This window comes from Cherax quadricarinatus, chromosome 34 (genome assembly GCF_038502225.1).
Source record: "Cherax quadricarinatus isolate ZL_2023a chromosome 34, ASM3850222v1, whole genome shotgun sequence".
Lineage (NCBI taxonomy): Eukaryota > Metazoa > Arthropoda > Malacostraca > Decapoda > Parastacidae > Cherax > Cherax quadricarinatus.
This window is the reverse complement of record NC_091325.1, coordinates 14,548,136-14,620,224: the sequence shown is the minus strand read 5'-3', so window position 1 is coordinate 14,620,224 and position 72,089 is coordinate 14,548,136. Positions and strand designations below refer to the sequence as shown.

General features: G+C 41.3%; 2 protein-coding genes across 2 annotated transcripts; both read left to right on the top strand.

The window, feature by feature from the left end:
* The first annotated feature begins 21,630 nt into the window (after nucleotides 1-21,630).
* LOC138853595 (uncharacterized) lies at nucleotides 21,631-27,873 on the top strand. The gene is made up of 4 exons (XM_070091254.1): nucleotides 21,631-21,775; nucleotides 26,442-26,518; nucleotides 27,275-27,425; nucleotides 27,794-27,873. The coding sequence occupies exons 1-4, from the start codon at nucleotides 21,736-21,738 to the stop codon at nucleotides 27,871-27,873; spliced, it is 348 nt and encodes a 115-aa protein (XP_069947355.1). The 5' UTR covers nucleotides 21,631-21,735.
* A 765-nt stretch (nucleotides 27,874-28,638) lies between these two features.
* Nucleotides 28,639-40,983, top strand: LOC128693631 (facilitated trehalose transporter Tret1-like). The gene is made up of 4 exons (XM_070091253.1): nucleotides 28,639-28,751; nucleotides 29,783-30,496; nucleotides 30,828-30,945; nucleotides 39,881-40,983. Exons 1-4 carry the CDS (start codon nucleotides 28,639-28,641, stop codon nucleotides 40,061-40,063), a joined length of 1,128 nt encoding a protein of 375 aa, XP_069947354.1. The 3' UTR covers nucleotides 40,064-40,983.
* Nucleotides 40,984-72,089: the final 31,106 nt, after the last annotated feature.

Genomic DNA, 72,089 nt, shown 5'->3' with positions numbered 1-72,089 from the left:
GGCGGGTGATCCCTGAACAAGGGATGAATTAGGCTTATTTGTAGAAGTAGAGTAGGGTACATACTTCTTGTTTTGAGAAGGCTGGGCCATAATGACCTTAACATTATCTGGGATAGTAATGAGAGTGATCCCATTAGCCATTAACAAATCATTTAAAATCTTAGAGCAGAGTTGAATGTCACCACCTGCTATGTCTTTGGCCATCATATACATTAGTTGCGCTCTCGTCATATCCCCGGCGGAGGATACCTGAGACATGGGAGGTGAGGCTGAACCTTGTTGATGCGTTTGTGTATGTTATAGTTGAGGGTTAGACTGAGGCACTCCAAGAGGGGCAGAATTCCAAACATTGGAACCAGTGGAAGAGACCTGAGGAGTCCCACTAGATCCAGGCAAAGCTGGGAAGGAAGTCTGGGACATTGTTGGAGGTGCCTGGGGAGTGTCTTCTTAGAATTGGATAATTTCTTAGCTTCTAGAATTTTCTGCATTTCTTTTTTCCTCTCAGGACAGATAGCAGAAACAGCATGGTGTTTTCCATTACAGAGGACACACTTAGGCTTAGTTTTGTTATTACAATCTCTAAAAGAATGTTGACCAGAGCATATGCTGCAAATCAGTGCTTGGGTACTGCATTTGTTGGTGGTATGACCAAATGCGTAACATTTGTAACACTGTGTAACACTGACAAACCGCTCAAGAGATATCTGGTCAGGTGTACATCTGGTGCCATAACATTTGAAGCCATTTTGACACACTAGTTTGGCTTCTTCAGGTGTCTCAAGTATTAACTTTAATGTTACCCGGTTGTTGCCAGGTTTAGAGAATTTATATGCTTAGACAGCCTTAAATTCAAAATTCTCAGTATTAAAGTCATCAATAGTTTCCTGCACTGTGCTATCTCTCATGAAGCTGTTAATTCTGACAACAAACACAGTTTGCTGAGCTTGATAGCTTTCAGGTGCAATTGGGTGGATACCAAAAGTCTTCAATTTGTCCAGGACGTCATGCTTAAGTAGTTGAAGTAACTCTTCTTCAGAAGAGAGGAGAAGTACTACCCCAGCGTAAATTTGAAAAACATCCACTAGAGTAACAGATGAATTCGAGCAAATACATTCTAGAATGTCTTTCGTCGACTTTTGGTTGCCATCAACACGTAATCTTGCTCTTATCCGCGCCATGATGTCCAGGAAGGTACATCTGGCACAGAAGTTGCTTTAACAAAAAGGGTCTTTCCTTAGTGTTAGTCCTGACATCCTATTTCCGCTGACTTATGAAGGTCAGCCCCTAAGATAGCCTACCCTCGAGTGGTGAGGGGGAAAGGGCCCAAGGCAAAGATCGGCCGGATTTTAAAAAACCACACGGGCTACCGGATGGTCAAAATGCCTTGTGTTAACTCGCCAAAGGCGAAGTTGCCGAAAAAGAAGATAGGAAAGTCAGAAGGATAGCAATGTAAGTAGTGTGTTAGTGTGTGGGCCAGTGTAGATGTTTGGGTGAGGGGAGGATGGGGAAGGATGGGGGGATGGGGAAGAGAAGGGTGAACAAGCAAGCAAGTCACCGCCTTACCCTCTTGATGGGATGGGGCTCGAAGTGACTGCAAGCAAGTTTCCTCTCAGCTCTGGTCGAGAACAACTCAGGATAACTCAAGAAATATCTTGAGTAACAGTGTTCAGAGTTGCTCTGATAGCGAATTGCTCAGGATAACAGAAGAGCAGGAACGACTCATCTTCTCTCCACGGCGGCTAGACGGCGACTCTCTGTGTCGTGCGTCGAGTGTGTATCGTGTGTCTGGAATGGGTTATGTACCTCTGAAACAGAACGCGAAGCTGGTTGTATAAACCTTGTCTTAGTTACCATACCAGTGTTGAAAACTGAGGCCGATCACATGAGGTTCTCTCAAGAGTGAAATAATGAAAGTTAAGAGGAAAATCATAAACAAAAAGTAACGGAGGCAAATATGTAGTTTTTTACACAGGGTTTGACAAGGTTAAGGATCCCTAGCTTTATTGACAAGCTAAGAGCTGTTACCTACATCAGCTCATTTGAAAGCATTTTTATTGTTATGAGACATACAAGTAGGGAACAGGATGAAGTTGGAGCCATCTGTGGGCCAGCATTTTCATGTGATCAACTGACTTTATGTCGCTGACATCATTATGCTGTACGAATGTGTTCCATACTCGAGTCATCCTGGGTATGTATGATCTCAGATGGAGTGATGTTCTGGAGAAGGGTACAGCCAGAGTGAAGTTGCTGCTTTCTGCCCGTCTTGTGGCATAAAAGCTTGTTTCATGCTGTCCTCGAAGTGGATCCAAGTGTGGTACTTTGACAATATTGGCCTTGTACATAACAGTAAGGCCACCCACATCCCTCCTGTGTTGAAGGCTCTGCTGAAATGACAGATCTATCCAGGATGGGTCCTGGCGAGAGATGAGACGTCTTGCTCTGTTCTCCACTCTGCCAAGCAGTCGCAGATGAGAGGGGCGCAGGCAAACCAAGAAAGTGGAGCATACTCAAGGTGTGAGCGTACTTGTGCCTCGTACAGAATCTTGCAACCCCTACTGCCAAGCAGATGCGAGATACGGCGAAGTGCTGTAAGTTTTCTGGCTGCCTTGTTTGCTAGATTTACAACATGGTTCTTCATGGTTAGTTTGGAGTCAAATTTCACCCCAAGGATATCAACTTCTTCTCCAGGTGCCAACACCCCCCCATTCATCCTTACTACTGCACCAGCATTACCATCATGGTGCCTAGAGACGATCATCATTTGCGTTTTCTCAGGTGCAAATGTTACTTGTCATCTATTTCCCCAAGGTGATATAGCTCTTAGCCGGTGATTGATGTAGCTTAGAGCAGCTGGCATTTCTTCTCTCAGATAAGTGAATGTCAGTGTACAGTCATCTGCATATGCATGTGATTCTGGGATGAGATGAAGAAGGTCGTTGAAGTAGACATTCCATAACAATAGTCCCAGCACGCCCCAATAGGATGTCTTGCTGATTCCGTTCCATTGAGAACTACACTTAGAGATCTACCATGAAGGTAATCACTGAGGAGACATAGCGTAGAGCCTGCAATTCCCAGTGCTTGAAGTTTTGCTAAGAGGCCCTGGTGCCACACCCGGTCGAAAGCACCAGCAATGTCCAGTGCTACCACACAGCTGACTTTGGATTCATCCAGTGACTGGTGCCACTTAGTGGAGAGGTTTAACAACAGATCAGCAGCAGAGTAACCTTTCCTGAAGCCATATTGACGATCACAAAGTAGTGAGTGGTAAACCATACCCCCGGCCGGGATTGAACCCGCGGTCATAGAGTCTCAAAACTCCAGCCCGTCGCGTTAGCCACTAGACCAGCTAGCCACAATAAGATTCATCCAACTAGGTATATTTCTACACCATAGGAAAGTTAGCACAGGCACCTCTGTGACCACAAATGCAAGTTTTTACAGACGAATCTCCAGCCAGCGTGGCCGTGACGAACTCTAGCTCAAGTCCCTGTAGTGAGTGGTAGTCAAAAAACTCTGTCATTTGTCTTGAGATTATTGTCTCAAGGATCTTACCAGTGATTGACAGGAGTGGCACTGGCCTGTAGTTGCTGATTTCTGCTCTGCTCTTCTTTTTGTGAACAGGGACTATATTTGCCTCTTTCCACAGAAAGGGCCATTTACACTGTACTAGGCAGTGCTGAAAGATGCGAGTTAGAGGTGCTGCTAGCTGGTCTGCACATCTTCTCAGCAATCTTGGGCTCAACTTGTCTGGGCCCACAGCCTTTTCTTGGTCAAGCGATTTAAGAAGGAAATGCACCTCCTCCTGCCTTATTGTCACCACTGACAGTTTTGACACAGTTCTTGCAGCTAGCCAAGGAGGGTTCCTTGCTGGATCAGGAACTTGCATTTTGGTAGTAAAGTGTTCAGCAAAGAGGTCTGCCTTCTCTTGACTACTAGTAGTGGTGGTCCCATCCTGTCGATTTAGAGGTGGAATGATGAGTTCATCAGGCAGATAACCTTGTCTGTCCTTGACCAGGGACCACCAGGTTTTGGAGCCTACCCTACCTGATGCTAGCTTTCTTTTTGTGTCCACCTCCCATTTAGCAATGGCCCACTTTTGAACGTCACCCATATGCCTACAGGCTTGCCTGTGCAAGTTCCTGTTATAGGTGGTAGGATGTCTCTTATACCTTCGCCATGCTTTGTACTTAGTAGTAGCAGCCTCTCTACAACGAAAGCCAAATCAAGGCTGATCTGTAGGCTTCGTCACATATTGCCGGCGAGGAGTGTGTTCTTGTTGTAGATTAAGGATGTGTCCAGTGAAAGCTTTCACTTGGTTGTCAACATCCCCTTGGAGAAGAGCATTTCAATCGGTGGTGGCGAACTCAGAGCAAAGGGCTGGCCAATTACCTCTTTCCCATAGCCAGGTTGTGCGTGTGGACTCCTCACCTCGTTCTGTTGGGATCTTAAGTGTCGTAAAAACAGCCTTGTGGTGAGACGATCCAACGTAGCCGAGGGGTTGACAAGTGACTATGCCTTCTGTCAGATCACTCTCTACTGGGTCAAGGGAGGAGCCAGAGATGTGAGTAGGGAAATCAACAAAGTTTCTCATGTCAAATACTGCAAGAAGGTCATCAAAGTCCCTCTGTATAAGGTGTTGGTTGAGGTCACCAACAATTATGATATGTTGACAGTTGTGTTGTAGCAGAAGGGAGTCAATATTTTCCATCAGGAAGCTGATGGGGTCAGCATGTTGCCACTGAGGTCTGTACATTGCACATGCTAGTACAGAGGTACTAGTGTTTATGCAGAGCTTGAAGAACATCATTTCAAGATGAGTAGGGATGGCAACATCAATGTGCTGGGCATGAACGCTTTTAGAGAAGCACACAGCAACACCTCCTCCTTGCCCTTGCCTGTCTCTTCTCATCCATGAGGTGTAGCCAGCAATTCTTGCAAAATTTTCTGGAGTCTTGTCATCCAAAAATGTTTCAACAACAGCTATCATGTCGGGACGTCGAGTGTTCACAAAACTAAGTGTGAGCTCTACAACATTAGTAATGATAGACTGGTTCCTCATGATGTGGTCAGCTTGAGGTGGTGGGTGTGTAGGGCATGTCAGGTGCCTGCCCTTGAGAGAGGTAGGGTATTGAGGCAGCTGCAGGGATGTAGGTCTGTGGTCTTGTATAAGTCACAATACCACCTGCTGGGCTGAAATAGGAGTAGCTGAGTGGGTGACGTGTGAGAGTGTTCACCAATTCAGAGATCCTGCTGGTTTGTTCTGAGAACAGGTCTCTAAACAGGTGGTCCTGTCTGTCAAGTTCCTTTTTCTTCCGACACTGGTCCTCCTGATGTCCTTTTATTGTAGCAGTAATTGCACCTGGTATCTCGCAGGCAGTTGTTGGCGGTGTGCCCCTTCCTATGACAGTGGGAGCACAGCCTAGGTGCCTGGGAGGGTGGACTAGAATTTGTTGCACCTCCTGTGTTTTGCAGATTTGTCCTCAGGTTCTGCCGCTGGGACTGTGTTAGTGGAGGGTGAGACGGCTGTAGATGTCTTCCTTCTCCACGTCCTCTTTCACGTCCTCTTCCCAGTCCTCTACCAGTTCTGACAGATGTGTCCCTGCTGTTCGTACTTTGGCGCAGTAGGTGATCAGGTGCAGTGATAGTTCCCTGATTGTTAACTGCCCCAGTCTCTGGTGGAGAAACTCCTGACTCAGAACTTGCCGATGAAGCACTGCTGCCAGATTCTGGGATAGTGTCGGCAGGTGTGCTAACAGGTGTAGGATCAGAGATGGTATGTGCACTGTCTAGTGGACTGGCAGTGGCTGAAGCAGATATGTCAGGTGTAGGAGAATTAACAGATCCAAGGCTTCCTTCGTTGCTGGGAAGAGGATTTGTTCCCTCTGTGGTGGTCAGAGGAATTGTGTTAGAATTCCCAAAGGTAGTGTTTTGAGCTCTGTAAATCTGTGGGGCCTTAGCGATGACAGAATTCCACCAGTTATTTACCCCTGAGTTGAGCTCAGTGTGGGACTTCCAGTCTTTGTCAATAGTGTCACCATCAGCTGAGCAGCTTACGTCACTTGATGTAGGCTTGCACTGGCCTTCTACAATAGCTTGGAGGTTATCTAATGATTTGAGGAGCTCATGAAGTGCTTCCCTGTGATGGATTATCTTAGCTGCAACTTTACAACACAGCCCAAGAGGGCAGTCTTGATCTTTGGACAGAAGTCCCTGAGGTAGGACTTCTGAACCTTCCTCCTGTAGCTCCAGGCTTGTATCCACATATACCACAGGATTATGAATATCCTTCAATTTTCTGAAATTTTCAACCTGGCTGCAACAAAATTCTTCTTCTGGAATGCAATCTGTGTGGCAGTAGAAGAATTTTGTCCCTTGTGGTATACCCACAAACACTGCAGTAACTACTGGGACAATAGCCAGATAGCGTAGATATTCTTGCTATTTTGCAATGTGAAGTCATCCCAGAGGAGGCTTGTAGGTTTGCAATGAAGTTCACAGGAGAGAGTGGGTGGTGGTACCGTGGGTGGTGGTATCGTGGGTGGTGGTATACTCAACTAATTAATACACCAACACGGACACACAGTTCTCAGCCACATTTATGACCACAACTTTGTTAACCTCTCTGAGAGCATTAGTCAGTCAGGCGTCACTACCACAAGCCTTAGTGATCATCTCATCATTTACTGCACCAGGAAAATCACTAGGGAACGAATAGGCCTACATAGGACAAAAATGAGGTCAACTAGAAACTAAAGAAACACTGGTAAATAGGCTACGCAGTTGTGACTGGACAGTGAAAACCAGTTGCACGGATGTAAATGATGCCTGGGAAAAATGCAAAGCAATATTCACTGCACCAGTTAAATATTGCACCAGTTAAAGAGGTTAGAATTAAACGAAGAACCGAACCCTGGATGACTGCTGAGATGTTAGATAATATGAAATTTAGAGACCAGTTGTTAAAAAGATTTAAGGCAAACACAGGATATTGCAATGCTAAATGAATTCCAAAGGGTGAGGAACAGAGTACAGAGGGTTATAAAAGGTGCGAAGGCCATAGTGCAATTACTAGTGAGAGACTAGTGCTATTTTTAATTTGTACTTTTATATTATTAGATTAAACCTATTGTACTTTAGCTCACTCTAGCTCAAAACATAGACTCCACAAAAGTCATTATTAGACCTTAGTGCAATTACAAGTGAGAGTCTTGTTCTATTTTTAATTTGTATTTTTATATTACTAGTTTATACCTAGTTGTACTTTAGTTCATTCCAGCACAACACACAGACAACATCAACTTCATTATGTGTAGTAGTGACTATACCCTACATGACCAAAATACTCTAGCTATATACTTGTCCAAACTTCCAACCACTACAGATATCAGTAGTAGAACTCAACACACAACTCAGGATATAAATAACCATAATTCTAAACCTAGAAGATGATTGATCACGTTGACCCTGATCTAAACCTCCATAATCTGACACCCAATCAAAACCTATTGGAAAGTAACTGCCTTTATTACACAGCATCACAAGCCACCACTATCCTAAACAATGCTAAAAGTCTATCAGTACTTAACTACAACATCAGGTCCTTAAGCAAACACTATGATGACCTCCTAGCTCTCCTTGAATCACTAAAGACACCCTTCTCCTGCATTATTCTTACTGAGACCTGGCTTAAGCAGGACACAATAGATATCTACCTCTACCAGGATACACAGCAATTCACAACTGCAGAACAAACCAAGTTGGGGGTGGTATTGCAATCTATTACTCTAACCAATTATCTTGTCTTAGCACCACTTGCTTTAGTGATGAATATGGGGAATACATTTTTGCTAATTTTACTGTAAAAAACCTTAAGACGCCTATAACAATCGGTGCAATTTACCGGATACCTCACACAAACATCCCAAATTTCAGTGAGAAATTAAAGTCACTAATAACAAACAGACAAATGAATAAGCACCACCTTCTCTTAGCTGGAGACTTCAACATCAACCTTGGCTTACTAGATGATCAGCCTGTAACTGATTTCATCAACAATATGAACAACACACTTCTCATACCAACAATAACTAAACCAACCAGGCTCACTGAGACAAGTGCAACCATAATAGACCACATATGGACCAATATACTAGCCCCCCTTAAATCAGGGATAATCACAGATAGCACTACAGACCACTACACTACCTTCCTCCTGACAAACATTAGTAAACCACCACTTGAATACAACAAAGTCTCATTTAGACTCCATGACGAGGCCTCAGTAAGGAAGTTCACAGCTGACCTAGAGACTGTTGATTGGCCTACAGAATTCTCCAAGGCCAATGGTATTGATGACTGGACAGACATCTTTCTTAACAAATTACTTAGACTATACAACAAACATTGTCCTATAAAAACAAAACAGATCACAAACAAACGGCTTGGTTGCCCATGGTTAACCAGCACCATTCTGAAATCCATAGACAAGAAACACCAATATGAAAAGCAATATAGACAGGGCTTAATACACAAAGATACTCTTAAACACTATTCATCAGCTCTCACCAAAGTAATAAAAAAAGCCAAACAACTATACTACTCCAGTAGATTCACAGACACTAGAGGAGATATAAAAAAGACCTGGAAAACACTCTCTCAGATTCTAGGGACCCACAAACTGAGAAAAACCAAGAATATTGTCCTAACTAAACCTAATGAAACACCACTACATCCCACTGACACAGCTAACAAGATAAACGACTTTTTCTCAAACATAGGATCTAATCTCGCCAGTAAAATCCCACATACCAATGCCCATGCCGGGGACTACCTAGATGGTAATTTCCCTAATTCCTTCTATCTTGCACCAACTGAGCCCACGGAAGTCATTGGGATCATAAAGTCACTTAAAAATAACTCGGGGAATCTGTCTCATGTCCCACCATTACTGTACAAGCGAGCGGCCCATGTCCTTTCGCATGCTATTTCATTACTTTTTAACAAGTCAATAGAGACTAGCACCTTCCCAAAACTACTCAAGATGGCAAGGGTTACACCAATACATAAAGGTGGTGACCCTACAGACTTAAACAACTATAGGCCAATATCTAACTTACCATTGCTATCCAAAATCTTTGAGAAACTCGTGTACAAGAGACTGTATTCATTTATAACGGCTCAAAACATACTCAACCCCTGCCAGTTTGGATTCAGGAAAAATAAAAGCACTAATGATGCAATCATAAAAATGCTAGATCTGCTTTACACAGCATTGGAAAATAAGGAATATCCACTAGGAATTTTTATTGACCTAAGAAAAGCTTTTGACACAGTAAACCACCAAATCCTACTCCACAAACTTGACCACTACGGTATAAGAGGCCATGCGCTTGCTTATTTCAAATCTTACATTACTAATAGGTATCAGTACGTCACCATTAAAGACACAGCATCAGCAACACGGCCACTTGATACTGGAGTTCCGCAGGGAAGTGTCCTTGGTCCCCTGCTCTTCCTCATATACATCAATGACCTTCCAAACGTATCCCAACACCTGAAACCCATTCTCTTTGCTGATGACACGACTTATGTCATCTCTCACCCTAATCTTGCCACCCTCAACACCATTGTGAATGAGGAGCTGATTAAAATATCGACTTGGATGACAGCCAATAAACTTACGCTTAACACTGACAAAACTTACTATATTATGTTTGGTAGCAGAGCAGGAGATGCACAAATTAACATTAAGATTGACAACACTCTAATTACCAGAAATAATGGGGGAAAATTCCTAGGCTTATACCTTGACAACAACCTGAATTTCAGCACCCATATCCAGCATATAGCCAAAAAAGTATCCAAAACGGTTGGGATCCTCTCCAAGATACGATACTACGTGCCGCAAAATGCCCTTCTCACACTATACCATTCACTTATTTATCCATACCTCACCTATGCTATTTGTGCTTGGGGATCAACTGCAGCAACACACCTAAAGCCAATAATAACCCAACAATAAGCTGCAGTAAGAATAATCACTAAATCCCATCCCTGGCAGCACACCCCCCCACTCTTCAAAGATCTAAACTTTCTCCCAGTTCAGTACATCCACACTTACTACTGTGCAATCTATATCTACAGGGCCTTAAACTCTAATATCAACCTTTACCTAAAACGCTTTCTTGATAGTTGTGACAGAACCCACAGGCATAACACCAGACACAAACATCTCTACGACATTCCCCGTGTCCGACTAAACCTTTACAAAAATTCAATGTATGTCAAAGGCCCTAAAATCTGGAATACCCTACCTGAGAACTCTAGAACTGCAGACACATTCATCACCTTCAAAACTACCATTAGAAAACATCTTATCTCCCTGATACACCCCGTCAACTAACTACACGAATACCACCTGGTGGTTCACACTTACACTCGCTCACTCATTTGACCATAAACAGAAATATTAATCTCAGTCTTAAAATAATGAATCCTGTGATACTCCAATACTGAAACTACATACTGTGCCAAAACAAAAGCATTCACATTGCTAAACTCATAAACTAGTATTTAGTCACTTAGCCATAATACCAACTTACCTCATAATTTGTAATATTTTACAATTAAGAATAAAACTAAGTATGCCCGAAATGCCTAGCCATGCTAAGCGTTCTAGTGGTACACTCTGTAATCACAATTTTACTGCATGTAAACCACACAATAACCAAATTTCTGTAAACTCAGCATTGTAATCCTTATAGAGAATAAACTTTGAAACTTTGAAGGCAAGGCACGGCACTATTGCTTAAAAATCGAAGAGTACAAGAATAATCCTAGAAATCTCTGGCAACAACTAAAACAGTAGGGGTACAGCCATAAACCAGTAAATAGACCTAACATAGTACTAAATATCGATAACGAGGTATTCCACGAAACTGCTAAAGTGGCAAATTGTTTTAATTCATACTACACAACTGTCGCATCAACACTAGTAAGTAAACTACCAGCTGCATCAAATACCTTTAACACAGACTCTGATAAGTTTCAAACATACTATACCAATAAAGGGGTAACCCCAAACAGTTGTCAACTAGTAAGTGTATATCATAACTTCGTGCAAAAAGAACTAAGGTTAAACCCAACTAAGAGCACTGGCCCGGATAACATTCCGTCTAAGTTCCTAAAAGACGGTGCCTCTGAATTGCCAATCCCCATTGCTCATATAATAAATTTGTCCATCACCACTAATACTGTACCAGAGGGTTTCAAGGAGGCCAGAGTTACTCCTATGTTCAAGAAAAACAGTAGGTTTGATGTCAGCAACTATAGGCCTGTTAGTAGTGTAATATCCAAAATTCTAGAGAGGGAGGTGTAATGTCAAGTAGTTAAGTATCTTAATGACAACAACCTTCATAGTTACCAATCAGGCTTTAGGAGATCTTACTAAACCGACACCTCTCTAATTAATCTGATGAATTACATGAGAACTGAAATGTCGATGGGGAACCTCGTAGGAATCGTAACCTTAGACTTGCAAAAGGCCTTCAATACATTTGTCAATCACAATATATTATGTGAGTAACTTCAAGCTATCGGCATAGGTTCCATAGACTGGTTGAAGTCCTATCTTAGCAATAGGAAAGGGGCGTTCCTGTCTTACGAATTTACTAACTTTTTTCACTAAGGTGTTTGAGGAGGTAGATCATGGTAATGAATATGATATTGTGTGTATGGACTTCAGTAAGGCTTTCGATAGAGTTCCACACCAGAGGCTATTGAGGAAACTTAGGGCACACGGAATAGGAGGAGAAATTTTTTCCTGGGTAGAGGCATGGCTGACAAATAGACAGCAGAGAGTTTGCGTAAATGGGGAGAAATCAGAATGGGGGCACGTCACAAGCGGTGTTCCTCAGGGGTCAGTGTTGGGCCCGTTGTTGTTCACAATTTACATAAACGACATAGATTAGGGAATAAATAGCGACATAAGCAAATTTGCTGATGACGCCAAAATAGGCCGTCCAATTCATTCTAATGAGGACACTAGAGCACTCCAGGATGATTTGAATAGACTGACGCAATGGTCGGAGAAGTGGCAGATGCAGTTTAATATTGACAGTTAAATAACCATGCCACATATAACTAAATAATGTAGATCTTAATACTGGAAATATAAACACAAATGCAGTATAATGTGATCCTTTATTGACAACGTTTCACCCACACAGTGGGCTTTTTCAAGTCACACACGGATCTACCTGGGGTTGGAAGGTACGAGAGTATTTATAGTCATGTTCAGAATGTTGAGGTCAGGTGGAGAATGCTGCATCTGATGATCTACCGGGTGGGGTTATAGAGTCTTGGGTAGCTTGGCAGGGGTATTGGACAAGTTGTGAGTAGACCTTCTGCAGTGTTCTATGTTCTTATGTGGGATAGCGATGAAGAAGTTTCTTGGCGAGTGGTTCAGCTATGTTATAGAAGCCATTGTTCTGGTTGAAATTGTTGGTTGTAGAGATGAGCGATGATTCCAGGATTCTTCTGTATTGAGTGTTGTCTTCTGTGGCTATAAGTCTTGAGTTTCTGTAGTTAATTAAATGGTTGTGTGAATTGCGATGTTGTACACAGGCATTCCTTGTATCGTCAGTCCTGCTTGCATATTGGTGTTCTGAAATACGTGTTTGGAGGTCTCTTGATGTTTCGCCCACATATAATTTGTTGCAGTCATTACAAGGGATTATGTATACCCCTGCAGAGGATGGAGGCTTGTCCTGTCTACTACTGGTGATGTCCTTGATGGTCGTGGTTGTGGAGGTAGATACTTGGAATGATGTTTTGGCAAAGATGTTGGAAACATGTTTGGCAATGGAGTTGGTTGGGAGGACTATGTATCTCTTCTCGGCAGTGTCTTCTCTGGGTGTGTTGAAGATGTTTAATGCCCGCCGTCTGCAGTCTCTGATGAAGTGACGAGGATAGTGGAGTTTAGAAAATATTTGTTCAATTATAGTGCATTCTTCCTCAAGGAACTCATTGCTGCAGATTCTGAGTGCACGTAGGAAGAAGCCTATAATTACACCACGTTTGGTTTTGGTGTCGTGGTGAGAGTAGAAGTGGAGAAGATCGTTTTGGTTGGTGGGTTTTCGATAGACTTTAAAACGAAGTTCGTGGTCAGCTTTGCAGAGCAGAACATCAAGGAAAGGAAGAGTGTTGTCGACTTCTTCTTCAAGTGTGAACTGGATTGAAGGCTCGACCTGGTTGAGCTTGTCTTGGAGAGCTTGAACGTTGAAGCGTTTAGGAGTTATGAGGAGAATGTCGTCAACATAACGGAGCCAGGTGACAGACGAAGGAATAATGGTGGAGAAACGTTCGGCTTCTAGATGTTCCATGTATAGGTTCGCCAGGACTGCACTGAGTGGCGAACCCATGGGTAGTCCAAAAGTCTGCTGAAAGAGGTGATTTTCGAAAGAGAAACACGTAAAGCCAACACTATCCTCGTCACTTCATCAGAGACTGCAGACGGCGGGCATTAAACATCTTCAACACACCCAGAGAAGACACTGCCGAGAAGAGATACATAGTCCTCCCAACCAACTCCATTGCCAAACATGTTTCCAACATCTTTGCCAAAACATCATTCCAAGTATCTACCTCCACAACCACGACCATCAAGGACATCACCAGTAGTAGACAGGACAAGCCTCCATCCTCTGCAGGGGTATACATAATCCCTTGTAATGACTGCAACAAATTATATGTGGGCGAAACATCAAGAGACCTCCAAACACGTATTTCAGAACACCAATATGCAAGCAGGACTGACGATACAAGGAATGCCTGTGTACAACATCGCAATTCACACAACCATTTAATTAACTACAGAAACTCAAGACTTATAGCCACAGAAGACAACACTCAATACAGAAGAATCCTGGAATCATCGCTCATCTCTACAACCAACAATTTCAACCAGAACAATGGCTTCTATAACATAGCTGAACCACTCGCCAAGAAACTTCTTCATCGCTATCCCACATAAGAACATAGAACACTGCAGAAGGTCTACTCACAACTTGTCCAATACCCCTGCCAAGCTACCCAAGACTCTATAACCCCACCCGGTAGATCATCAGATGCAGCATTCTCCACCTGACCTCAACATTCTGAACATGACTATAAATACTCTCGTACCTTCCAACCCCAGGTAGATCCGTGTGTGACTTGAAAAAGCCCACTGTGTGGGTGAAACGTTGTCAATAAAGGATCACATTATACTGCATTTGTGTTTATATTTCCATTGTGTCGGTATTTTATACCATTTATTTCCAGATCTTAATACTACTGATTGCGAAAAGGATTCAAATTCAAATTCAAATTCAAAGTTTATTCTCTATAAGGATTACAATGCTGACTTTACAGAATTTGGTTATTGTGTGGTTTACATGTAGCAAAATAATAATTACAGAGTGTACCACTAGAACACCTAGCATGGCTAGGCATTTCGGGCAGACTTAAATTAAATCTTAAGTTTAAAATATTACAAAATTATGAGGTAAGTTGGTATTATGGCTAAGTGACTAAATACTAGTTTGTGAGTGTAGCAATGTGAATGCTTTTGTTTTGGCACTATACATAGTTTCAGTATTGGAGTATCATAGGCCAACTTATGACTAGTTAAGATTCATTATTTTGAGATTGAGATTGATATTTCTGTTTATGGTCAAATGGGTGAGTGAGTGTAAGTGTTAACCACCAGGTGGTATTCGTGTAATTAGTTGACAGGGTGTATCAGGGAGATAAGATGTTTTCTGATAGCAGTTTTGAAGGTGATGAATGTGTCTGCAGTTTTAGAATTTTCAGGTAGGGTGTTCCAGATTTTAGGGCCTTTGACATACATTGAATTTTTGTAAAGGTTTAGTCGGACACGGGGAATGTCATAGAGATGTTTATGTCTGGTGTTGTGCCTGTGGGTTCTGTCGCAACTATCAAGAAAGCGTTTTAGGTCAAGGTTAATATTGGAATTTAAGGTCCTGTAGATGTAGATTGCACAGTAGTAAGTGTGGATGTACTGAACAGGGAGTAAGTTTAGATCTATGAAGAGTGGGGGGGGGGCGTTGCCAGGGATGGGATTTAGTGATTATTCTTACTGCGGCTTTTTGTTGGGTTATTATTGGCTTTAGGTGTGCTGCTGCAGTTGAACCCCAAGCACAGATAGCATAGGTGAGGTATGGATATATAAGTGAATGGTATAGTGTGAGAAGGGCAGTTTGCGGCACGTAGTATCGTATCTTGGAGAGGATCCCAACCGTTTTGGATACTTTTTTGGTTATGTGTTGGATATGGGTGCTGAAGTTCAGGTTGTTGTCGAGGTATAGGCCTAGGAATTTGCCCTCATTATGCCTGGCAATTAGAGTGTTGTCGATCTTAATGTTAATTTGCGCATCTCCTGCTCTGCTACCAAACATAATGTAGTAGATTTTGTCAGTGTTAAGCGTAAGTTTATTGGCTGTCATCCAAGTCGATATTTTGATCAGCTCCTCATTAACAATGGTGTTGAGGGTGGCAAGATTAGGGTGAGAGATGACATAAGTCGTGTCGTCAGCAAAGAGAATGGGGTTCAGGAGTTGAGATATCTTTGGAAGATCATTGATGTATATGAGGAAGAGCAGGGGACCAAGGACACTTCCCTGCGGAACTCCAGTATCAAGTGGCTGTGTTGTTGATGCTGTCTTTAATGGTGACATACTTATACCTGTTAGTAAGGTAAGATTTGAAATATGCAAGCGCGTGGCCTCTTATACCATAATGGTCAAGTTTGTGGAGTAGGATGCTGTGGTCTACTGTGTCAAAAGCTTTTCTTAGGTCAATAAAAATTCCTAGTGGATATTCCTTATTTTCCAATGCTGTGTAAAGCAGATCTAGCATTTTTATGATTGCATCGTTAGTGCTTTTATTTTTCCTGAATCCAAATTGGCAGGTGTTGAGTATGTTTTGTGCCGTTATAAATGAATATAGTCTCTTGTGCACGAGTTTCTCAAAGATTTTGGATAGCAATGGTAAGTTTGATATTGGCCTATAGTTGTTTAAATCTGTAGGGTCACCACCTTTATGTATTGGTGTAACCCTTGCCGTCTTGAGTAGTTCTGGTTAGCAGTAACCTAAAACCAAGACAACTGTGCATTAGCGTTCGCAATAAAGCTAACAGAATTCTTGGCTTCATATCTAGAAGTATAAATACTAGAAGTCCTCAGGTTGTTCTTCAACTCTATATATCCTTGGTTAGGCCTCATTTAGACTATGCTGCTCAGTTCTGGTCACCGTATTACAGAATTGATATAAATGCACTGGAAAACGTACAAAGGATGATGACAAAGATGATCCCATGTATCAGAAATCTTCCCTATGAGGATAGACTGAGGGCCCTGAATCTGCACTCTCTCGAAAGGCGTAGAATTAGGGGGGATATGATCGAGGTGTATAAATGGAAAACAGGAATAAATAAAGGGGATGTAAATAGCGTGCTGAAAATTTCCAGCCATGACAGGACTCGCAATATGACAGGAAACAAATGGTCAACATCAACAAAACAGAATCGGAATGCCTGCAGATAGCATGAGGAGTTCCCATAATTATTTCTGTTATGTTAACGACATGCTTATCAGTGTCACATGCAAACTCCTACTGTATGCGGATGACAGTGCTCTGTTAGTGTCAAGTAATGACCCACAAGATACAGCTAATGTAATAACACTACAACTGGAGTCCTGCAGCAAATGGTTAGTAGACAACACACTATCGTTACACCTCGGGAAAACGAAAGCCATACTCTTTGGCACGAAACATAAACTGACAAGGGTAAATAATTTTAATGTCCGGTTTCCCCAGGAAAATATTTGGGAATCCCCTTTGACCCATGCATTTCAGGAGAACTGATAGGGAACAGTGTAGTAAAGAAAGCAAATGCCAGACTGAAGTTCCTCTATAGACAAGCACAGTGTCTATCTACGGAAGCTCACAGGACCCTATGTCTAGCCCTTATACAATGTCGTATGGACTACGCTTCCTCTTCGTGGTACTCTACCTTGACAAAAAAAAAATATGAAAGATAAACTGTAAATCACCCAGAACAAAATGGTAAGATTCATCCTGGAGCTGAGTCCAAGAGAACATATAGACCAGGATGAATTACAACAACTGGATATGCTGAATGTTGAAGACAGAGTAAAACAACTGAAGTTAAAACAAGTTTATAAAATTGCTCACAATGTCCAGAATATCTTGCTGCCAATTTTGTCAAGGCTGAGAACCAGAGCAATCATAGTCTGAGGATCGACGACCCAAATGATTTCTTCATGAATGAGCCTCAAAACTCCATAAATGTATGCCAGATTTCCGACATTACCCTAACTCCGATAGATTTCGAAAAAGCCATTGACAACATGCCTATGCACTCAGCCCCGGGCCCAGACTCGTGGAACTCTGTTTTCATTAAGAACTGCAAGAAACCCCTCTCGCGTGCCCTAAGTACACTATGGAGGAGGAGCTTGGACATGGGTGAAATTCCACAGTCAATTAAAACAACGGATATAGCCCCACTCCATAAAGGTGGCAGCAAAGCATTAGCTAAGAACTATAGACCAATAGCTCTGACGTCCCACATAAAAATCTTTGAAAGAGTGCTAAGAAGCAGGATTGCAAATCACCTGGATTCCCAAAATCTGCACAATCCAGGGCAACATGGGTTCAGGGCAGGTCGCTCCTGCCTCTCACAACTACTGGATCACTATGACATGGCCTTGGATGCACCGGAAGAAAATCAGAATGCAGATGTAATATACACAGACTTTGCAAAAGCATTTGACAAATGCGATCATGGCGTAATAGCCCATAAAATACGTGCTAAAGGAATAACTGGGAAAGTGGGGAGATGGATCTTCAACTTCCTAACAAATCGAACACAAAGAGTAGTGGTCAACAGAGTTAAATCGGAGGCTGCCATAGTGAAGAGCTCTGTTCCACAAGGCACAGTACTCGCCCCCATCTTATTCCTTATCCTCATATCAGACATAAACAGAGATATACACCACAGCACCATATCATCCTTTGCGGATGATACTAGGATCTGCATGAGGATGTCATCTGCTGAGAACGCGGTTAACCTCCAAGAAGATATAAACAAAGTTTTCCAGTGGGCAACGGTAAACAATATGATGTTCAATGAGGACAAATTCCAACTACTCCGTTATGGAAAACTGGAGGAGATAATAACTAGAACAGAGTATACTACTGACTCCGGCCATACAATAGAGCTGAAAAATAATGTAAGGGACCTGGGAGTAGTAATGTCTGAGGATCTCACTTTCAAGGATCACAACAGTGCCACGATCGCACGTGCAAACAAAATGATAGGATGGATAATGAGAACTTTCAAAACGAGAGATGCCAAGCCCATGATGATCCTTTTCAAATCACTTGTTCTCTCTAGGCTGGAATACTGCGGTACATTAACATCTCCATTCAAAGCAGGTGAAATCGCAGATCTAGAGAGTGTACAGGGATCCTTTACTGCACGTATAAGTTCTGTCAAGCACCTTAACTACTGAGAACGCTTGGAAGCACTTGACTTGTACTCGTTGGAACGCAGGAGGGAGAGATATATCATAATCTACACTTGGAAAATCTTGGAAGGAATGGTCCCAAATCTGCACACAGAAATCACTCCCTACGAAAGTAAAAGACTGGGCAGACGATGCAAAATGCCCCCAATAAAAAGTAGGGGCGCCATTGGTACACTAAGGGAAAACACCATAAGTGTCCGGGGCCCAAAACTGTTCAACAGCCTCCCATCAAGCATTAGGGGAATTGCCAATAAACCCCTGGCTGCCTTCAAGAGAGAGCTGGACAGATACCTAAAGTCAGTGCCGGATCAGCCGGGCTGTGGCTCGTACGTTGGACTGCGTGCGGCCAGCAGTAACAGCAGAGTTGATCAGGCCCTGATCCATCGGAAGGCCTGGTCATGGACCGGGCCGCGGGGGCGTTGATCCCCGGAATAACCTCCAGGTAATCCTCCAGGTAGTACTATGGGGAGAGCACAACTATGTAGTACCCACAGTCAGTAGCCAGGCTTCAAATACCTTTTATTGTACAGTAATAAAGGAATGGAACAGACTGCCTGCACATGTCAAAACCAGTCATAGCACGAGCCAGTTCAAGAAGAGAGCCAAAAGGTGCCTAATGAATAGCGACAGAAAGGGAGGAGAATTATTATTTTTATTTTTTTAGCTAACACACATGTGAATGTAAATAACTCTTTCTACCTTATTCCTAATATATATCCTTTATAGTCTAATAATAAGATATTATCTCCTTCATAGTAAAATAATAAGGTATTAAAAGGACCCCAATAAAAATAAGTCACTAAGTTTTTTTGGGTTATCCCAGGTTCTCTACACATATGCTGCTATGTATGATAATCTATGTAACTGTATTTGTGTATACCTGGATGAACTTACTTAGGTTAACCGAAAACAAGTAGTTATTATTCACTTAATAAGTGTTCTGGTAGAGAGGCAAATAATAATGAGTTGGCAAAAGTTATTATTTTTAAACAATTTACACTTGAGAGAGCGGGGGAGGGTGTGAGTAGGGTGTGAGTAGGGAGGGTGTGAGTGAGGAGGGTGTGAGTAGGGTGTGAGTAGGGAGGGTGTGAGTGAGGGACGGAGCGAGTAGGGAGGGTGTGAGTGAGGGAGGGTGTGTGTGAGGGAGGGTGTGAGTGAGGGAGGGTGTGAGTGGGGGAGGGTGTGAGTGGGGGAGGGTGTGAGTGAGGGAGGGTGTGAGTGGGGGAGGGTGTGAGTAGGGTGTGAGTAGGGAGGGTGTGAGTGAGGGTGTGTGTGAGGGAGGGTGTGAGTGAGGGAGGGTGTGAGTGGGGGAGGGTGTAAGTGGGGGAGGGTGTGAGTGGGGAGGGTGTGAGTAGGGTGTGAGTAGGGAGGGTATGAGTGAGGGAGGGTGTGAGTGAGGGGGTGGGTGTGAGTGAGGGAGAGAGTGAGTAGGGAGGGTGTGAGTAGGGTGTGAGTAGGGAGGGTGTGAGTGAGGGAGGGTGTGAGTGAGGGTGTGAGTGAGGGAGGGTGTGAGTAGGGAGGGTGTGAGTAGGGAGGGTGTAAGTGAGGGAGGGTGTGAGTGAGGGAGGGTGTGAGTGAGGGAGGGTGTGAGTGGGGGAGGGTGTGAGTGGGGGAGGGTGTGAGTGGGGAAGGTGTGAGTGAGGGAGGGTGTGAGTGAGGGTGTGAGTGAGGGAGGGTGTGAGTGTGGGAGGGTGTGAGTGAGGGAGGGTGTGAGTGAGGGAGGGTGTGAGTGAGGGAGGGTGTGAGTGGTGGAGGGTGTGAGTGGGGGAGGGTGTGAGTGGGGAGGGTGTGAGTGAGGGAGGGTGTGAGTGAGGGAGGGTGTGAGTGAGGGGGGTGTGAGTGAGGGGGAGGGTGTGAGTGAGGGGGAGAGTGTGAGTGAGGGGGAGGGTGTGAGTGAGGGGGAGGGTGTGAGTGAGGGGGAGAGTGTGAGTGAGGGGGAGTGTGAGTGAGGAAGAGAGTGTGAGGGAGTGGGAGAGTGTGAGTGAGGGGGAGAGTGTGAGTGAGGGAGGGTGTGAGTGGTGGAGGGTGTGAGTAGGGTGTGAGTAGGGAGGGTGTGAGCGAGGGAGGGTGTGAGTGAGGGAGGGTGTGAGTGAGGGAGGGTGTGAGTGAGGGAGGGTGTGAGGGAGGGAGGGTGTGAGTGGTGGAGGGTGTGAGTAGGGTGTGAGTAGGGAGGGTGTGAGCGAGGGAGGGTGTGAGTGAGGGAGGGTGTGAGTGAGGGAGGGTGTGAGTGGGGAAGGGTGTTAGTGGTGGAGGGTGTGAGTAGGGTGTGAGTAGGGAGAGTGTGAGTGAGGGTGTGAGTGAGGGAGGGTGTGAGTGAGGGAGGGTGTGAGTGGGGAGGGTGTGAGTGAGGGAGGGTGTGAGTGAGGGAGGGTGTGAGTGAGGGTGTGAGTGAGGGAGGGTGTGAGTGAGGGAGGGGGTGAGTGAGGGAGGGTGTGAGGGAGAGAGGGGTGTGAGGGAGGGTGTGAGTGAGGGTGTGAGTGAGGGAGGGTGTGAGTGAGGGAGGGTGAATGAGGGAGAGTGTGAGTGTGCAAGAACTGGGGTGGGGTCCACCTGACAGGTTAGCAAACCACGGAGTTTTTATACGTGCTATTCGTGATCTATCACAGCTAGTGTAGCATCATCTCTCTCGACTGCTTTGCTTCAGCGCCGTCAGAAAGCGCTAGTGGATCACTTAGTAGCCAGGACTGAAGAACTGTGTTGCCTGTGTGTGTGAGAGTTAGATCAGTCCCACACCTGTCTAAGCGCAACTTAACCCTCCACGATACTTGTGAAATACTGATTCACTTACTCGTTAGTGCACTTAATTCACTGAAATTCTTATTAAAGATTTTATTCTATATCGCCTTTCTAAAGTAAAAAACTGAAGATTTATTGTTCATAATATTACTGGAGTATAATAATCGCTTACTGCACACCCCACTGTGGAGTGAGCGATCTGTGATTGAGGGAAGACTGTGTGTGTTACAATGAAAGAAACATTTACTTAATTGGCCTTGTCTTGTCCAGCCAGGAGAAACTCAACAGACGTCGCTCACACTAGACGTCGCTCACACTAGACGCCGCTCACACTAGACATCGCTAACGCCGGACGTCGCTAACGCCAAACGTTACTGTCAAGATGGCTGAGATGCAAGAGCTCGACAGACTGAAAGGAATAGGTAACGTATTCCCTAACTATTTCTTTCAAAGTCTCTCTCTCTCCCACAAATATGAACAACAGAATGTGTTGAAAACTGTACATAATATTGACAAGATAGAGTAAGATAAAAGTGTTGTCCGTGTGTCTTACTCTGCAACTAGTCGGGATTATATACCATTTATATACCAACATGTCTGACACAGCAACACAACAGTATCTTGGTACAGAGGATATTTTCCACAACTTCATTACTAGTGAGAAAGATTGGAACCCAGAGGGACCTACTTAGTATGAACCAATAGACCCGCTGCAGTGCTCCTCAATTTTTTGCGCTGTATTAGTGGTTCCCGTCTCCTGCTACGACCTCCAGACCTTCACAACTTACCTTCAGCAGTATTTACTACTCCATTCTCATGTTTCAGCTTCATTGTTCCAGACTATGAAGCTGAACACTTCTCCAGGCTGAGGGACTGACCACCTCAACACCCATTTCTCCAATGTTGGACTGGTTACGTCACACTTTGCGACTACTCCTGCAGCCTCTGTATTTGACTGAAGAAGCGTACTGTGTAGGCGCAACGTTTCAATGAACAATGAAGATATCCAACTGTTGCACATGTCCTCTTCATCATGAGCAACAGAACACATACAGTGGCTTCGCTTTGCCTTTCGCCCCTTAAAAAAAAAGTATGACTTCAGAAAGGAAACTACGCATTCAAGAAGCAACTTTTGTATGAGCTGCAGTAAGAAAATTAACTAGATGGAAATACAGTGAATGAAATGGAGTATGTAGCTGGAAAGTGCCGGAGGGCCGAGAAGAAATTAATACCTAGCAGTATAAACAGCAATAACAGACCATGGCTCATCCTGAGGTGCAGAGGTAAAAGTTACAAGTGCAAGTGCATAGAAAAAAAATTACGGAAAGGGAAGAACGAAAGAAAACAAGGAAGCAAGCAGACTAAGCAAGAAATTAAAAATGTCTGAGCTGGAGAGGCTAAACGACAATTTGAGAATGATACAGCATTGAAATCCAAATCAGAATCAAAGTTGCTATACAGACATATCAGGAAGAAGACAACAGAAAATGACCAGGTGTTCAGGCTGAAAAACAAAGAAGAGCTCAATAAAGAACCGGGAAGTCTTTGAGATGGTTAAAATATTTAAAGAGGAATTCTCGGAGGAAATAGGGAAATGCTAGAGAACCAAAGAGGAGGAGTTTGTCAACGAATACTGGACGCAGTCCATACAATCGAGGAAGAGGTGAAGCAACTATTGAGCGAGTTAGGTACCTTGATGGCAGTAGGACTATATATATCTCCTAGAGTTCTGACAGAGTAAGCTGAATCACTGTATGAACGACTGGCCACAATCTTCAAGTCAAGTGATATAGGGACAGACAGGAAATATTAAACTACAGGATAGATTTGCTAACTTGCATGGTATGTAGAGCTATATAATGTTATCAAAAGAAGAGTAATGGCACACCTGGAAAGGAGCAGGTTTATAAACAACCCAGAACGGATTTAGAGGAGGAAGAGGTAAATGCTGCATTCTTTGACAAGATAATTGTGAGGCAGAAGAGGGATAGATAGACTGCATAATTCTGAGCTGTAAAAAATGCTTTTGGTACTCTACCGGAACAGAAGCTAGAGGAGGAGGAGTCAGAAATAACCGAAAGGTTCTACAGTGGATCCGAGAGTTCTTAAGTCACAAGAATGTTATGGAATACCTCTGTAGTCTTATTATAGACAGGAAGGACCTGGTCAGCTAATTAATAGAGACAGGATCCAATAAGGGCTTTTAAATATAAGTTACTAAAGGGATCATGAAATAGTGTGTATCCATTAGCGTCCAACAGGAGAGGCAGAACCAGGAACTTGAGCTGAAACTCGACCCCTGCAACCACACATAAGAAAGTACAGATAAATAAGCACATTTTTCCAACCACTACCTTCCTTTCATTTCCTGACGCTTGGTCGTCTTAATGTGGTGGCGAGGTTGAAGCGGCGATCTCAAAGGGTTCGGGTTCCTCCGAGAAAGAGGCGCTAATTGCCCACGGGACCTACCCCTCTTCAACTATTTTAAGCTTTTCAATAATCTTTAACACTGTGTGCTATCTTCAGAAAGGTGGGTAATATCTAGTGATTACTCGCCAGACCCTACCCAGGAAACTTTTTTTTTTGTCTACGCACATAGCGTTACAGTGGCTCGTGACCTGGTGGCAAGAGCTCTCGCTTCACACGCTGAGCCTCGGGGTTCGATTCCCGGCAAGGGTGGAGACATTGGGAGTCTTTCATTACACTGATTGTCCGTGTTCACATATCAGTTAAAATGGGTACCTGGGTGTTAGTCATCTCGTGTGGGTTGCATCCTGGGACAAAACTGACCTAATCTGCCCTAATTGTTCTGCATAATAAGTGTCTTTCTATGTAGTAGTATGTCATTGACGTCAGCTAGGCCTGTATAACTTGTACATGTACTTGTAGAAATAAATATTGTTTACGATGGATGAGTAAGCACACAAAGCTCTCTTAGCTGTCCGTGTAACTCGACGTGCGTGCACTCTAACTTGTAAACTGAAAAACGGTTTATAGTACGGGTAAAATGATAGCCCAGTGCAGCTAATTTCTAACAAATGGGATTATAGCAGTCGGGAGATGATAGGGAGACACATTTTTCAAAATGTTTACCCGAGGTTCTGGAAATAGCAATCATAGCCGCAGAGAGAACAGTGGAAGTGAAAAGCTGTAACATGTTACTTGCTGAAGAAATCAGGAAGGATGCACAAGAGATACGTCGTGCATAAAGCATCCAATTTCCACGTTCATATTGCCACCGGGATTAATGAGGAAGTAGGGCACAAAATAGGGAAGTAATGAGAGTAGGGAAATGATCTCTGTCTTGGAAATCAATTAATTCCCTTCAGTTGCACTCCAGTGCTATGGACTAGATGCAGAGGAATAGATCTATACAAAATTTGATGAAGTGGGTATTAAAGATATTAATGGGATTTTCGAAAGTCAAAATGCGACACTTCTCAGACAAATGACGAGTTGAAATCGCCTAATAAAAGAGCGGCATAGGTAGGGTCGGGATGTAAATAAAACCCGAGAGTCAGTTAAAGAGAAGGGAAATACGGGAAAGACATATAAAGAGCAGCCAACGTACCACTTGTCTAAATAGACACGGTCTGTGGTATAGTGAAGTGGGGCATGAATGGACATTCGAGAAAGTCTAATATCATTACAAAACAGAAGTGCACTTTTGTTGTATAATGCATCAGGATAAGAGTCAAGTGACTTAAAAAAAAAATATCTAGAGGCAGAAGGTCATACTGTTGCGTTATTTAGGTTAATGCCAACAATAAAATATCGGGGGGAAAGGGGGAAATCATAGTTATAAGTTCTGCCCGATTCCCCATGTATCCTTGTAAAATTGACATGTATAGTGGAAAATGGTGGCTAAGGATTAGGGGGCTTGGCAAAGTCTATATAGGGTAGAAGAGCAAGGTAAGAAGGGATTTGTATATAATGGATGGTTAGTGTTAGAAGTAAAGTGTGTTTGCGTTCGTTGAGTGTAGACTCACTGTAGTCGGTAGCGATGCAGAGAGGGAGAGTATAAAAAATGAGATTTTTAAGGTGAAGATAACGTATTATCAGACTCAGTCAGCAGCCACATGCTAGTGGCTTTCTTTCGTGCCAAACAAAATATTATATGCTAACTACAAGACCTGCATACTGCAGAAATTAAATAAATTTATTATTGTTATTCTAGATCTAAACAGATCGACACATTGTCTCAATAAAAGCTTGCTCTGCAAAATCTCTGACAAGGGAATTCACACATTTTCTCGAGCAACTGGATATTATTATTGTGCTGTATCTCGTGAAAAGCTAAATCCGTATATCATTGAGGAATTACGATTAAAGTGGTGAAATCAGGTGGACGTAGTGTTAATGACTGGTATGTTGCTTAGTTTGTATGAAGGGAAAAATACCGAAAGATTGGCACTAAGTAAATATAGTTCCTCTGCATGAAGGGGAAAAAATAGTGAAAGAATTATACGTCAATACGGGGGGAAAATAATAACAATGAACGCACTGCAAATGTATGAGAGCATTGACTGGTAGTGACTGGAAAGACACAAAATGTACCTGTACTAGAAGAGAGTGAATTCAGAAAGGTAAGGAGATGTATGAATCAACAGTGAAGAAGAATGTTGCATTTATGGATTTTCAAACTGCATAAGACAAGATAGATGAAGAAGGGATATGGATGGTATAAATACATGGAATAAGTAATAAGTTAAAAACATTAACGTGTTTTTGCTAGGAGAGCGAGACAAAGAATAGGCTTTATAGTAAATAAGAAAATTTAAACATAAATGTTTGCCGTCAACATAACCGCCCATGTTAACAGACGTTGCAAGAGAAATAAATGTTACTGTATGTTGTAGAAGTGTGTTAGTAGCAGATAATTAATCAAAGTGGGGTTGTCACAGTTGCTGCTTGTAGATACCACACTGCTATTGAGAGATTCAGGAATGAAGCTGAGTAATTTAGGAGTAAGCGATGCTAAATGTTTTCTTGCCTGATACATCCTGTCTATTGGAAGCGGACTAAGTATTAGAGAAAAATAATGCCATTATTCTCCCAATTAAACTAAATTTCTCTCCTGTGCTACAGACGCAGCTGGCGTCGCTGGCAAGATGTGTGAGAGAGCAGAGCCGAGAGTAGAGCGTGTAAAGAGGCTGGCTCGACAGGTAAGCTATGAACATGGATACATAGCAGACAACACTGCTAACTAGCAAGTCTCAAGCATAAATGAGGTAAAGTGTAAGGCAATAATAATTGCTACTGCACTACTGTTTAAGTTATATATAGATAACAGAAGGCCTTAATGACCACACTAAGGCTGAGAGGGACTAACCCCAGTTCGGCTACTTGAGGCAAGCATTGTATAGCAAAATGCTCTCTACCTGCCCTCCATTCTCTCCGACCACACAGCTGAAATTTTCTCGGATCAAACCTGAATACCTCCCATTTCCCAGGCGCCGTATGACCCGTACGCGTTTAGCGGTTTCCTATGAATATAATAATACTGCATTTCGGCACTTCCTATCTCTTAAAATCGTCGTTCCATATCACCTGGATAAGGCTCTGAAAACATTGCTTATAGCATCGTCAATAGTACAGCACAACGCTACAGGGAATGATAATTTTAACGAAATTCAGCGAATATTGTATTCATGTGTAAGTACTGAACCCGTAGGGGTCTCACACAGCCTGGGAGGCGGAAGATGATTAGGTATGAGCTGAGGAAGGTAAGGCTATCTATACAGAGGACCGAGATATAAACAAATGCACGATGCTCTCACTGGCACCTGGTGTATGACCCTTGTCGGTTAGGGCTTTGTTTGATTATAATAATCTCACTAGCACCCCTCATTCCTCAGCTCTCATTCCTTAGCTCTTCCTCACTCCTCGACTCTCCCTCACTCCATGACTCTTCCTCATAGCTTGGCCTGGTATCTGTGGTGACATTCTCATACTTCTCGCTGGGAGCGGCGCTGCCTTGGCCCTCTCCGGCACTCTCTGACCTGGCCCAGAATAATGGCACCCTCGTCGGCACTCAGATCACCTTAAACTCTGCCGAGAAGGACATGACAGGTGAGTCAGACTTCAGAAGCACTAACATACCATGAACATCAGAACTGAAGCAATGATAAAAATGTAAAAAACACACATATATAACGCTGAATAAAGGCACATAACAAACTTTTATTATGACATTTCGCTCTGTTTTCTTCAGATCAGTGACTAAATAAAACTCTTGCTTGCTCAGCAACTTTTATCTTTTCTTCATTCTGAAAATATGGCAAATTGGTACGTTATTATTTGTAATGAATATGAAATTGAGCACAAAATTGCGATGAACTCTGGTCAGTGACAATAACTAACCTACACGATAAAGCAAAATGCAAGACGAATACATAGGCTATATCGGCTAAGAACAATTATTCTCCATAAAATTCCAGGTTCATCTATCTTTCCACCTGAGATTTTAACACATTGGCAGTTTGCCCATGATATAACCTCAACAGGACTGTTATTCTAATGCACTTATATTGTATTTTTTCCTTAATGTGACACATAACTGTAGGTTAATATACAAGTACCGATTTTTAAAACTATATGGGCTGGGGCAGCAGAACTCGGCCGTGATTAGAAGAATGATGACCCGAGCATCTTTGATGTTGAAGATTGAGACACTTATGCAGCATATGGGAATCTTTATTCAGGAAACGTTTCGCCACACAGTGGCTTCATCAGTCCAATACAAAGAGGAAGGCGTAAGGAAAGGAGGAGTATGAGGTAATCAGTCCCTCAGCCTGGAGTCGATGTGTTCAGTCCATCAATCTTGTAGAATGTACAGCATAGGGCCGTAGACGTGGCTTATATACTGTAGTGAGGTGACTTGAAGCAGACGGAGGCGGGATCATAGTGGTATCATCCACTAGTCGAAGTAGGTCTTTGTCCAAAGGTTGAACAAGCGTTGAAGAATTCTTTGTAAGAAGATCCCATGATGCTGCAGTGTCTGACAGTTGTGATGAATGGTTTGAAAAACCGACAAGTTGAAGATTGAGACACTTATGCAGCATAAGTGTCTCAATCTTCAACTTGTCGGTTTTTCAAACCATTCATCACATCTTTGATGTTCTTGCGAGGAATGACACACGTAGATTTACAGTCACGTGAACATCATAACTACATTATAACATCCCCAACACAAAATAAAACTACACTAACAAAATTCGATGTTCTTCCTGTAGGTAGCTTACTGTACTTGGGGACGCTGGTGGGAACGTGGATCTCTGGGTGGATGGTGGCTAAGATAGGGCGTCTCCGCTCCATGCAGGTCATCGTGGTACCGTACGTGGGTGGCTGGCTAATTGTCGCACTAGCCCCTACCACACCTGTTCTACTCATTGGCAGGTACTCGCAGAGGCTAAGCAACAGAATAAGACCATGTTTGTACAATTTTTCATGAGGCACAAAAATAGCTAGCAACTGGCCAAATGTGAGGCAGAAAAGACAACGTATAACTGATAAACCATACCACGGACGGGGTTAGAACCTGCGATCAGAGAGTCTCAAAACTCAAAAGCCCAGTGGCTAACGCGACGGTCTGGAGTTTTGAGACTCTGATACCGGGTTCTATTCCCGTCCGTGGTATGGTTTGTTTGCAATCGTGTCATTACGATTTCGTGAGTCATGTTGACGGCTTTGAGGGGACTTGAGCTAGAGTTCGTCACGGCCACGCTAGCTGGAGATTAGTCTGTAAAAACTTGCATTCGTGGTCACAGTGGTGCCTATGCTAACCTTCCAATGGTGTATAAATATATTTAGTTGCATGAATTTTCTTGTGGCTAGCTGGCCCAGTGCCTAACGCGACGGTCTGGAGTTTTGAGACTCTCTGATCGCGGGTTCTATCCTCATCCGTGGTATGGTTTGTTTGCAATCGTGTCATTACGATTTCGTGAGTTATAACTGATAGAATGTTAGGGAGAAAGATAACGTGTAGCTGATAGAATGAGAGAAAGATAACGTGTACCTGACAATGTGAGGGAGAAATGTAGCGTGTAACTGACAGAGGGATAACGTGTAACTGACAGAAATAACTTGTAACTGACAGAAATAACTTGTAACTGACAGATAACGTGAAACTAACAGAAAGATAACGTGTAATTGACAAAGATAACGTGTCACTGGCAGAATTAAATAACTTGTAACTGACAGATTGTGATGGAGAAAGATAACTTGTAACTGAGACTAATGAGAAAGATAACGTTTAAGTGAGAAAGGTTACAAGATAATAACACCTACTAGGGCATAGTCTCAGTGTTGTCTTTCTACTAACCAGTTTTGCTAATAAAGACAGAAAAGTTCACAGTTTATTGAAATATTTCTCCCAACGAAGAAAAGCCAGTTACAATGAGTTGCTAATCATTGTTTTCCTCCTGCAGATTCATCATTGGTGTAGCCCGTGGTGGAACCACCATCGCTGGCTACAATTACGTGATTGAGTTGTCTGACGTGAGCATCCGGGGCATGGCAGCTACTCTTCCGACCATGGGTGTGGTGTTGGGTGGCCTCTATACTGCTGTACTAGGGTACGCCTTCAGTTGGTACGCTCTCAGCTTTCTCTGCGCGGTGCCTTCCTTCTTATTCTTTCTGATGACTTTCATCCTTCCACCATCTCCGTCTTTCCTAATAGTGAGTGGTCGACGCCAGCAAGCTATCGCTATCTTGAAACTTTTGAGGGGAACCTACGCTGATGTCGAAGGCGAGGTTGCAGAGTTGGAACGTCGCAACGCCGTCAACACCGATGGCAAGAGCGTTGGCTGGCGTGACCTGTTGAAAAAGGAAGTGTTGCGACAAATAATTGTAGTTGTAGTTCTCTTCTTCCTAATGCAGATGTGTGGAAACTTTGTCTTAATGGTGTACACAGCGCGGATCCTTGAAGCAACCGGGGCGCCCATGGATCCCGATGCCATTACTGCCATCGCTGCAGCCCTAAAGGTGGCTGGCGCACTGGCTGCCATCCTGCTGCTAGACGTCATTGGGCGGCGATACCTGCTCGTTATTACACATGCAATCAACGCTGTTTGCCTCATCGTCCTGGGTGCATATGCCCACCTGGCTGATAATGCCGATCCAGACGACACCACTTACACAGAGTAAGTGGCTATTTTTCCCTGAAATGTAAGGAGAGGGAATCAAATAGAAGAAATATTTTTCATCTTTCTATATCGGATATTTCACATGCGTGAGCAATCTTGTTTTGTGAAAAAGTTATTTGATAAATCTTGTATCATTCTAAAACCGCTGTAGTTCATGTAAAAAATAATGAATATTCCTTGAAATTGGAATATGTTAGTGTACGTGGGGATTTAATGTAGTTTAATAATCCATAACAATTTCGTTCACCCGAAAAAATAATTGCGTTTATCCTTCAGACTTTAATAAGATGAAAGCGATAGGATTGAAAAGTTATTTCCTTTGTTGCAGCATGACGTGGTTGCCAACTGTGTGCGTGACGATGGCGCTCTTCATCTGCGACATCGGCGTTCATCCCATTCCTTTTATCGTGGCATCAGAATACTTCCCCACCAACATCCGTTCCCAGGTAAATTCCCAGTTTGAAAAACAAACAGTAGGAGAAAATAGTTACTGGCTGAAAAGTCAAACTGCGTTTTCTTATTCCAGCTTGAAATAAACATGAACCTCCCAGTCATATTCTATATATTTAAAAATCAGAAAATTATTACAGATCATTGTTTAGTAAACTAAGCATTCTATTAAAACCTTTGTTCATTATCATCCCATGTAACAGTAATTCCTCTTCTACTGGAACATAACGTTTTGAAATTCTACTAGCTACTTAATCCACATTGGAATATTGCAACGATATTTTCACCACCCTTAATTAAGGTTTGCGAAGTGACCCTCTGATTAAACATCTGGTGGCCATCTGTTAGGACCACTGATGACTACTGGAAGTTGCCTATAGATAGGTCCAAGAGTGACAGTTGACAGTGTATGACTGCTTTATTTGTTGTTCATCCGCTGCAGTTATTAGCTGGAATATGATTACACAGTTAGCGCTTTTGACTGAATAAATGGTTCACTAAACCTTCATTAGTCAATACTGGAGGTACTATCCTGGTGTTGTATACCAGGAAGGGCAAGAAATGGCTTTTCATAATTTACAAGCTACCCAGAAATATGTCTACCCATATTACATCCCACTTTGTATACGACAACCGTTTTGTTGTATTTCTGGCAAGCATAAGTTGTTTTTAGTTGGCTCTTTGGTAACACTTGACATTCAGACCAACAAACACTCAATTGCTCTGTCCACTATTTAGAATTTGCCAGTCTTCCACGGAGGGACCTATTTCAGACTATTTTTCAGAACACTCAACTTTGAAACTGCTGTCAGCAATACTTGTCCAAGTATGAGGGTAATAAAGTGTTTTCCATCACTACCATTGGGATCCAGATAATCTTTCTCCTGCTGTTGAGAATGGGAAACCACGCTCACTAATCAGAACATGCATAATTCACTGTCAACATCTTTAACACCCAGATGCACACTAACTGACCTAGCCTCCAGTACTAACTCTTTAAGATATTTTTACAGAAATTAACCCATGGCACCAACTTAAGAGACAGATTTGGCTCTCATAATAACCACCGTCCCATACACATAATCACACATTAGCGCTGGCTGACGACATCATATTTAGTACTTATTATTTTAATATAGCAAATACACCAGGAGCACATCAGTACGCCTAATAACCTATTGATGATATGTTCCATTCACACCCAAGATGTCCTGATACTGATTTTTGACCCCGGGGGTTTAATAACACGGGAAGCTCGAGAAATTACAGCAATATGATAATGGTATAAAATACCGACAGGTATGGATTATGGAAATAAAAGGACCCCAATGGAAATAAGCCACTGACTTTTTTGGTTTATCCTAGGTTCTCTACACACATGCTGCTATGTATGATAATCTGTGTAACTGTATTTGTGTATACCTGAATAAACTAACTTACTAGGTTTATACGACACACGTGCAACAATTAGGTATCTTTATTCCGAAAAGTTTCGCCTACACAGTAGGCTTCTTCAGTCGAGTACAAAAGAGTTAGCAGAAGCAGTAGAGATGTGAAGACGGTGTAATCCGCCCCTCACCCATGAAGACTACCTAACTGTTGCACATGTCTTACTTATAAAAAAAAAGTACCTAACTGTGGAAAATTGCATTTATCTGTATGTATAATTATGTACATAACAATAAATGAACATAGATAATTATTATTTATCAGTTAGACAAGTAGGAATTTGGGACACCTAGGTCGCAAAAATGTCCCCCTTCGATACCTACCACTGTCATATCCACAAGTTGCTCTGGACCTATTAGCTGTATAGTCCTTGTGGCTTAGCGCTTCTTTTTGATTATAATAATAATCTGGACCTATTAATTAAATTAATTATACATCACCAGGAATTCTGGTAAATATATAAATTTGTGGACTGTATATTAAATTAAAAAATTATTATATATAAATACACATATACATAACAGAAGGAAAATATATCTTAATATCACTCACCAATTTGACTGGATATTAAGTTGTATCATACTCAGAAAAACCTCACTAACTAAATTTATGAAAATAATGCTGCCAGAATTACACACAAATCTAGAGAGCTTATCTGAGGTTCCTGGAGCTGTCTTGTCCAGTCGTCTGAGATCTCTAGAGTACGAAAATTCTTCACCATTCACCAACGTTTCTAACACAAATTAAAAAACCAAGATGGCGAGTCTGCTTCTGCGCAGGCGCAGCTTCCCGTTTTCGATTACATAAATTTTAAATGCAGTATGGCCATCTATTTACATTTAATAACTACTGTATTTCTGGAAAATATGTACAGTATTTTCCACACTGCGGCCGGGCGGAGTTCGTTGCTAAATGACTCAAATTGCTCATTTGACAATGGTGAAGGACCTGGGTACATATAGGATCTGGCATCCACATGGTGACATATTACACAAGATTTAATCACCTTTCTTACACTTTGCCGATCTTGTGGAATCCAGAAAGTTTCCCTAATACAATTTAAGGTATCTTGTACCCCACCATGCATTGCATTTTTATGGGCATTTAGCACAATTAAATTTGTTTGATGATGAGTTTTGGGCAGCAAGATAGGGTGTTTAGCATAATCACCCAATTCAGCATTTTGTAACCTACCTCTGCACCTAATTACATTGTTCTATAAATACAGTCCCAATTTCTCTATTATGGAACCTTTCACAATTTTACTTTCCATCATCAATTTAATCTCATTTCCATAGATTTTCTCCTGTGCCCTCTTTATCCAATATTCAAGAGGATGTGAAAACTTAAATGAAATATTCATCTTGTTTAGAAATTTAAACACCAACTTAATTACATTGATTAGTTTGGGTAAAGAAGAATACCTATTTATATCAATGGCTAAGGGAGGACAAACTACTGGAGCGGTGGTCACAGTAATTTCAACAGGAGCAATATACGCCTTTTGTACATGCCAATTAGCTTTATTTACCAACCAGCTCAGTCCTTTAAACCATGATACAGCATTTACAAATTTAGCATAAGGTAAACCTCGAGACAAGAAATCAGCTGGATTCTTCTCACCAGGTATATGATTAAATGTTAACATATGCTGGCCCAAACTATTACACTTCTCTTGCATCTGATTAATTTCAGCAACTCTGTTTTGTACTTACACAATTTTACTGTTTCCATTATGAATCCATTGTAAAGATACCTCATTATCAGACCAAATTACAGTGTCGCTAATATTTATCTCCTGCAACTTATTTCTTATATAATTAGCTAATTTGACACCTACATAAATGCCTGTTAATTCCAACTGAGGCAAGGTACGTGATTTAATTGGAGACACTTTAGCCTTAGACATAACAAGAGAAATAACACTATTACATTGAAGGTAAGCAACTGCTCCATTTGCCAATTTAGAAGCATCACAAAAAATGTGGAGTACATTTTTCCCATTTGGATTGGCCACCTGGCGGGGGAACTCCAACATTGGAATTTTTTCATAATCACCAATTAATTCATCCCACCTGTTAATGAATCCCTAAGGTAGAATTTCATCCCAAGCACATTTAAGTTTCCATGCTTCCTGAATTAATAATTTCCCTCTTATAGTAAGGGGTGACACTAAACCTAGTGGATCAAAACATCTGTAAACTTCAGCAAGCAAAACTCTCTTAGTTAATTTACTGGGCATACTGTAATTATTAGGTTTTAACATTAACAAATATCTCTCAGTATCCCAATTTAAACCCAATACATTACTACATTTTGGCACTTCATCTCCAGGGTAATCTTTACTTATTTTGTCCTTCAATTTGGACGAATTACTATTCAATTCTCTCAGAGGCATATTTGCACTTTGCATTATTTTATTAGCCTCTCCATAAGTCATTAACAGTTCCTCTTCAGTTGACGCCACACCCAGGAAATTGTCCACATAAAATTGTTTGCTCATTACTTTACTCAATGGACTTCCCGTACATTTAAGGTGTGCATTTATCGTCGCTTGAAGTAGGAATGGACTGGATGTAGCACCAAATAATACACTCCTAAAGCGAAAGGTTTTCAGAGGGCTAAGTGAGTCAATAGGATTCTCAGGCCATAAGAAGTGGGTACAATCCCGGTCAGCCTCTTGTAAACCCACTCTTAGGAAAGCTTTACTTATGTCAGCCGTAAAGGCATAATGCTTCACTCTGAAATTTAATAAGATATCTCCTAATTTTTCCGTCAACGACGGACCTGTCATCAAACAGTCATTTAAACTAGGTACATTTTTGTTACTCCTGGCACTACAATTAAACACAATCCTCAAAGGAGTGGTCTTAGAATCCTTCTTCACTCCGTGATGTGGTAAATAGTGACCATTAATTCTGGGTTGCTCAGGAGGTACCTCTTCTATAAATTTATTAATTAATTGTTCAGCAATTATATCATTATAGGCAGTTAACAATTCTGGTGTCTTACTCAGTTCGCGGAGCTGAACCTTTAATTGTCCATATGCCATTCTGTAATTAGTGGGCAATTCTGGATGGTTCAGTCTCTACGGAAGTCGTACCCAGTATTGTCCAGATTCAAATTTTACATCTTTCAGGTACTGCTTCTGAGTAAAAGAATCGTCTGGACCTTCTTCACTTACATTTATTCCAATGCTGTCTAATTCCCACAATTTATGCACTGGCTCAACACCATCCTCTATGGAAGAATTATACTGGGGTAGAACTTCATGAGTAAGACACAGTTATGGTATTTGTAGTTTCCTCTAGTCATGAATTATTATTACGAGGAATCCTACCATACATTACATGGCCTCCTGCAGTCTTCAAAAGGGTGACACCACATTTCTTTACCATACCCTTTACAAAGGAGGCATAATAGTCACTACCTATCAAAATATTTATTGGGTCTACAGAATCATCACTTGCACCAGAAGGTGCTGAATTTACATTATGTGAAAGTCTTTCTGTAGCTTTACTAAGCCCCTGGGAGGCCTGGTCATGGACCGGGCCGCGGGGGCGTTGATCCCCGGAATAACCTCCAGGTAACCTACTGTAGATATTTTCTCTGGAAGTCTATCAACAATTACTGCATTAACACGTTTTTTTCTCATTGCCCAACCTGACAGTTACATAAACAGTGTCATACAATTGAGCCCTTTTATCCGAAAGAAAACCAGATAATTTTAAAGTTGTGGGATCTCCCATCTGTACTTTCATACCATCAAGACATTTACGTTTTATGAAAGTACGCTGGGATCCCTGGTCCAATAATGCAGTTGCATTTTTTGATTTATGCCTTTTATCATCAATTTTTACCTGTAGCACAGGCAAGGCTACTTCAGCAAAACCATCATTATTAACATTAGCAGCAATTTTTACATTAGCTACTGTTGTGTCAGGATTGTCAACATTATCATTATTATCAACATTGTTATATAGACCCTTACACATGACTATATGGTGTCTTCCTTTGTGACATTGATAACAGTTGTTTAATTTAGCATGACAATCCTTTACATTGTGATTACCTAAACACCTGATACATCTGTCAAGTTCCTCCAGTCTTTCAACTTTATCATTCCATGAATTGTATGCATTGCAATTCTTAGAAAAATGAGTACCCTTGCAGAAGAGACAATCTCTCCTTTCTTTGACTGGTTTCTTATTAACTGGGCTACTCTTAGGAGGGTACTTATTCTTATTACCTTGTTGAGAATCATTATTTCTGATTATTGCTACTTGATATGCATATATGCAGCTATTTTTAGGAAATGAATTTTGATTATTACCATTGGGATAATTTTTCCCTTTGTGAAACTTGACAGATACCTCAGAGTTATTATGAGTTGCATCTTTAAAATGAGTTAGTTGGCTGGTCTGCAACTGCACAATTAATTCTTGTAGACCTAGTCTTATTTCCTCCAGACCAAAATAGCTCTTGTGATACTTGTTCGAGAGACCATTCAAGTGTTTTACAGCTGAATTTATTCTGTACTATGGCACTCAATAACCAGTGTGATTCCTTCAGATTATATTTATTACTTAAAGTTTTGAGAGTGCTCTCCAGTTTAACTCTAAACTGCTGTAAACCTTTGTAAGTGTGATCTGGAGATTTTAAATTAACAATGATATTCACTAGATCCAACCTACTTTGTTCTATATTACCATAAGTGACCTTCAACAAGTCAACTGCTTCCTTGTAAGAGTCATCTACATTGGGAAAGGCTTGTATCAGTATGTGAGCATCTCCTCTTACCTGTCCTTTGAGGTAAAATAATTTAGTTACACAGGCTAGGTCACTCCTGTCATGCACAGCTGCTTTAAAAATTGACCAAAATTCCTCCCAATTTTCACCAGGATTAAATACAGGTAAACATAGTTCTGGGAGTTTTGGCAAAGACATATTATTTGTTGGAGCAGACTGATTAACTGCCTGGCTTACACATTTTAATTTATTCAAGGCCTGACTTTTACAAGAAAGAATATTTTCCTCTAATTCATAATACTGATTAATCATGAGATCTATTTCAGTCTCATCTACACAGTTTACTAATAAATCTCCTTCATATTTGTTGTAATATAATTTGTATGAATCATATCTATTCCCTAAAGCATCTAAATACAATTTTAAATCATCAGTATTCACAGTTTCTTGATTCATTAATTCCAAGCATTTATTGTATGCCTTGGTTACATGAACTTTTTTAGCCTGTATTGATGCTTTCTTTTTTCTAGATTCCATATGTTTGTCTTCTATATTAATTTCCTCATTTTCAGCCATGATGCAATGTATTAAATTCAACTTAATAACACTGATTATGTACTAAATTATGCACTTTATAAAGGTAAATAGTACAACTTACCTTTAAATAAATTCTAGCTACTTGAGCTTAGCAATTACATGTGAAAAATTGTAATATAAATTTTAAATACACATTAATAATGTTAGCTGCACTTGATCTTAGCAATTACACCTGTTAGAAATTTATATATAATTTTAAATGTACATTAATACAAACCTTTAGCCAGCCTTGGCTTATCAAAATTATTATACAAATTAATATAAATCCTTGCCAGAATTTGGCATAGCAAAATTAATATTATACACATTAATATAATTAGCAACACTTGGCTTATCAATTACACATACACTGATATAAATCTTGGCCAGAATTGTCTTATCAAATTAATATTATACAAATTAATATAAGCTTAGCCAGACTTGACTTATCAAAATTAATATTGTAATAATTATAATCCACTACACATTAAATAAATTTGTGAATTTAACATCCACTTCCTTCTGTTATTTTACATATAATTATAAAGTAATTAACTAATTAATGACATCACTAATTACCTCCGGTTCAAGAAGGACCAACGGGCATATTAAATGTGGAAAATTGCATTTATCTGAATGTATAATTATGTACATAACAATAAATGAACATAGATAATTATTATTTATCAGCTAGACAAGTAGGAATTTGGGACACCTAGGTCGCAAAAATGTCCTCCTTCGATACCTACCACTGTCATATCCACAAGTTGCTCTGGACCTATTAATTAAATGAATTATACATCACCAGGAATTCTGGTAAATATATAAATTTGTGGACTGCATATTAAATTAAAAAATGATTATATATAAATACACATATACATAACAGAAGGAAAATATATCTTAATATCACTCACCAATTTGACTGGATATTAAGTTGTATCATACTCAGAAAAACCTCACTAACTAAATTTATGAAAATAATGCTGGCCAGAATTACACACAAATCTAGAGAGCTTATCTGAGGTTCCTGGAGCTGTCTTGTCCAGTCGTCTGAGATCTCAAGTTATGCAGGAATGCACATCCTCCAATTTCGCCTCCTATTTGAGAGGTGTCAACACAATTTTAACCTCTAGAGCACGAAAATTCTTCACCATTTACCAACGTTTCTAACACAATTTCAAAAACCAAGATGGCGAGTCTGCTTCTGCGCATGCGCAGCTTCCCGTTTTCGATTACATAAATTTTAAATACAGTATGGCCATCTATTTACATTTAATAACTACTGTATTTCTGGAAAATATATACATATAGTATTTTCCACACTAACTAACCCCAGGTGAACAGAGGCGACAGGTACTAGGAGAGACACCCTACATCTTACTTCCCTCCTTTGCCCCGCCCGTGACTGAATCTGGTTCCTAGTTGTGAGCCCAACCCTCTAACACTGAGCTATTAGGCAACAGAACGTGCTTATTCTTATGCATTTTCAGAAATGTACAGGAACAGTATACAATACCGACAAGACTAAAACTAAGGCACATGTGCAACATCTGTGTATCTTTATTGTAGACGTTTCGCTATCCAGTGTCTTTATCAATACAAATTCTACCTGTCTTCAAATCATCATCATCATCATAATAATAATAATAATAATAATATCTTTATTTACTACAAGTACATGTACAAGGTATACAGTCCTAGCTGACAACAATGACATACTACTATATAGAAAGTCCCTTGTTATGCTCCGCATTTCTGTACATTTCGGGCAAATTAGGTCAGTGTCCCAGGATGCGACCCACACCAGTCGACTAACACCCAGGTACCCATTTTACTGATGGGGAACATATACAACAGGTGGAAAGAAACATGTCCAATGTTTCTACTCTGGCTGGGAATCGAACCCAGACCCTCGCCGTGTGAAGCGAGAGCGTTAGCCACCAGACCACCACCTAGAATTTGTACTGATAAAGCCACTGGATTGCGAAACGTCTACAATAAAGATACCCAGCTGTTGAACATGTCTTAATTTTCATTTTCACGCATAACATCATAGAAAATGAGGAACTCCAGTAAATTATTAGCCCACGTATAAACGTCGAACCTATCTATTACTAAAGCTTTAATTAATGACGGGTCTTCCTCCTTCCGCAGGCGTCGTCGGTGTGCATCTCAGCAGGGACGGTCATCACCTTCATCACACTACAGCTCTACACGCCCATGCAAGCAGCCTTCACCCAAGCTGGCCTTTATTGGTTCTATGGAGCCATCAGCGTCGCTGGCGTCGTCTTCTGCTTTTACGCAGTCACTGAGACAAAAGGCAAAAGTGTAGGATGAGGAAGGCCAGAGTGAAGAGCTAAGGCGTAAGTTTATTAAGGTGTAATTTCACATAATTTTTGACGATTACAATTGTCTTGCATAGTAATATACTCGTATGTGTAAATTAACCAGGATAACCCACGAAACTCAAAAATTGACTTTTTCCAATGGGTACTTGTAATGCCTTATATTTAGCAGCTTAATTATTAGATGCAGTAAAAATCCTTCATGATTGTTAATAATAAAAACAAAATACACTTGAGTAATCAAATGCAAATAGTATGAGTAAATCAGTTACGTGAAAAAGAATTATATGACCATCTGGAGTTTACCTGGAGAGAGTTCCGGGGGTCAACGCCCCCGCGGCCCGGTCTGTGACCAGGCCTCCTGGTGGATCAGAGCCTGATCAATCAGGCTGTTGCTGCTGGCTGCACGCAAACCAACGTACGAGCCACAGCCCAGCTGATCAGGAACCGACTTTAGGTGCTTGTCCAGTGCCAGCTTGAAGACTGCCAGGGGTCTGTTGGTAATCCCCCTTATGTATGCTGGGAGGCAGTTGAACAGTCTCGGGACCCTGACACTTATTGTATGGTCTCTTAACGTGCTAGTGACACCCCTGCTTTTCATTGGGGGGATGTTGCATCGTCTGCCAAGTCTTTTGCTTTCGTAGTGAGTGATTTTCGTGTGCAAGTTCGGTACTAGTCCCTCTAGGATTTTCCAGGTGTATATAATCATGTATCTCTCCCGCCTGCGTTCCAGGGAATACAGGTTTAGGAACCTCAAGCGCTCCCAGTAATTGAGGTGTTTTATCTCCGTTATGCACGCCGTGAAGGTTCTCTGTACATTTTCTAGGTCAGCAATTTCACCTGCCTTGAAAGGTGCTGTTAGTGTGCAGCAATATTCCAGCCTAGATAGAACAAGTGACCTGAAGAGTGTCATCATGGGCTTGGCATCCCTAGTTTTGAAGGTTCTCATTATCCATCCTGTCATTTTTCTATCAGATGCGATTGATACAATGTTATGGTCCTTGAAGGTGAGATCCTCCGCCATGATCACTCCCAGGTCTTTGACGTTGGTGTTTCGCTCTATTTTGTGGCCAGAATTTGTTTTGTACTCTGATGAAGATTTAATTTCCTCATGTTTACCATATCTGAGTAATTGAAATTTCTCATCGTTGAACTTCATATTGTTTTCTGCAGCCCACTGAAAGATTCGGTTGATGTCCGCCTGGAGCCTTGCAGTGTCTGCAATGGAAGACACTGTCATGCAGATTCGGGTGTCATCTGCAAAGGAAGACACGATGCTGTGGCTGACATCCTTGTCTATGTCGGATATGAGGATGAGGAACAAGATGGGAGCGAGTACTGTGCCTTGTGGAACAGAGCTTTTCACCGTAGCTGCCTCGGACTTTACTCTGTTGACGACTACTCTCTGTGTTCTGTTAGTGAGGAAATTATAGATCCATCGACCGACTTTTCCTGTTATCCCTTTAGCACGCATTTTGTGCGCTATTACGCCATGGTCACACTTGTCGAAGGCTTTTGCAAAGTCTGTATATATTACATCTGCATTCTTTTTATCTTCTAGTGCATTTAGGACCTTGTCGTAGTGATCCAATAGTTGAGACAGGAGCGACCTGTTCTAAACCCTTGTTGCCCTGGGTTGTGTAACTGATGGGTTTCTAGATGGGTGGTGATCTTGCTTCTTAGGACCCTTTCAAAGATTTTTATGATATGGGATGTTAGTGCTATCGGTCTGTAGTTCTTTGCTGTTGCTTTACTGCCCCCTTTGTGGAGTGGGGCTATGTCTGTTGTTTTTAGTAACTGTGGGACGACCCCCGTGTCCATGCTCCCTCTCCATAGGATGGAAAAGGCTCGTGATAGGGGCTTCTTGCAGTTCTTGATGAACACGGAGTTCCATGAGTCTGGCCCTGGGGCAGAGTGCATGGGCATGTCATTTATCGTCTGTTCGAAGTCATTTGGCGTCAGGATAACATCGGATAGGCTTGTGTTAACCAAATTTTGTGGCTCTCTCATAAAAAATTCGTTTTGATCTTCGACTCTCAGTCTGGTTAGCGGCTTGCTAAAAACTGAGTCATATTGGGACTTGAGTAGCTCACTCATTTCCTTGCTGTCATCTGTGTAGGACCCATCTTGTTTAAGTAGGGGCCCAATACTGGATGTTGTTCTCGACTTTGATTTGGCATAGGAGAAGAAATACTTTGGGTTTCTTTCGATTTCATTTATGGTTTTTAGTTCTTCCCGCGATTCCTGACTCCTATAAGATTCCTTTAGCTTGAGTTCGATGCTTGCTATTTCTCTGACCAGTGTCTCCCTACGCATTTCAGATATATTGACCTCTTTTAGCCGCTCTGTTATTCTTTTCCGTCGCCTGTAAAGGGAGCGCCTGTCTCTTTCTATTTTACATCTACTCCTCCCTTTTCTTAGAGGAATAAGCCTTGTGCATACATCGAGTGCCACCAAGTTAATCTGTTCTAGGCATACGTTGGGGTCTGTGTTGCTTAGTATATCTTCCCAGCTTATATCGGTTAGGACTTGGTTTACTTGGTCCCACTTTATGTTTTTGTTATTGAAGTTGAATTTGGTGAATGCTCCCTCGTGACTAGTCTCATTATGTCGGTCTGGGGCTCCACGTATACATGTCTGAGCCTCAATTATGTTGTGATCTGAGTATATTGTTTTTGATATGGTGACATTTCTTATCAGATCATCATTGTTAGTGAAGATGAGGTCTAGTGTATTCTCCAGTCTAGTAGGCTCTATTATTTGCTGGTTTAAATTGAATTTTGTGCAGAGATTTAAAAGCTCGTGTGAGTGTGAGTTTTCATCAGAGCTGCCTCCTGGTGTTATTTCTGCAACAATATTATTTGCTATATTCCTCCATTTTAGGTGCCTTAAGTTGAAATCCCCCAGGAGCAAGATGTTGGGTGCAGGATCTGGAAGATTTTCCAGACAGTGGTCAATTTTTAACAGCTGTTCCTGGAATTGCTGGGATGTTGCATCCGTAATAGAATATAAGTTACATGAACATGAATTGTGCAAGAAACCACATTCTTCCTCTTTTGTGGCTTCACTTGTTAGGTATCTTCTAGTCCATTTCCAAAACTGACTTATGCTGAGACTAGAACTGATAAGATCAAGCAGCCTGTTCCATTCATCTATTATTGTGCAGTGGTTGTTTGAGGCCTGGCCACCTATTGTAGCTACAAAATTGCGTTCACTTTGGCTCCTAGCTTTGACAAAATTAGAAGCAAGATATTCGGGAGAGTGACTGTGGACAACTTTGTAAATATGATTTAGCTTCAGCTGCCTTACCCTATCTTCAGTATTAAACATTTCCATTGTAATTCATCATCGACTGCAAGGTTTCTTGGACATAGGTCCAAGATGAATCTCACCATGTTGTTCTGGGTAACTGTCGTCCCTTTTAATTTTTATTAGAGCAGAATCCAACGAAGAGCAAAAAATAACCAACGTGACATTGTATAAGAACTAGACAAAGGGTCCTGGGAGCTCCTCCTGTGAGATCTAGTGGGAGGAAAAGGTAATTCAGAAATATTAAAAACTTTTATGTTTAAATTATTATATATTAACGAGGAAGTGCGAAACCCGTAAGGTTTTAAGGCTATCTACTGCACGCGAGTCAGAAAGTCTGTATATTACTAATACATGACCAGTCAACAATGCTTTAATTACGAATACAGAAATTAGTTAACTCTTGGTATGTGTACACTGAGAAATACACTTTTCGGTGTACATACCTAACGAGAATAGTAAGATCTGTTAACATTGCGAGGAGAGGAAGAACGTAGGTCGAGGTGTTGATAGCAAGATAAAGGAAGCTTTTCGAAAAGCAAATAGAAAAATATTTTTATCAACGTCATTAAGTGGATGTTATCAAATAACTCGAGTGTTGTTACATTATTTTGCATAAAAATATTGACCCTGGTCTGTCATATTCGTTTATACATGATAATTGGCTTCCACTATGTGACTGGCCTTCACGGACGAGGAGGAAAATCTGCTGTTGTGCAAGTTTCCTTTACTCTGTCGTGAGTCTACCACGAGTATGCAAGTTCTTTCTTGGTGACCACATAATGTTCACTAAATAATTGGCTCCAGACTCCTGTTGGGTATAAGTAAATATAAATTTATGCATGGACAACTTTATAATTTTCAAACAGTCTAGAGGGCAGGTTATGGACACCCACACGATTCATTATGTACATTTAAACTAGGTTAATAAAAGATTTTGATTTTTAGATTTTGCCACCGAAGTGGCTAGTTTATTGCGCACCCCATAATCATCCTGTGGACGGTAGCGCAAGAGCATGTGGATACACAAAAGGGCTAGGAACTAGGCCCCAAAACGGTTAGCATGTGGACTGATGTCTAAAATCTACAGTTCACTTATCTGTTACAAGCAAATTTAGAAAATTTGCTTAGTATATCTGGTATCTTATTTTCATTAATAAGATGTCTTGACATGTCGCATAGGTTATTTTACTGTCTATCTCTGTATTCCTCAATAAGTGGACAATTAAGCACATAGTGTTCAAGACAGTGACCATATGCCTGATCACATAATTTGCATTTAGTTTGATCATCATCTGTGTGTCTCCCAAACTGCCAGAAGTACTTGTAACCAAGCCTAAGTCTGGCCAATACAACATCAATCAATCTGTTCACGTTGCAAGTTGCTCCATAAATATACTTATCAGCTTTCATGTTATCATAGTGGGTTATAGATCTACTCAGGCTTCTACCTGCATTCCTATAACAATCATTTTCATTATTTACTTCTCTCCTAATATAATTCCTAATGCTAGACACAGTTTACCAAAGTTATATTCTACATTCTCCTTCTTGGTACTCTTCTTGGCTAACATACCAACTTTATCATGAAGGAGTAATCCAGTGTGCGATGAGATCCATAGCAATTGTACATTAATTCCTTTGTCCCGGATTTTTGAATATCTATACCTGGGAGTTTTGAGACTCTCTGATCGCGGGTTCTACCCCACCCGTGGTATGGTTTAATCAGTAATGATGACAGTCAAGCTCAGTGTCATACGTTAGCTTAAGCGCCATTAGGATGCTCTGCATACAAGGGTTTTTTGGCATGTACACCCAACTACTATAATTCTTTGTACGACTATGTATGTCTAAATAAACTATTATTATTATTATTATTATTATTATTATTATTATTATTATTATTATTATTATTATTATTATTATTATTATTATTGTTGTGGAAAATACTGTATATATTTTCCAGAAATTCAGTATTTATATGTAAATAGATGGCCATACTGTATTTAATAATATTTGTCATAGAAAACGGAAAGCCTGCGTCTGCGCAGGAGGAGACTCGCCATCTTGGTTTTGAATTTGTATTAGAAACGGTGAATGGGGAAGAATTTTTCGTGCTCTAGAGGTTAAAATTGTGCTGACACCTCTCAAATAGGAGGCGAAATTGGTGGATATGCATTCCTGCATAACTTGAGATATCAGACGACTGGACAAGACAGCTCCAGGAACCTCAGATAAGCTCTCTAGATTTGTGTGTAATTCTGGCCAGCATTATTTTCATAGATTTAGTTAGAGTGAGGTTTTCTGCGTATGATATACAATAATCTCCAGTCAAATTGGTGAGTAATATTAAGATATATTTTCCTTCTGTTATGTAATTGTGTATATATATGACCATTTATTATTTTTAATATACAGTCCACAAATTTATATATTTACCAGTATTCCTGGTGTAAGTATATTTCATTTAATTAATAGGTCCAGAGCAACTTGTGGTTATGACAGTGGTAGGTATCGAAGGGGGACATTTTTTGCGACGTAGGTGTCCCAAATTCCTACTTGTCTATGTAACATTGATAAATAATAATTATCTTTGTTATCATTTACTGTTATGTACATAATTAGTTACATTCAGATAAATGCAATTTTCCACATTTAATTAGCCCATTGGTCCTTCTTGAACCGGAGGTAATTAGTGAAGTCATTAATTGGTTAATTACTTAATAATTATATGTGAAATGACAGAAGGAGGTGGATGTTAAGTTCACAAATTTATTTAATGTGTAGTGGATTATAATTATTATAATATTAATTTTGATAAGTCAATTCTGGCCAAGATTTATATCAATGTATGTATAATTGATAAGGCAAGTGTTGCTAATTATATTAATGTGTATAATATTAATTTTGCTATGCCAAATTCTGGCAAGGATTTATATTAATTTGTATAATAATTTTGATAAGACAAGGCTGGCTAAAGGTTTCTATTAATGCACATTTAAAATTTATATATGAATTTCTTATATGTGTAATTGCTAATCTCAAGTGTAGCTAACATTATTAATGTGTATTTAAAATTTATATTACAATTTTTTACATGTAATTGCTAAGCTCAAGTAGCTAGAATTTATTTAAAGGTAAGTTGTACTATTTACCTTTATAAAGTGCATAATTTAGTACATAATCAGTGTTATTAAGTTGAATTTAATACATTGCATCATGGCTGAAAATGAGGAAATTAATGTAGAAAACAAATATATGGAATATAGAGCAAACAAAACATCTCTGCAAGCTAGAAAGGGGCATGTAACAAAAGCATACAATAAATGTTTGGAATTAATGACTCAAGAAACTGTGAATACTGATGATTTAAAATTGTATTTGGATGCTTTAGGTAATAGATATGATTCATGCAAATTATATTACAACAAATATGAAGGAGATTTATTAGTAAACTGTGTAGATGAGACTGAAGTAGATCTCATAATTAATCAGTATTATGAATTAGAGGAAAAGATTCTTTCTTGTAAAAGTCAGGCCTTGAATAAATTAAAATGTGTAAGCCAGGCAGTTAATCAGTCTGCTCCAACAAATAATATGTCTTTGCCAAAACTCCCAGAACTATGTTTACCTGTATTTAATCCTGGTGAAAATTGGGAGGAATTTTGGTCAATTTTTAAAGCAGCTGTGCATGACAGGAGTGACCTAGCCTGTGTAACTAAATTATTTTACCTCAAAGGACAGGTAAGAGGAGATGCTTACATACTCATACAAGCCTTTCCCAATGTAGATGACTCTTACAAGGAAGCAGTTGACTTGTTGAAAGTCACTTATGGTAATATAGAACAAAGTAGGTTGGATCTAGTGAATATCATTGTTAATTTAAAATCTCCAGATCACACTTACAAAGGTTTACAGCAGTTTAGAGTTAAACTGGAGACCACTCTCAAAACTTTAAGTAATAAATATAATCTGAAGGAATCACACTGGTTATTGAGTGCCATAGTACAGAATAAATTCAGCTGTAAAACACTTGAATGGTCTCTCGAACAAGTATCACAAGAGTTATTTTGGCCTGGAGGAAATAAGACTAGGTCTACAAGAATTAATTGTGCAGTTGCAGACCAGCCAACTAACTCATTTTAAAGATGCAACACATAATAACTCTGAGGTATCTGTCAAGTTTCACAATGGGAAAAATTATCCCAATGGTAATAATCAAAATTCATTTCCTAAAAATAGTTGCATAGGTGCATATCAAGTAGCAATAATCAGAAATAATGATTCTCAACAAGGTAAGAAGAATAAGTACCCTCCTAAGAGTAGCCCAGTTAATTAGAAACCAGTCAGAGAAAAGAGAGATTGTCTTTTCTGCAAGGGTACTCATTTTTCTAAGAATTGCAATGCATACAATTCATGGAATGATAAAGTTGAAAGATTGGAGGAACTTGACAGATGTATCAGGTGTTTGGGTAATCACAATGTAAAGGATAGTTATGCCAAATTAAACTTCTGTTATCAATGTCACAAAGGAAGACACGACATAGTCAGGTGTAAGGGTCTATATGTTAATGTTGATAATAATGATAATGTTGACAATCCTGACACAACAGTAGCTAATGTAAAAATTGCTGCTAATCTTAATAATGATGGTTTTGCTGAAGTAGCCTTACCTGTGCTACAGGTAAAAATTGATGATAAAAGGCATAAATAAAAAAATGTAAATGCATTATTGGACCAGGGATCCCAGCGTACTTTCATAAAACATAAATGTCTTGATGGTATGAAAGTACAGATGGGAGAGCCCACAACTTTAAAATTATCTGGTTTTCTCTCAGATAAAAGGTCTCAATTGTATGACACTGTTTATGTAACTGTCAGGTTGGGCAATGAGAAAAAACGTGTTAATGCGGTAATTGTAGATAGACTTCCAGAGAAAATATCTACAGTAGGACTTAGTGATGCTATAGAAAGACTTTCACATAATGTAAATTTAGCACCTTCTGGTGTAAGTGATGATTCTGTAGGCCCAATAAGTATTTTGATAGGTGGTGACTATTATGCCTCCTTTGTAAAGGGTATGGTAAAGAAATATGGTGTCACCCATTTGAAGACTGCTGGAGGCGACGTAATGTATGGTAGGATTCCTCGTAATAATAATTCATGAATAGAGGAAACTACAAATACCATAACTGTGTGTCTTACTCCTGAAATCGTGCCCCAGTATAATTCTTCCATAGAGGATGGTGTTGAGCCAGTGCATAAATTGTGGGAATTAGACAGCACTGGAATAAATGTAAATGAAGAAAGTCCGGATGATTCTTTTACTCAGGAGCAATGTCTGAGAGATGTAAAATTTGAATCTGGACAATACTGGGTACGACTTCCGTAGAAACTGAACCATCCAGAATTGCCCACTAATTACAGAATGGCATATGGACAATTAAAGGCTCAGCTCCGCGAACTGAGTAAGACACCAGAATTGTTAACTGCCTATAATGATGTAATTGCTGAGCAGTTAATTAATAAATTTATAGAAGAGGTACCTCCTGAGCAAGCCAAAATTTATGGTCACTATTTGCCACATCACGGAGTGAAGAAGGATTCTAAGACCACTCCTTTGAGGATTGTGTTTAATTGTAGTGCCAAGAGTAACAAAAATGTACCTAGTTTAAATGACTGATGACAGGTCCGTCGTTGACGGGAAAATTAGGAGATATCTTATTAAATTTCAGGATGAAAAATTATGCCTTTAGGGCTGACATAAGTAAAGCTTTCCTAAGAGTGGATTTACAAGAGGCTGACCGGGATTGTACTCGCTTCTTATGGCCTGAGAATCCTATTGACCCACTTAGCCCTCTGAAAACCTTTCGCTTTAGGAGCGTATTATTTGGTGCTACATCCAGTCTGTTCCTACTTCAAGCGACGATAAATGCACACCTTAAACGTACGGGAAGTCCATTGGGTAAAGTAATGAGCAAACAATTTTATGTGGACAATTTCCTGGGTGTGACGTCAACTGAAGAGGAACTGTTAATGACTTATGGAGAGGCTAATAAAATAATGCAAAGTGCAAATATGTCTCTGAGGAAATGGAATATTAATTCGTCCAAATTAAAGGACAAAATAAGTAAAGATTACCCTGGAGATGAAGTGCCAAAATGTAGTAATGTATTGGGTTTAACTTGGGATACTGAGAGAGATTTGTTAATGTTAAAACCTAATAATTACAGTATGCCCAATAAATTAACTAAGAGAGTTTTGCTTGCTGAAGTCTCCAAATGTTTTGATCCACTAGGTTTAGTGTCACCCCATGCTATAGGAGGGAAATTATTAATTCAGGAAGCATGGAAACTTAAATGTGCTTGGGATGAAATTCTACCTGAGGAATTCATTAACAGGTGGGATGAATTAATTGGTGATTATGAAAAAATTCCAATGTTGGAGTTCCCACGCCAGGTGGCCAATCCAAATGGGAAAAATGTACTCCACATTTTTTGTGATGCTTCCAAATTGGCATATGGAGCAGTTGCTTACCTTCAATGTAATAGTGTTATTTCTCTTGTTATGTCTAAGGCTAAAGTGTCTCCAATTAAATCACGTACCTTGCCTCAGTTGGAATTAACAGCCATTTATGTAGGTGTCAAATTAGCTAATTATATAAGAAATAAGTTGCAGGAGATAAATATTAGCGACACTGTAATTTGGTCTGATAATGAGGTATCCTTACAATGGATTCATAATGGAAACAGTAAAATTGTGTACGTATGAAACAGAGTCGCTGAAATTAATCAGATGCAAGAGAAGTATAATGGTTTCGGTCAGCATATGTTAACATTTAGTCACATACCTGGTGAGGAGAATCCAGCTGATTTCTTGTCTCGAGGTTTACTTTATGCTAAATTTGTAAGTGCTGTATCATGGTTTAAAGGACCGAGCTGGTTGGTAAATAAAGCTAATTGGCCTGTACAAAAGGCGCATATTGCTCCTGTTGAAATTACTGTGACCACCGCTCCAATAGTTTGTCCTTCCTTAGCCATTGATATAAATAGGTATTCTTCTTTACCCAAACTAATCAATGTAACTAAGTTGGTGTTTAAATTTCTAAACAAGATGAATATTTCATTTAAGTTTTCACATCCTCTTGAATATTGGATAAAGAGGGTACAGGAGGAAATCTATGGAAATGAGATTAAATTGATGATGGAAAGAAAAATTGTGAAAGGTTCCATAATAGAGAAACTGTGGCTGTATTTAGAGAACAATGTAATTAGGTGCAGAGGTAGGTTACAAAATGCTGAATTGGGTGATTATGCTAAACACCCTATCTTACTGCCAACAAATTTAGTTGTTCTAAATGCCCATAAAAATGTAATGCATGGTGGGGTACAAGATACCTTAAATTGTATTAGGGAAACTTTCTGGATTCCACAAGGACGTCAAAGTGTAAAAAGGGTGATTAAATCTTGTGTAATATGTCACCGTGTGGATGCCAGATCCTATATGTATCCAGGTCCTCCACCATTGTCAAATGAGCAATTTGAGTCGTTTAGCAACGAACTCTGGCCGGCCACAGTATGGAAAATACTGTATATATTTTCCAGAAATTCAGTATTTATATGTAAATAGATGGCCATACTGTATTTAATAATATTTGTCATAGAAAATGGAAAGCCTGCGTCTGCGCAGGAGGAGACTGGCCATCTTGGTTTTGAATTTGTATTAGAAACGGTGAATGGGGAAGAATTTTCCTGCTCTAGAGGTTAAAATTGTGCTGACACCTCTCAAATAGGAGGCGAAATTGGTGGATATGCATTCTTGCATAACTTGAGATATCAGACGACTGGACAAGACAGCTCCAGGAACCTCAGATAAGCTCTCTAGATTTGTGTGTAATTCTGGCCAGCATTATTTTCATAGATTTAGTTAGAGTGAGGTTTTCTGAGTATGATATACATTAATCTCCAGTCAAATTGGTGAGTGATATTAAGATATATTTTCCTTCTGTTATGTAATTGTGTATATATATATAACCATTTATTATTTTTAATATACAGTCCACAAATTTATATATTTACCAGTATTCCTGGTGTAAGTATATTTCATTTAATTAATAGGTCCAGAGCAACTTGTGGTAATGACAATGGTAGGTATCGAAGGGGGACATTTTTTGCGACCTAGGTGTCCCAAATTCCTACTTGTCTATGTAACATTGATAAATAATAATTACCTTTGTTATCATTTACTGTTATGTACATAATTAGTTACATTCAGATAAATGCAATTTTCCACAATTATTATTATTATTATTCAGTTTGCAATGTAGACGCCCAGTTGTTAATTATGTCTAGTTCAACTAGTCATTGTCCTCATCGCTCTTGGGCCGTGCGGACAGGCTGTGCAGTGGCTCCTGATTCAACTGGTTTACTGCGCAGTTTTCCTGTTTTGTACATACAACATAGCGGATCGCATTGGACGCCGGGTGAGCACTGTTTCTGTGGAATTGGTGCTTGGCACGCTTACAGGAACAACAATGCAGGTGTTACTGCCTGCCATCATCAGTGAGGTATATGGAATACCGAACGAAGAATTATATAGTAGCAGTATATGGTGTGTCGAGAATTTTCATCAAGTTTAAAGATGCAGGATTCTACGCAAGCATAGTCAACAAATATCAAGAGAAAAGGCTAGCAGTGAACACTATGGTGGAAGTCTGCTTACATGATGTGTCCAGCTATGTGACGTGGGTGAAAGTACGAAACGTGCCTTTTGAGGCGACAGAGCATGATGTGATGGCTGTGTTTAGCAGCTATGGAAAAATCCACTCAGCTGAGATGGGGGTGTGGCAAAATGGGCCTTACAAGGGGCTACCTGAAGGATCATTTACGCTGAAAATGACGTTGAGGCAGCCAATTCCATCATACGTACTTATGGAGGTCTTCCGGACGCAGGTCTACGTGTACTACTCAGGGCAGCGGAAGACTTGCAGATTATGTGGTTCTTTTGAACATATGGCGGCCCAATGCTATAAAAAAGCTGGACGGAGGGAACAGGTACCAGTGATCTTACATCAGAGGAATGCTATGGGGGCGTTGGAGGAAAGAGTAAGGCCAAACAAGAATCCTTGCCGATGGAGTGAAGAAGTGGATAGGGCTGAGGCAGCTATGGAGGAAAGTGTAACACTAACAGTTGATAAGGGACAGACGACATCGACGTCTGATGAGGAGGGTACGGGCCAACAGGATGGCTTGCTGGAGGAAGTACTAAGCTCCTTTTTGCATGACGTTGAGGAGGGACCGGATGATGAAGGGTGTAACCTGGAGCAGGCGACAGCGCAGCAAGATCAGGAGGTTAGGAATACTGTATGCACTAATGTTAATGTGCACAACGTTGTGGCAGAGGTCCATAGGGCAGAAAAGACAGGTGACGAGGTGTGTGGGGAGGGGAGTTCTCGTAAGAGAACTGCAGGAACGTCTGAGATGGACGATGTTCTTACTCCAGGACAAAGAACAGGAGTAAAATCTTGGAGAAAGGATGTATGTCATAAGGGGAAAGAGGGAAGGGGTAATGAAGTGTTTAATGGTTCTAGGGATAACGAAGGGATAGGGAGGGGGGGGTGAATAAGCAAGCTGTCAAGAAAGATGCAATACAGCAGGACGGTATAGGAGGGTGTGTGCCAAGAAGAAAGGGTAAACCACGATTTTTAAAATAATTCACGGTAGTAACTGTAAATGTAAATGGATTGAGGTTAGGTTCTGATGACCAGAGCTTTGGTAAGATGGGTAAGGAAGAAGGATGGGTAAGGATGGAAATATTGGAAAAGGGTGGGAGGGGGGGGAGAGGTAGGATATAAAAGGTAAGTGGCCCAACCACTTTGGTGTAATTTAAAAAGTGTATGTGAATTGATAAGATATTCTTTAAGGGGTATAATACTAACCCATCAGAGTCACATAGATATAATAGGTATATAAGTACATGACTCTGAATTGGTAGTAGTTATACAAGTTGCAATTGCTTTTTTTTTTTTTTTTTTTTTTTTTTTTTTTTTTTTCCGATTGCACAACGGATATTTATACGACAAGAAAGGCGATAATTTTCTGGCCAGTTTATAAGTTCGTGACAATAGCTTCTTAATGGTGGTGTCCAACAATAGTCAATAGCATAATTTTACATTAGAAAGTTATTTAAGATGTCTCCCTAATTGGGGGCGATGATTTTCTCGGTATACATAGAAGGGTTCTGGTGGTATCCAATCTTCTTCATCAGGTAACTTACTCAAAATCATGGGTCGAGGGTAATCATCTTTATGAATAAAACGACGAACCCTCTGTGGGAGAGTCATTCTTTGAGTCCTGTGAGGCGGAGTATTGATGGTGTAATCGGTGGTATTTACCACTTGTATAGGATGTTCTCTATCTGGCATGTATAGTTCTTGCATTGTATAAAGTTGTTTCTTTTTTAGGGTGTCAAGGCGTACATTTATGGCAGTAATATCTTGTTGTGTGTGTAAATCTGCCATTTTAACTCTGTCTCTCCTCCTGGTATCGGTAATAAAGCGAAGAGCTCTATTCTGGACCCTTTGTAACCGTAGCATGTTGGTCTTTGTTGTTAATGACATTGGGACACAAGGGTATTCGAGTATAGGTCTTATTATCATTTTATACAGATGTTTTTTGACATGTTGAGGGGCTTGATTGAATCGAAAGAGTCTGCTAAGACCGGCTTTGGCTGTGTTGATCTTTTTAGTTACATGAGATGTTGAGTGGAGCAGCCTGTCTATTTCATATCCCAAGATCTTGTTAGGGTTTCTAATGGCTACAGGTGTACCTCTGATGGAGATACCCCCTTTATCTTCGATGGTTGATGCAAAACATCCTATCGTGCTAACAAGGACCTTGTCAGGATTAGTCGTAATTCTCCATTTCTTCTCCCAATTAGATGTTCGACGAAGTTCAATATTCAATTTTTCTATGACTCTCTCATACTTGTATTTTCCTGTTACTGGAGTTGATGAGACGACATGAATAACATCATCTGCAAACTGTCACAATTGTGTCATTAAACTCTGGTTGAGGAAGGTCATTCACATAAATCTTAAACAGAAGTGGACTGAGACAAGAACCTTGTGGGACACCAGCCGTCGGTATAAAAGGTTCTGTCGACTTGCCATGAAAGGTGGGAATGATTTTTCTTTGAGTTAAGAAATTATACATTACTCTGAGAAAAGTCCAGTTATGGTCTGGTAGGTCAATGAGTTTGTATATAAGGCCATCATGCCATAAGCTATCAAAAGCTTTATGAACATCTCTGGTGGCAATTAAGGCAAGATTGCCCTGCTGTTTTAGACTTGCTACAGTGTCAAAAATAACATTTATTGCATGATTGGTACCTCTATGTGTTCTAAAGCCAAATTGTTTTTCAGTAAACAAGTGATTAAACTCCATATAGTAATTCAATCTGTTGGAAATGACTTTCTCAAGAACTTTTCCAGTGACTTCAAGTAAAGATATAGGTCTATAGTTCCCAGGTTGGTGGATGTCTTTATTGGGCTTAGCAAGAAAGATCATCCTAGCAGTCTTAAAAACAACTGGAAAATGTCCTGAGGCCAAGATGGCATTAAAGATATTTACCAAGGACTGTTTGCAGTTTCTAGGTAGGTACTTTATTTGTTTCATTGTTATTCCAGAGAGGCCAGGGGCTCTATTTCTCATTCTTCCAATAACCTGACTTATCTCTAGTAATGTAATAGGTCTAGTAAGCGGGTGGGTATCTTCAAGAGTTGAAGTATCGATGGTAGGTAGTGGTTGTAGATCATCAAAGTTCTCATCTCTCCATTCATTTACTAACTGATAATGATTATTATTAAATTGACGACTGTTATTGTGAGAGAGAATTTTCTCCCATACATCACCCATCAAATTAGCCTGGTCCTGTGGATCGTCAAGTTTAATTTCAACATCTTCATCATCCTCATCAGTGAAGGTATGAACTAGGTAGTTAGGAACCTTGTGCTTTCCCCCTAAAAGTTGTCGGATCTTACTCCAAAATTTTGCTGGTTCACGTTTATATTGATTAGCTTGAAGAACTAGAAATTTCTATATGTCTCGTTTGTGTTGACTAATCATGTTAATTAATTCGTGCCTTAATCGGTGCAGTGTAGCTGCTGGTGGTTGTCGCGTTTGAAGATGCCTTCGACATTCTGCTTGATAATTTCTTAAAGTGTCTCTAATTTCTCTAGTAGGTTTATATTGTTGGTATATCTTTGTGGAAGCTAATTGGCAAGTTGCATTGGTAGCTTCAATTATTCGATTGTGCAGGGACCTGATTGCATCATCAATTGCACTGGAAGGTAGATTTTCCAAAGACACAATTTCATCCTCACCTAGATATGCCCTGAAGGGGTCAAATCCTAGGGTGTTAAGATTGGGTTTAGGAGTTACAGATATTCTAAATGGAGAAGTTTGTAGTTGTATTATAACAGGGATATGGTCAGATCCTACATTTCCACCAGGAGATATACGACAGTGAAAGATGTCACAGTCTCTGTTTGTCAGTACTATATCTGGTGTTCCTGGATGAGGTCCAATGTACGATTTGAAGAATGGGCCTTGAAATGACAAGTTTCTAGCTGTCATGATATTAAAGAGTTGTTTTCCTTTTAAGTCACCCAGTGGAATACCAGCTCCACAGTTGAAGAGGGCAGGGTGATGAGCATTAAAATCTCCAGCTAGAATTGTTGGAATATTTCTGCTTAATATCCTATGTAGAGGAATTGACTCTATATATGGCTGTCTCGGGGGAAAATATCCAGTTCCTATCACTAGTTGTCCATGCGACGTTGTTAGTTCTATTGCAAGAATGTTATCTTCATCCACATGAATATTTTTAAATGTATATCCTAATTTAACCAAGATGGCTACACCACTAAAGGGTCCTCTCGATTTCTCCACAGTACAGTATCCACGTAATTTAATATGTTGATCAACTCTTGCAGCTGTCTCGTTCAAAAGTATAACATCGGGATTGTAGTTATGTAGTTCAACCACAAGAAGGTAACGGTTATTAAAGAAATGTTGAACATTAAGTTGGAAAATTGTAATCCCCATTATTTCTTGCACTTCGCTCGTGTACTGCGGTCTGAACGCCTGCAAGTAAAGTCACGTGTTGTATCCACACTATCCCTGCTGGACTCGTCAAGGGGAGGAGGGAACTTTTGCGTGGGTGCTTGTGTATTAAAAATGCCATCATCTTCACTAGAGGTAGTAATATTAACAGACTCATTAGAATCGTTAGAGTCATCATCAGAAAACTGAGGTATGCTATTCCCAGTTACAGGAAGCAGAGGCTCGTGAGAGTTAATGGGAGACTGTGGAGGCTCCAAGGGAATATTAGGTAGGCAAGGTGAGTTACCTTGGGAAAGTTCCTGTTCAACAGGATCAGCTTCTATAGCGGGAGAGTAGGCACCAATTTCTGGGGCATTGTTATGTTCAGTTGTTGACTTATCGGGTTGATGGGAGTTGACAACCTGGGTTTGCGAGGTGGGCGATCCCTGGGCCAGGGATGACTTAGGCTTATTTTTAGATGTAGAGTATGGTACGTACTTCTTGTTATGAGAAGGCTGGGTCATAATAACCTTCACATTTTCTGGGATATTGATGGGAGTGATCCCATTAGCCATTAACAGATCATTTAAAACCTGAGAACAGAGTTGAATGTCACCACCTGCTATGTCTTTGGCCATCATGTACATTAGTTGTGCTCTCGTCATATCCCCGGCTGTGGATACCTGAGACATAGGAGATGAGACTGAACCTTGTTGTTGCATTTGTGTATGTTGGAAGTGAGGGTTAGATTGGGGCGCTCCAAGAGGGGCAGAATTCCAAACATTGGAACCATTGGTAGAGACCTGAGGAGTCCCACTTGATCCAGGCAAAGCTGGGAAGGAAGTTTGGGACATCGTTGGCGGTGCCTGGGAAGTGGTCTTCTTAGAAGTGGACAGTTTCTTGGCGTCAAGAATTTTCTGCATTTCCTTTTTTCTTTCAGGACAAATAGCAGAAACAGCATGATGTTTTCCATTGCAGAGGACACATTTGGGTGTATTTTTGTTGTTACAATCTCGATACGAATGTTGGCCAGAACAAATGCTACAAATCTGCCCTTGAGTACTGCATTTGTTGTTGATATGACCAAAGGCATAACACTTAAAACATTGTGTCACACTGACAAAGCGTTCAAGAGAAATTTGGTCAGGTGTACATCTGGTGCCAAAACATTTGAAGCCATTTTGACACACAATTTTGGCCTCCTCAGGTGTCTCAAGTATTAACTTTAAGGTTACCTTGTTGTTGTTAGGATTCGAGAATTTATGTGCTTCTACAGCCCGAAATTCAGAATTCTCTGTATTAATGTCCTCCACAATTTCATTCACTGTGCTATGTTTCATGAAACTTGATTCTGGCCACAAACACAGTCCTCTGAACTTGATAGCTCTCAGGTGCAACTGGGGTAACACCAGAAGTCTTCAGTTTTTCAAGCACATCATGCTTCAGCAGTTGAAGTAACTCTTCTTCCGAAGAGAGGAGAAGTACTGCTCCAGCGTGGGTTTGAAAAACATCCACTGGAGCAACAGTTGAGTTGGAGCAAATACATGTTAGAATTTCTTTCATTGACATTTGATTACCATCAATGCGTAATCTTACACGTATCCTCGCCATGATGTCTAGGAAGGAGCATCTGGCAGAGGAGTTGCTTAACAAAAAGGGATCTTTCCTTAATGTTAGCCTAACATCCTATTTCAGCTGACTTATGAAGGTCAGCCCCTAAGATAGCCTACCCTCGAGCAGTGAGGGGAAAGGGCCCAAGGCAAAGATCGGCAGGATTTTAAAAAACCACAAGGGCTACCGGATGGTCAAAATGCCTTGTGTTAACTCGCCAAAGCGAAGTTGCCGAAAAAGAAGAAGATAGGAAAGTCAGAAGGATAGCAATGTATGTAGTGTGTGGGCCAGTGTTGATGTTTTGGTGAGGGGAGGATGGGGAAGGATGGGGGGATGGGGATGAGAGGGGTGAACAAGCAAGCAAGTCACCGCCTTACCCTCTTGATGGGATGGGGCTCGAAGTGACTGCAAGCAAGTCTCCTCTCAGCTCTGGTGAAGAACTACTCAGGATAACCCAAGAAAATTCTCGAGCAACAGTGTTCAGAGTTGCTCAGCTGAAGAGCAGGAACGACGACGTCTTCTCTCCACGGTGGATGGGCTGCTCATTTCATTTGTGTATTTTCCCAAGGACACTTTCTTCATAAAAAAAACGCCACAATTCCAAATAACCACAAAGCCATTATGAAATGACCAATCAACGACGAGCTCCTCCCTTCTCGCCTGCAGCCACCGATCACCATCAAGAAGCAGAATCTTCCATCCAGCAAGTTGCAGTCAGCTCCTGCAGAGTTCCTTGTGTCTCTACATCGTCTTCCGTCATCGTTATTCTGGCTTAGCAGTTGGGTCTAGTCCTGACTTCTCTCTTCGACTCAAGACATTCCTCTCACCGTCTATTCTTCGCACTGTCCCCACTTGCCCCTCGCCCCTCGTGGGTCCTTACCTGTGAGTCCGATCTGATCTGATCTGCCTATTCGGCACAACATGTATATATATACATGTATATATATATATTATAATCACTTTCCCTACTACCCCATCTTTTAAGATAAGATAAGATAAGATTTCGTTCGGATTTTTAACCCCGGAGGGTTAGCCACCCAGGATAACCCAAGAAAGTCAGTGCGTCATCGAGGACTGTCTAACTTATTTCCATTGGGGTCCTTAATCTTGTCCCCCAGGATGCGACCCACACCAGTCGACTAACACCCAGGTACCTATTTGCTGCTAGGTGAACAGGACAACAGGTGTAAGGAAACGTGTCGAAATGTTTCCACCCGCCGGGAATCGAACCCGGGCCCTCCGTGTGTGAAGCGGGAGCTTTAGCCACCAATAGGTATATTTTATTACATATTACGGTACAAAAGGTTTAAGAGATACATTGTTGATGTAAAGATGGCATATACAGTACATGAGATATATATATTTACATAATGTATCCTCGGATATTGAAGAAAACCCAGAAAAAATATAAGAGTGGGTAACTTAAGTAATACATTTAATTTCGTCTTGGTTTAGACATTTTAACTGAATATAATAAAAATAGAAATATATTTTCTATTATTGCACTAAAATGTATTTTAATTGTTATTTAGAATTATATAAAAAGAATTATAATATTTTTAAATATTTTAAAACTTTTACATAAAGGCTTTTGCTAAGGCAGAATAAGATAAAATTATTATTTATAAGAAAATTAAATAATTTTCTTGAAATCAATCAATCAAATCAATCAAGATTTATTCTAACTTTTTAGAGCACTCTTTAAGTGTTAATTATTTTTATTTTATTATTGTTACTAAATTTTGAGCTGTGCTGGTAGTGTCCTCAGCTCTCACATTGGAGGACTGGTGAACCTTCCTAGGCACTGGTGAGACGTTTATGTTTCTTTAAACCCAGCGGTAAGTAGGTACCTGAGTCAGAGTTCTGGGTGACAGTTGTGGGTTCAACCTGGGTGACAGTTGTGGGTTCAACCTGGGTGACAGTTGTGGGTTCAACCTGGGTGACAGTTGTGGGTTCAACCTGGGTGACAGTTGTGGGTTCTACCTGGGTGACAGTTGTGGGTTCAACCTGGGTGACAGTTGTGGGTTCAACCTGGGTGACAGTTGTGGGTTCAACCTGGGTGACAGTTGTGGGTTCAACCTGGGTGACAGTTGTGGGTTCAACCTGGGTGACAGTTGTGGGTTCAACCTGGGTGACAGTTGTGGGTTCAACCTGGGTGACAGTTGTGGGTTCAACCTGGGTGACAGTTGTGGGTTCAACCTGGGTGACAGTTGTGGGTTCAACCTGGGATGAACATTAAAAGACCACTGGAAATAAAACCAACAGTCCTGAATGACTCGCGGACTTCGGTGGATTATCCTGGGTGTCTAACCCTCGGAGTTAAAAACAAAATCGTGGATTATCTACCCTTCCTTCAAAATAAGCACTGAACCTGAATGGGTCATACACCTCTACACATATACAGCTATTTTCCCCATCCACAGTTATTTTTTTTTGTCTTTTTGTTTACAATTCATTGTAATGCATTTCCTTGATCTATATCTTCTTACAAGGTTAGAGTAACAACTGTATTAAGAGATTATTTTTTTTTTTATATTTTATTTAAAACATGACATTACAAAATATAATATGTAAAACTCATTTAAGTCGATAATTAACACAATCCTCCCTACATCTAATATTACACACCACACTTATAACTCCGTGTGGGTACACCCCCCCCCTCCCTGCTCCCTCATCCTATCACTTAACCCAAACCTGTTGGAGCTACCCAACAGAATTACCTGATATGAACAACACTTTTATATACACATCCCTCGAAATGGTACTTAATAATCGACTACAGACCATACAATGCATTGCACTGAACATATTATACAGACATATTACCCCCCCCCTCCGTGGTTATCCAACCACCCCACTATTTACAACCTAACATACTATAAACAATGAATGTTGCCTAATCGAAAGTCACACAGCAATGATCCAACATTAATTTATGTAATTGTCCTAATGGTTCAGTTACATAACAATATGTATTACATAACAATGGTGATATAGAAAAGTCACAAAGACATACAAAATTACTACAAAACCATAAGAATAAACTTAGTCTCAAAATCCAACACATGTAAGCCTTTACACATTTAAACATGCAATTCCAGTGTTAAAACAATAACACAGCTTCAACTATGACATTCAAGCTCTATACAGCTTATATGGACATTACATAGTACTATTGACAACAGTACAATACAACATAAAATATAACCATAACATAAGTAACACATAAAGACTGTGCCTAGCACGCACCTAACCAGAAAAACCTATAACACCACTGTTGCCCAACTTTATTACACTATCTGACGTGCATTAACCTCTTTACTCTCAAAACAAAACTGAATTGCAGAACACCAGTGACGAACAATTATGCACAGACATTAATACAAACATATCACATCATATCTCTGGACACCGTGCATGATCACAGCATCAACACTATGCAGTGCAAGGCACCTAGAAAACAAGTTGGAGCAAATACGTGCAATTATTATAGCAAATCTCCAAAATACAATGTCATTACCGTAAATCAATATTACCACACACAATATGTATAATAAGTATAAAGTCCATTCACACAAAAACTGGCCAGCTCCACAGGTGCAAGCACCCGTGGTCCACATATTATTCACTCATGCATCACTCATCCAACACTCTCGCAAAACTTTTGTTATCCATTACCAGGGAGGCAACCCTGTTTTCACCCCTGACTTCCCTACCCCAGCAACACTTTCCAATCATACCCTCCCCTCCCTCGTATATTACAAGTCTAATAAAACCTGTAACGTAAGTTGCCTATATCCCTCTGAAAAATCCTTCACCCACCTCCTCCCATAAATTTCCTTATTTCTACATACCGTTTTATAGAACGTTAACGCTAACACCCTCCTCTTCACCTCAGTAACCTGTTTGCCCCGCAATCCCCACACTATATAGATATAATCTGCCATAATGTACCCCACAGCTCTGATTACACTTTCCTCCCAACCCCCCACGTCGAGACTTAATGCTCTCAATACAGAAATTCCTTTACCTCCTATCCTATTTATCACCCTATTTAACCACCCCTTGACACTCCTCAGTCCATCACAAAAATATACTACATGAAAAGCCGACTCCTCCCCACCACATATCCCACACTCCCCCCCGTCAACGACTCGTCTATCCCGTAGAACCACACCCGACGGTAAAATGCCGTGCAGAAAACGATACATTACATCCCGAACACGAGGTTGCAACCTCATCCTACTCAACCTATTCCATATACTTCCCCATGCATACATGGGGAAAATTCCCTCTACAGGCGCTACAACCCTCCCGGCTAACAATCTACACAACCTACCTATTTTAACCTTTGCTGGCTCTCGATCCCACGCCAGAGCCCTCAACACAGTTTCACACTCATGCAACTCAACTCCTGTATACATCTGTTGCAATCTGTTATGGATCCTGGCCAAACCCCCCCCACCCACACTTTCCCTCATCACCTCCCTTTTAATGAAGACACATTTGACCCTCCGCTTTAAGTCCAGCAATCCCAGCCCCCCCTTACTTACAGGTAACATTACCACATCCCTCTTAATCCAATCACAGCTCGAACCCCACAAGAATTTAAAAACCTTCCTAAGTATGTTCGTTATTGCCGGCCCAGTTAATGGGAACACGGCTGCCACGTGCCATACTTTGCTATACAGTAAGATATTAACAACAATGGCACGCTGCACAAGGGTCAAATGATAAGGTCGCAATGCACCCAAGCGTCCCTGAATCCTTTCTACCATCCTAAGCGAGTTTTCCATGCGTGCCACAGGTAGATCGTCTGCATAAATAAGACCGCAGATTTTTAACGAATGCACCTGCCTCCTCACAACTGCACTACCCCAATCAACCCTACCCGCCCAAGCTCCTAACCCCATGACCATGGATTTATCTGAATTTACCCTCATACCAGTTGCCCCTGCGAACATTTGTACTACCCCGTCTAATGTGTCCATTGACATCCCCTCCCTGATCAGAACAGTTGTATCATCCACATACCCAATTAAAACTGGCCAAACCCTCGCAACCTCACACCCTGGTCCCTCTACGTGACACATACGCTGCTCCATCAATCTATAAAAGGGGTCCTGTACGCACGCAAACAATAATTGTGACATAGGACACCCCTGCCTAAGTCCCCTACCCATTACAATCTTCCCACCTAATCGACCATTAATCTGTACCCTCGCCATTGCACCTCCATACAACGCCTCAACCCAGCCCACTATTTCTTCCCCAAACCCCTGACCCCTGAGGATGGCTTTCAATGCTTTCCGATCCACTCTATCGTATGCCCCTTGCCAATCGAGCGCCACCAAACCTCCCTCCCTCCCCCCCCCCTTTTGCCTCCACGAAATCCCTAAGTAACCCATGCCCCTCCACCATAGACCTCCCTGGCAAACCAAACTGAGTTTTTGATACTACCCGCCCTACCACACACTTGACCCGATTTCCCAAAATCTTTGCAAACAATTTATAATCTGCGCATAACAACGAGATCGCCCGGTAATCCCGAAGCGTATGCTGCCCCTTACCCTTCGGTACCAATACAACGACAGCCGTTGCCTGCTTCTCACCCAGCTCACCTCTCTCCTTCATGCAATTTAATAACCTAACCAGAAAATGCCTCAATAATTCCCAATGCTGCTGATAAAACTCTGCCGGGAGTCCATCAATTCCCGGTGCTTTGCCCTTTCGCATTCCACTTAAAGCCCTCCATATTTCCCCCTCAGTTATTTCCCCACCCAGTGGTTCCCTATCACTGTTACGCAACTGACATACCACACTCCCACACACCTGTTCTAAAACCCCATCCTCTACCCCTTCTCGTTGCCAGTACTTCTCATACCACTTGTCAGCAAACGCCCCCATTCCTTCCGTAGCTTGTATGACCTGCCCCTCCCTGTACCCTCCTATCGATTCATGAACCTCCAACCATGGAATAGTCATTGCCTGCTGTCTTTGTTTCTGCCTACGCAATACGCACGATGAAGGTCTATCGCCCCATAACACCTCTTCCACCCCCGCCTGTACCCTCACCGCTTGGAACCTCTCATCCTGTACCTCACGCAGCCTCCCTTTAATTGCCATAATTTCGTCCATTGGATAAGTGCCCGCCACCGCCCCCCTCGCATAACAACCCCGTAATCTATCCTCCAAATAGTTAGCAAGCCCATATTTTAAAGAATTGATACGTTTCCCTTCCTTTACGTAATAGTGCTTAATCCGTTCTTTAGCCACACCATCCCACCACATCACCACATCCTCTACCCCTTTTATCTCTGCACGTAACCCCTCCCACAGCGTTGCAAATCCCTCTATCCCCTCCTCATCACCTAACACACTTGTATTTAATTTCCAATATCCCTTAAATATACCTGCTAGTGACTCCCACGCCACCTCTGCTACTACCGCCCGATGATCCGAATAAGCTACTTCTATTGTACGGAAAAATGTCAACCCAACCCCTTGAGATATATACAGCCTATCCAACCTAGCAGCGTAACCCCGTCGTACAAAAGTGTGCTCTACCTCCCACGCCCCTCCTCCAACCGCATCCCGCAACTGAATATCCCTCAAAAGATCTCGCAAGGCCGCCGACACGTGCCCCGCCCCTTTTGGTTCTACGTCAGCCCTCCTAATAACGCAGTTCCAGTCGCCACCAACGACGGCCACTGCAGGTAAACCACGTAAGAAGAAAACTAGTTCTTCACATACAAAATCCCTTTTTACCCTCACATCATTTTCCGCTGGTGCATACACACATACAAAAGATACCCGCTGTCCCATCCACCACCCATCCACGCGCAATACTCTTCCCCCTCCCCCCCCTCACTTCTTAGCAACACAAACGGGTTGCCTCCCTGATCAATATACCCACACCACCTTTCAGACGTGCAGATGGCAGAGTCATGACCTGAAACCCCTCCACCGCGAGCACTCTTCCCTCCTTGAAATTGTGTTCTTGCAGGAACACTACATCCACCCTGTATTTATACAGAAACATTCGAAACCATTCCTTCTTTACACTATTACACAGTCCATTTACGTTCACAGTCATACACCTAAGGCCTCTTTATAGTTTCCAACCCTTCCTCCTCTCTTCATTCATCCCAGGGCCTCCTGCCCCAGAGCCAGCACAAGGCTTCACACCATCAACCCCTCCCCCTTTTTTGCGATGCCTCTTATCGTGACTGCTTCGACGTTGCTCTTCCTTCCTCCCAGACCTCTGCGCCGGCGTCAGGACATCATCTGAGTCTGACGCCGCCGCTCTCTTCCTCGTGATGCCCTCCACATCCATGTTATCTTCAGAGGTTCCCTCACGATGAACCTCTACCTCCACCACGCCCCGTTCCACAGCACACGGCGACAACTCTCTCTTACTAGTTGGCCCGTCAACCCTGCTATGTTTTTTATCCTTACATTCCTCTACAGGCACCGCCGTGTCTCTCACCAGCTCAGGAACAACATCCTCTGCAGGCGGTGTCAATGTCCTTAACACTTCCTGAAGCTCTTCCTCTAGAGCCTGCACCTCCTCCTGCACTTGCACTTCTGTACTTTTCCTTTGTGTAGTAACAGATCCTTTTACATCACAGCTTACCTCACACATGCCATTCTCCTCTTTGGAATCCTCCACCTCTTCACTCCACAAGCGCCCAGGCCCTTGCTTGCGCACTGGGCTCTCAACAACTATCACGCTGGTAACTGGTGCTTCACCAGTTTGCGCTGGCGCCCTCCTCAGCTTCACGCACTCTGCCGCCATATGGTCGTACGCCCCACATATTCTGCACGTACGTCTCTGTCCGGCATACGATACCATAACTTGCGTCCTGAAGTCCTCCAACACGACGTAAGACGGTATGGGATGTCTCAGAGTCATCTTCAGGGAAAAGGTACCCTCCGGACGTCCCATGTAAGCACCTGCTGTCCACTTGCCCTTTTGTGCCAGATGTACGGTTCCATATGTCTCAAAAACACTCCTTATGTCAGCCTCATCTGCCTCAAATGGGACATTACGTATCTTAACCCACGTAAAGTGGCGAGATACGTCGATCAAACGCACCTTCACAGCTGGAGTAGCGTCAAGACTCACGTCTTGGAACCTCGTCACCAAAGACTCATACACGGACGTGGAATTCAGTTTGACGAAGATTCTATAAGCCCCATTCAGGGCTACACCATACACCTCATCGTCCTGGATTCCATAGGTCTCCCTAATGATTGTTGGGAGTAAGACTTGCACTGAAGAGGGTGAAATCGCCCCACGAAGCAGCTCAATACCAATGGTATTTACGCGCCTCCTCACACTCAGCGCCATGTTGATACAAGGTAGCTCAAGACTACAAATATTGAAGAGATTATTAGTTTGTAATTTGTTCATGATTGTAACCATGTATGGGAGTGTAGATGATTCATTACCTTTGTAACATGCCATGATTATGACCAGATCTGCTGTACAGCCCTTGTGGCTTAACGCTTCTTTTTGATTATAATATTAATATGACCAGATCTACCTGGAGTTCATTATCTTTGTAACTATTTCAGCTATCATAACTTTGGGGGCCCAGTCCCTGGACCCCAAGGTTATGATAACTGAACTAGCTACTGCCCACAGGATGGGTATGGGGTGCATAATAAACTTGTTAAACTAACTAAACTACAGCCTGCACAGAGCCAATAATGCGTCAGTTCTAAATCACTGCTCAGGAGTGGAGTCGAGATATGTTAATATTTTTTTTTTATTTTTTTTTATATTTTATTTAAAAACTTTACAGCTTACTATTAAATAAAAAGATATAAAATGGATACAGTAGGATCCTCAATCCTACAGAACATACACTAACAAGTTTTAACAACACATTGTCATTGACATAAAAGAGGTTACCCATATACACTCACAAATTTTTCCATATAACATACTACTATAATATAAACAATATAAACTATATAACTATATAAACTATATAAAATATAAACTATATAAACCTTTCAGATTTGTATAGTTAACATACTATGACTGACATATGACAGGTTCACAACCTTCACAGTAGAATGACCTACATCACAATCTCAGTTAAAAAAAAATAAAATACATGCACTTCCCAAAATTAACCCCTATACAATAAGAATTACATAAAAACATACATACGTGCCTCACTACAATCCCACTTTAAGCATTGAAAAAAAAAAAAAATACTAAGCCTCACACTTATACTAAATAAATATTACTAAATATTAGTAAATATTAATACAGCCTCTTCCACCGGCTGAGCACATTATATAAAGTAAGAGACTAAACCATACTCTCCCATTACAAATTTTTAACGAGGCATTACAAATTTATGGAAGTCATTAGCGTTCCATCTCTCATCAACTGGATGAGCACATTATATAATGCTAGAATAAAGTCAGTACATTCGCTAAAAAAACCCAACACTAAACACAAACAACATAATTTAAATAACCTCTCATTGCGATACGATTATCGCACAAAATCACTCACTACGAAAGCAAAAGACTTGGCAGACGATGCAACATCCCCCCCAATGAAAAGCAGGGGTGTCACTAGCACGTTAAGAGACCATACAATAAGTGTCAGGGGCCCGAGACTGTTCAACTGCCTCCCAGCATACATAAGGGGGATTACCAAGAGACCCCTGGCAGTCTTCAAGCTGGCACTGGACAAGCACCTAAAGTCGGTTCCTGACCAGCCGGGCTGTGGCTCGTACGTTGGTTTGCGTGCAGCCAGCAGCAACAGCCTGGTTGATCAGGCTTTGATCCACCAGGAGGCCTGGTCACAGACCGGGCCGCGGGGGCGTTGACCCCCGGAACTCTCTCCAGGTAAACATGAAATATGCCCAATAAAGGCTATAAACGCACACTCTAAAGAAACCCAAAAGCTCTTCTTTTTTTTTTTTTCTTTTTTTTATATTTTATTTATAACCAATACAGTATACATAAAATAAAATAAAAGGAAACAGTATGGATTTCAATCCTGAAGGTTCGGCCATTGACATAAGAAACCCAACACAAAATAAACTAACAAATGGATTGCACCTATATACTCGCAAGATATAGCTGTATAACATACAACAATAACTTACGGCAAGAACATAGCTACAAATAAACACAGTAACAGGGTCATGAACTGACATATATAAACATTCAATGACTCAAAACCTAACTTACATATAAATTTTACATATAACATGACATATGACAAAGGCTCATTACAATTGAAAAGAATATATACAAGAAAATGTAACAATTACTTCCAGCCTTCTCATTAATCAATAAACCAAACCTAACATCATAATCACACTAGAACATCTACATACTTATCCCTAACATTACAGCTTTACATATACCAAAATACAATTAAACATACAAAGAAAACAGCTTAGATCTCAAAACCGACTCATTACAGTTACAATAAACCCGTATACAAATCTCAGACACAAAAGGAATGCGTCTATAAACTGGCTAGATATATCTGTATACCATACAGCCAAAACTTAAGTCAAGAACATAGCCATGAAAAACCAATATCAGGGTGCTGACAGTCTATAAGTACATCTTAACATACAAAAACCTAGAACATCACATGAACTAAAAAAAAACTTCATATGGCAAAGAACAATACCGTTGTATAATGCTATACAAAGTACATTGAATTGACAATTGAAACAAAGTAAAGAAGAGGGAACATACAACAAGCATGTGTTGAATACATATAAACCTACACATCACATACACCACAGTACTATCTTTGTATAACAAAACTGTGTACATAGATAACAACATAATAATACAACTTAAGACTACTATGTACATAGAATAGTGTATAGTCCATGACAAAAAAAACTGGCCAGCTCCACAGGTGCTAGCACCCTTGGTCCATACATTATTCGCTCACGCATCACACATCCAACACACACGCAAACATTTGTTGTCATCCATTACCAGGGAGGCGACCCTGTTTTCACCCATGACTTCCCTGCCCCAGCAACACTTTCCAATCGTACCCTCCCCTCCCTCGTATATTACAAGTCTAATAAAACCTGTAACGTAAGTTGCCTATATCCTTCTGAAAAATCCCTCACCCACCTCCTCCCATAAATTTCTTTATTTCTACATACCGTTTTATAGAACGTTACTGCTAACACCCTCCTCTTCACCTCACTGACCTTTTTCCCCCGCAATCCCCACACTTATATATATAATCTGCCATAATGTACCCCACAGCTCTGATTACACTTTCCTGTTACCTGGCTGCAGTGGTGTGAAGTGGTGCTGTCACACCTCGGCTAACAACTTAGGTGCACTGTGATCGTCAAGATGGCGGTTAGTCTGAGACGGAGGATAAATACTGTAGGCATCGAGCTACTTAAAGGAACGATAACGACCAGTTCTGCGCAAGTCTTATTGCCAAAGATCATACGGGAGACTTATGGAGTACAAGATTGTGACTTGTATGGTGTAGCATTGAACGGAGGACAACGAATTTTCGTCAAACTGCTATCAGCAACGGTTTATGAATCGTTAATCACCAGGTTTCAGGACGTGAGTCTTAACGTCACACCAGCTGTCACTGTAAGAATGATAGATGTTTCACGGTATTATACGTGGATCAAGTTACGCAACGTTCCCTTTGAGGCGGACGAGGCAGATATAAGGAAAGTTTTTGAGAAGTATGGGACGGTGCATTATGCTCAACATGGTACGTGGGCGGCAGGAGCCTATGCTGGTTTTCCAGAGGGTTCTTTCAACCTCAAAATGACTTTGAGGCACCAAATACCATCCTATGTGTACCTACAAGATTTCAGGACGCAGGTAATGGTAATGTACCCAGGACAACGACGTACGTGCCGCCTATGTGGTGAGTATGATCACATAGCGGCGACCTGTGACAAGCGAAGACATGTGCCTGGACCTGTGGTGGACGTCGCAGCCCCTGCTTCAAAGGTGGCAGGTGAGGAACAAACATCGGATGGAGGGCGTGGTGTTTTGTGGAGCGAGATAGTGGATCGGGCACACAGGACTGGTGGTGAGTTGGAGTCCCGCCCCCAACTGCCTGATCAGGTGTCGTCTCCTGTGGATAAGGAGGAGCAGCAAGTACAAGAGAAGGTTCTTGAGATTGAGGAGGAATTGGTGGAGGTGTTGAAGACGTTGTCACCACCAGAGAGGGATGTTACATCTGAGCGTGGTGTCATTGGAGAATCGTCGCTTCCAGAAAGTCTGAGACATGATAATTTGGGACGTGATGGTGGTTTGGAGTCATCCATTGACTCATTACACCATTCTCAGGTGGAGGTGGAGGTTCATCGAGAGGTAACATCTGATCAAGATATGTGTAACATGACTGTCACGAGAAAGAGGGCGGCTACATCAGATTCTGATGACGTCCTTACGCCTGCACAAAGGCCTGGGAAAAAGACTGAGGTGAAGTGTGAAGGTAGTGGTGTAGGTGGTGGTAGCCATGATAGGAGGCACCGGAAGAAGGGGGGAGGGAAAGAGAGCACTCTGAAGGTGTTGAACGTAAATTCAAGCTCTGGAGTTGTAAAGAGTGATGAGAGGAAGCAGGGGTGGAAACTTTAATAGGCTTTAGGTGTATGTCTGTAAATGTTAATGGGTTATGTAGCGGTATGAAGAGAGATTGGTTTCGTAATTTTCTGAATAAATCTAGAGTGGATGTTGTGTTCCTGCAGGAGCACAATTTCAAAGAGGGTAGGGTGTTGGAGGTGGCAGGATTTCGGGTAGTTACCCTGCCATCTCCCCGTCTAAAAGGTGGTGTGGGAATTTTAATAAGGGAGACGAGCCCGTTTGTTTTGCAGAGAAGCGAGGGAGGAGGGGGAGGGAGGGTGTTGCGTGTGGATGGGTGGTGGATGGGTAAGCGTGTGTCTTTTGTGAGTGTGTATGCGCCGGCAGAAAATAACATAAAGGTAAAGAATGATTTTGTGTGTGAGGATCTTGTGTTTTTCTTAAGTGCACTGCCAGAGGTGGCGATAGTTGGTGGGGACTGGAATAGTGTAATCAGGGTGGCTGATGTGGACCCAAGAGGAGCTGGATATATGTCTGTGGCTCTTAGGGATTTATTAAGGGATGTTAGGTTACGTGATGCCTTTGGGGGAGCGGTGTGGGAGACTGAATATACGTTTGTTAGGAGTGGTTATGCTGCGAGACTAGATAGAGTGTACCTTTCTCAGGGAGTGAACGTGAAATCTTTCAGTACTGTTGAGACTACAATGTCAGATCATAGGGCAGTGGTGGTGGAGGTTGGGTGGGGGACGCTCGCGGACATATATAGAAGTTATTGGAAATTAAATATAAGTGTGTTAGGAGATGAGGAGGGGTTGGAGGGGTTTTCAGTCCTATGGAAGGAGCTTAGTGTGGAAGAACAGGGAGTGGATGACATTGTGACATGGTGGGATAGTGTCGCAAAGGAAAGGATTAGAAAGTTTTATGTGAGAGAAGGAAAACGTATTAATAATTTAAAATATGGACTGGCTAACTATTTAGAGGATAGGTTAAGAGGTTGCTATGGGAGGGGGGTGGATGGGAATAATTTTCCTATGGATGAAATAGCTGAAATAAAGGGGAGGTTGAGGGTGTTGCAAAATGAAAGGTTTCAAGCTGTAAGGATGCAGGCAGGGGTGGAGGAAGTGCTTTGGGGCGACAAGCCGTCAGCGTGTGTTTTGCGGCATCAAAAGCAAAGGCAGGCGCTGACGGCTATACCATGTTTAGAGGTAACGGAGATGGTTGGGAATTATAGAGTAGGGCAGGAGATACGAACCACGAAGGGGATGTGTGCGTATGCGGAGGCTTGGTACGAGAAATACTGGAACAGTGGGGGGGTGGGTGACGGGGCATTGGACAAGGTGTGTACGTATGTGACGTGTAATTTAGGAAATAGTGATCGAAAGGCTTTAGGTGGGACGATTACGGTAGAGGAAATAG

Coding starts and splice junctions, on each gene's coding strand:
- LOC128693631 (XM_070091253.1), top strand. CDS start 28,639: ATGGTGGCTAAGATAGGGCGTCTCCGCTCCATGCAGGTCATCGTGGTA. Junction 30,497..30,827: donor GACGACACCACTTACACAGA/GTAAGTGGCTAT, acceptor CCTTTGTTGCAG/CATGACGTGGTTGCCAACTG. Junction 30,946..39,880: donor CCACCAACATCCGTTCCCAG/GTAAATTCCCAG, acceptor CTCCTTCCGCAG/GCGTCGTCGGTGTGCATCTC.
- LOC138853595 (XM_070091254.1), top strand. CDS start 21,736: ATGGCTGAGATGCAAGAGCTCGACAGACTGAAAGGAATAG. Junction 26,519..27,274: donor TAAAGAGGCTGGCTCGACAG/GTAAGCTATGAA, acceptor TCTTCCTCATAG/CTTGGCCTGGTATCTGTGGT. Junction 27,426..27,793: donor TGCCGAGAAGGACATGACAG/GTGAGTCAGACT, acceptor ATAAAATTCCAG/GTTCATCTATCTTTCCACCT.